This window comes from Phyllobates terribilis, unplaced genomic scaffold, assembly GCF_046119375.1.
Source record: "Phyllobates terribilis strain yellow unplaced genomic scaffold, ASM4611937v1 Scaffold_8__6_contigs__length_399053987, whole genome shotgun sequence".
In the NCBI taxonomy this organism is placed as follows: Eukaryota; Metazoa; Chordata; class Amphibia; order Anura; family Dendrobatidae; genus Phyllobates; species Phyllobates terribilis.
The window spans coordinates 103,038,516-103,110,604 of record NW_027362768.1 but is presented as its reverse complement, the minus strand read 5'-3'; positions in this window follow the sequence as shown (position 1 = coordinate 103,110,604).

The following is a 72,089-nucleotide window of genomic DNA, read 5'->3' as shown; positions in this document are numbered from 1 at the left end:
CCTTCCTTCTCCCTCTTCCAGGCCTGGGCCTCTGTTACTAGGCCCGCCTCCGGAGCAGAGCTCATGCAGAGCCCCTGCTCCCTGTCTCTTCTGCTCAGACTTCTCTGCACTGAACTAAGATGGTGCCCACCTTTTATACTCCCTTCTCAATGCACCCAGGAACTGCTTCCTCCCTGCTCCTGCACTACAGGGTTCCCCTTACTCAGTGTTCCCTCCCCCCACTCCAGCCAGGGACAGGTACTGTCGTGCCCATCTCAGGGGCATATTGGTCGCCCTGCCCCACAGCAATGTGGTGTAATGCATGCAGGTGTCGGGTCCTGATCCACACTCCATCCTTACCTGAGAGTGAGATATCACACCTCTGGGTGAGGTGCAATACCTCTGTAGCAACCGAGCCCTCAGGGTGCTGCAGTTCCATTTATCTTCAGCCTTGGTGACGTATTGCGATACAGGGCCGTGATTTTGGCTATAAAGGGTCCCCTAGACCCCTACCCCAAGTTTTTTAAGAGAATAATATATGGCGTGCCAGGAGACTCTATGGAATGCTTTCTCAGCATCCAACGAGAGTATCTAATTACAAATTTTTAACTGCATCTAGCCCAGGAAATACTTTGTGCCTAGTAGCAGTGTATGCTAGTCAGTGGATTATCCCGGCTGTTAAGCAAGCTACACCACCTGTAGTTTGGACACTTAATTTTTTCAAACTAAATGCTTCGGGACCACGGGATACTCAGTGAAGAGCATCAGGAGGCACCCCAAGGCATAGGGGCTGGGACTGGCGGTAGGATGCCTTGCGGTGGACAGCCGAGCTCGATCCTTATAAAAGCTTTTTAACTGCAGCAGCTTTAGTGGACGCCACTGGAGCTGGAATTACGCGGCTGCTGGCATGAGACTTGCCCTCCAATAGATCCTTGTAAAAGGATTTAAAGTGTATTCATTCAAATTAGAGAGACAATTTAAATTAAAAAGCTTAGAGCTGCCTCCACCACAGGGGGGCTCGCTCGACCCACCAGCGGACAGGCACCGGTATTGGGAGAGGGGGGCTGGCCGTCAGGGTCCACCGCAGCTCTGGCACAAACCCGGAGACACGGAGGTGGCACGGGCAGGAACGGACTGGCCGTGTCGGCTTCTCACTATTTGGATTTTAGAAGGGCATGACATGCCTATATCTGTGTCTCCCCCTCCTTTTACTCCTCCACCTCTTTTCTTTTTGCATGACTATATGTACTTGTCACTTTTCCATGTGTTAGTTATGTCTTCTGAGCAGTTTGTCAGCTTTTGGACACCTTTGAAGGTGTTTTCTATGTGTTTCTATGTGTTTTTGTTTGCCTGCCATTGGTTTTAACAGTGTTCGAAGGTGTTCGACGAACAGTTCGACGAACAGTTCGGCGAACACACGGGTGTTCGACGAACCGAACCGAACTCGAACACTACGGGGGTGGCTCAACACTACTACCGAGGACCAGCTGACGGTACTGGAATGCGGTTACTAAGCAGGAGGTACCTGTGCCAGAAAGCACTACCAAGGACCAGCAGACGTTGGTGCAACTTGGATACCGAGAAGGAGGCACCTAAGCCAAAGGCACTGCCGAGAACCAGCTAACGGTACTGGAACCCGGATGGGTAGCAGAAGGTACAAGAGCAAATGGAACTACCGAGGACGAGCTGACGGTACTGGAACCTGGATGGGTAGCAGAAAGTAAAAGAGCCAATGGAACTACCGAGGACCAGCTGACGGTACTGGAACTCGGTTACTAAGCAGGAGGCACCTGTGCCAGAAAGCACTACCAAGGACCAGCAGACGTTGGTGGAACTTTGATACCAAGAAGGAGGCACCTAAGCCAAAGGCACTGCGGAGAAGCAGCTGATGGTACTGGAGTTCGGATGGGTAGCAGAAGGTACCCATGAAAAAAAGTTGCAAGGCCACGAGCCGGCCGCAGTTACCGAAACCCACAGTCCTACAGGGGGTGCTTGTCCTATTGGCACTGTGGAACCAGCCTTCATTGCCAGATCCCGCAGCCCACATAGGAGTCACCTAAACTGCAGGCACCATAGAGTCAGCTAACCCGACCGCAATACGACAGGACAACGTATTGGAGGCAAAGTGACGTTGACACTACCTGGAAACAGCCGGCGTGCTGGAACCAGGCTGGGCTGGAGGGAGTAAACGTGCCAAAGACACTGCTGGGAAACAGCTGGCGGTGCTGGAACCCAGGGTAAATACTAAAAACAGAGTGGAGCCAGAGGCCTAATTGGAGCAACTTTAAAATCAGTAGTAGACTAGTAGTGTGAATGTGGACAGAGCAGGAGAAATTGCCATACACACAGCAGGGCAACAGCTGACGTTACTGAACCCCAATAACACGGCAGCAAGTGTTGACTGTGCAGACGGCACTTCTGAGCTCCAACTGGCGGTGTTGGAGCTCAGGGATAATACTGAAAACAGAGGAGCCAGAGGTGTAATTGGAGCAACTTTAAAATCTGTAGTAGTGTGAATGTGGACAGAGCAGGAGAAATTGCCGTACACACAGCAGGGGAACAGCTGACGTTACTGAACCCCAATAACACGGCAGCAAGTGTTGACTGTGCAGACGGCACTTCTGAGTAGAGATGAGCGTTGTTCTACTCGAACTGTTCGCCAATCTCAAATTCGAGCTATTTTGGGCGGTGTTCGAGCCGTTCGGCGAACACGAACAATTTGAGAAAAATTTGGCTGTTCGAGGTTATGTTCGATAACTGTTCGTGCACCAAAATCATAACTGGATTTTTTCTCAGTAATGATGAAAATTAATGTTAATACGCAGTTTGAGTGTACAGCGGGGTGGGGGGAGGGGCAGGGGATGGATCTCTGCAGGAACAATGAAGATCTCCATTTTTTTTTCTCTTTCCCGCATTTACAGTGGGGAGGTGCAATCTGTCAGTCTATCAGCAGCGCACACATGGAGCGAAGTGCTTTTTTTCACACAAGCAAGGGCATGTGTCATTGGCAGTGTATGTCACATGTCCTTGCCCTATAAGACCAAGCCATTTTCCCCATCGCCACCATTTTCTCACTGCTGCAGCTGCGTGTTAGACGGCACCGCTGTTGCTGTGTGCGCTATACCTTGTTAATTTCAAGCCAATTTTCGCAAAAATATACAGATAGCTTGGGAGTAGGGAATAGTTGTGATTGCAGTCCTTTTAAGGACTAGGTTACAGCATTTCCTACGACTTTTATCAGGCAGGTCTGTGCTCTTAAATAGATAGGTTGTGGGAGTAAAGACTAATTGTAATTGGAGTCCTTTTCAGGACTAGGTTACATCAGTTCCTATCAGTTTTTGCCAGGCAGGTCTGTGCCAGTGCTGTGCAAGTTTTTTTCACAGCATTTGGCTGAATCTAGCAAAGCTAATCCTTTTTGGCCTATTGCAGAGTGTGTTAGTCAGTGGAGTAGCCTATCTGTGTTGCAAGATATACCACCTGTGTATAGAATACCAATTTTTTTACTGCACCTAGTGAAGTAAAATCTTTTGGGCATAGCATCATTCTATTAGTCCATCTATACTGACCTCCATCAGGTTGCAAACTGAATCTAATTTTTTTCTGCATCTAGCTCTGAAAAAATATTTGGCCTTCTAGCAGTGTGTGGGACTTGTTCTATTAGTCCACCTATACTGACCTCCATCAGGTTGCAAACTGAATATATTTTTTTCTGCATCTACCTCTGAAAAAATATTGGGCTTCTAGTAGTGTGTGGGACTTGTTGTATTAGTCCATCTATACTGACCTCCATCAGGTTGCAAACTGAATATATTTTTTTCTGCATCTACCTCTGAAAAAATATTGGGCTTCTAGCTGTGTGTGGGTCTTGTTCTATTAATCCATCTATACAGACCTCCATCAGGTTGCAAACTGAATATAATTTTTTTCTGCATCTAGCTCTGAAAAAATATTTGGCCTTCTAGTAGTGTGTGGGACTTTCTCTGTTAGTCCATCTATACTGACCTCCATCAGGTTGCAAACTGAATATATTTTTTTCTGCATCTACCTCTGAAAAAATATTGGGCTTCTAGCTGTGTGTGGGTCTTGTTCTATTAATTCATCTATACTGACCTCCATCAGGTTGCAAACTGAATATAATTTTTTTCTGCATCTAGCTCTGAAAAAATATTTGGCCTTCTAGTAGTGTGTCGGACTTTATCTATTAGTCCATCTATACTGACCTCCATCAGGTTGCAAATTAAAAATAATTTTTATCTGCATCTACAGTACCTCTGAAAAAATATTTGGGCTTCTAGCTGTGTGTGGGACTTGTTGTATTAGTCCATCTATACTGACCTCCATCAGGTTGCAAACTGAATATATTTTTTTCTGCATCTACCTCTGAAAAAATATTGGGCTTCTAGCTGTGTGTGGGACTTGTTGTATTAGTCCATCTATACTGACCTCCATCAGGTTGCAAACTGAATATATTTTTTTCTGCATCTACCTCTGAAAAAATATTGGGCTTCTAGCTGTGTGTGGGTCTTGTTCTATTAATCCATCTTTACAGACCTCCATCAGGTTGCAAACTGAATATAATTTTTTTCTGCATCTAGCTCTGAAAAAATATTTGGCCTTCTAGCAGTGTGTGGGACTTGTTCTATTAGTCCACCTATACTGACCTCCATCAGGTTGCAAATTCAAAATAATTTTTTGTATGCATCTAGCTCTGAAAAAATATTTGGCCTTCTAGCAGTATGTGGGACTTTCTCTGTTAGTCCATCTATACTGACCTCCATCAGGTTGCAAACTGAATCTAATTTTTTTCTGCATCTAGCTCTGAAAAAATATTTGGCCTTCTAGCAGTGTGTCGGACTTTCTCTATTAGTCCATCTATACTGACCTCCATCAGGTTGCAAACTGAATATATTTTTTTCTGCATCTACCTCTGAAAAAATATTGGGCTTCTAGCTGTGTGTGGGACTTGTTGTAATAGTCCATCTATACTGACCTCCATCAGGTTGCAAACTGAATATATTTTTTTCTGCATCTACCTCTGAAAAAATATTGGGCTTCTAGCTGTGTGTGGGACTTGTTCTATTAATCCATCTATACAGACCTCCATCAGGTTGCAAACTGAATATATTTTTTTCTGCATCTACCTCTGAAAAAATATTGGGCTTCTAGCTGTGTGTGGGACTTGTTGTATTAGTCCATCTATACTGACCTCCATCAGGTTGCAAATTGAATATAATTTTTTTCTGCATCTAACCCAGCCAATAGTTTTGGCCTAATACCACAGTTTGGCCACTCAGCTCTGCTCGGTTACCATCCATTGTTTTTTTGTGCAAACAACTCCAGAGTTGTGAATTAGTTAACCACCAAAATGAGTGGAAAAAGGCCTGCTGCTGGTGGAAAGGGGAATAGGCGTGTTGGGAAGGGGAAAAAAGGTTGTGTCCGTGGGGTAGGTGTTAAAGCAGCAGTAACATCTGCAGAAGAAAGACCATCTTCCAGCCAAACTAAAATGTCTACTTCTTTTAGCGGACAATGTGATAAGATCCCTTTTTTACGGCCACGCCAATCGCTACAAATTCCAGATGAGGCACAAAAACAGCAGGTGCTTCAACGGATATCAAGTGCTCCTTTAAGTGGGCTCTCCTCCACATCAACTTCAACATCACAAATACTCCAGTCCTCAAAGGTGTCACCCAAATCGCACTTGCTTCCTCACAGCTCCCAAATCTCCAGCTGCCCGTCTGAGTATGAGGTAGAACAGATGGTTGAGTCTGCAGAGCTGTTTACTCATACTATAGCCTGGGAATCAGAGGTCGACTCCAGCGCTTCTGTGAATCCAGACGAGGAAATGATCTGCACTGATGCCCAGAATCTTTATGAGTCGGATCCAGGACCAGACGCAGAAGGTTCTGAACATAATGTAGACCCTCATTCCCAAACTGTAACTCCTGTTGGTGGAGACAATGAGGAAGACGATGATAAGACTCAAATACCTGATTGGAGCGACAACTTTAGTTTTTTGTCAGGGCAGGAACAGGTTGGCTCTGAGGACGACGGGTGTGATAACACACAGGGTGATGATGATGAGGTTGGAGATCCCACTTACTGTCAACCCACAGTCAGCCAAGAGATGAGGTCAGCAGAGGAGGTGGAGGAAGATGCTAGTGACGACGAGGTCAGGTTGCGCCTTCCTGGACAGAGACGTAGTACTGGAAGCACGTCAACAACTGCATCCTCAAACACAACTCTGCCTCTCACCACAAGTCGTGGTGGCTCTTCAGGTCGCATGGGTGCTAAGCCTTGCATAGTCTGGGCATTTTTTCAGATCGATAAAGATGACCCAACTCGTGTTATCTGTAACATTTGTCAGCAAAAGCTAAGTAGAGGCCAAAAAATACATAGTTTGAGTACTTCATGCATGAACCGGCACATGGACATGAAGCATAAGTTGCAGTGGGAAGCTCAGTGTGCTACAATGCGGCCTAGCCGGCCGGGCCAACCACCGTCTGCCATATCTTGTGCATCCGCGGCCTCTTCATCCTCTGTGACTGGGGGGACAGCAGTCACACCTGTTTTGGGGCGTAGACCTGCCACCTCTTTACCCGCAACAGCCAGCGTGATTGGCAGGTCATCATTTTCTTTGGAGGTGGTAACACCAGCTGGTGTTGAGCGCTGTCCGACATCGATAGCACCACCTTTGGATCAAGGCAACCTAACATGTCCGCCTGCATCTTCCTCACAGACCGGCAGTTTGCCGGGGACACCCTTATCAACCCCGTCTAAGCACAATAGCCAGCCCTCGGTCCCTCAGATGTGGACAAGTAAAAGACCATTTCCTCCTAGCCATGAGAAAGCTAAGAGGTTGAATTTCACCATCTGCAAGCTCTTGGCTACAGAAATGCTGCCTTTCCGCCTGGTGGACACAGAGGATTTTCGAGACCTTATGTCCGTCGCAGTGCCCCAGTACCAGATGCCCAGTCGGCACTACTTCTCAAAGAAAGGTGTGCCTGCGCTCCACCAGCATGTCGCACACAACATCACCGCTTCTTTGAGAAACTCTGTGTGTGACAGGGTGCATTTCACCACAGACACTTGGACGAGTAGGCATGGACAGGGGCGTTACATGTCGTTGACTGGGCACTGGGTAACTATGGTGACAGCAGGACAAGGGGCTGCTGTCCAAGTCTTGCCGTCCCCACGAGTTGTGCGTCAATCCTCTTTATGTCAAAGTTCCTCCACTGCTTCTGCCTCCTCAACCTCCTCTCGGTCTTCCACCTGCACCCAAAGCCTGTCTGGTCATGCCACAAGCTTTCTAACTGCGCAGAAGGGATCCTGCACATCTCCTTACTATGCTGGCAGTAGGGCTCAACGTCATCAGGCGGTTTTTACTTTGAAATGTCTGGGAAATGTGAGTCACACAGCTGAGGAGTTGTGGTCAGCTCTGGAGAACCAATTTCATGAATGGCTGTCTCCACTGGACCTGAAACCAGGGAAGGCCGTGTGCGACAATGCTGCAAACCTGGGTGTGGCCCTTCGCCGGGGCAATGTCACACACGTGCCTTGTATGGCTCACGTGTTGAACCTGGTTGTCCAGCAATTTTTAGCCCACTATCCCAGACTAGATGGCCTTCTGCAGAGGGCACGGTCGCTGTGTGCTCACTTCCGCCGTTCGCATCCCACAGCTCAGCGACTTACATCTCTACAGAAGTCGTTGGGCCTGCCACTTCACCGGCTAAAATGCGATGTGCCTACCCGGTGGAATTCAACTCTGCACATGTTGCAGCGACTGTGGCAGCACCGACAAGCCCTGGTGCAATACGTTCTGACGTATAGCCTGGGCCAACGAGATCCAGAGGTGGGGCAAATCACGCTGGAGGAGTGGTCTCAGATCAGGGACCTATGCACCCTTCTGCACAGTTTTGAAATGGCGACGAAGATGTTTAGTGCTGATGATGCCATTATCAGCATGACTATTCCGGTGATTTACATGCTGGAGCACATGTTAAACAGAATTCGGAGTCAGGTGGTGGCACAAGAGGAGGTGGAGGAAGTAGAGGAGGAGGAGTTGTATGCGGAAGGGCTAACATCTGCAAGGTCCAGACGGTCGGCAGCACCAAGGCGGCAGGCATGTGAGGGTGGGGGAGATGGTTTTACCAGGGCGCATGGTAGCAGCCAAACTAGTGAGGAAGGTGCAGGAGCCCAGGAAGAAGTGGAGGACGAACTGATGGAAGACTCATCAGATGAGGGAGACCTTGATCACATTTCTGTTGTGCGAGGTTGGGGGGAGAGGACAGAGGAAGGAAGCATGATTGTTACCTCGCCACCAACACAACAGGGACTTGGTGCTCCTGGATGCGCAACACACATGAGTGCCTTCTTGCTGCACTACCTGCAACATGACCCTCGAATTGTGAGAATTAGAAATAATCCTGACTACTGGGTTGCCACACTGTTAGATCCCCGGTACAAAAGTAAATTTGCCGAAATTATTCCTGCCATAGAAAGGGATGCACGCATGCAGGAGTATCAGCAGAGACTGTTGCAGAATCTTACAAGTGCTTTTCCACAAAACACCAGTGGTGCACGTAGTGAATCTCACAGTTCCAACTTGCCAACCGTGGGACCGTCAAGTGTTCAGCACTCAAACCGTAACAGAACCACAGTATCTGCTGGTAACATCAATTTTGCGGAATCATTTCACCACTTTTTTAGCCCATCCTTTGCAAGGCCACAGGAGACAAGAAGTCTGACACATAGTCAACGCCTAGAGACGATGGTACAGGAGTATCTCCAAGTAAACATTGAAGCCACGACTGTGTCACTGGACCCTTGCTCTTTTTGTGCTTCCAATCTGGATAAATGGCCGGAGCTAGCCACTTACGCCTTGGAGATCTTGTCATGCCCCGCATCCAGCGTTCTGTCTGAACGTGTGTTCAGCGCTGCTGGTGGTGTGCTGATAGATAAGCCCACGCGGCTCTCCACTGATAATGTAGACAGACTCACGTTCATAAAGATGAACAAATCATGGATCCGAAACGACTTTTCTACCCCTGTGTCATCCTGGGGAGAGTAAAAGCTTGATGATTGGTTAAAATCACCCTACCAACCGTTTTAAGCTTTCAAATTACTAATCATGTTTATCTGTATCTTGACTGGAAAATAATTTGGGCCTTGTAGCAGTGTGCAGCACTGATCCTATTAGGCCATCTATAATAAGCTCCACCAGATTTAAAATTAAAAATAATTTTTAGCTGCATCTAGCCCGGAAAATAATTTTGGGGCTCCGAGATGCGCAAGACACATAAGTGCCTTCTTGCTGCACTACCTGCAGCATGACCCTCATATTGTCAGAATTCGAAGTAATCATGACTACTGGGTTGCCACACTCTTAGATCCCCCAAACTTTTCGATCAACCTTTTCATTTTAATAAAGACCAAAAAAATGGTCATTTTTGAAATTATAAGCATTAGCAGGTTGTTAGAAACTGAAATCAAACAGTTTTCAACTCAAAACTTTATTCTAGGTGAAGTTACATTTTCACATAGGACCCCTTGTTCGAAAGGAGCTTCTGAACTCTCTCGTCCATTGAATTTGTCAGGTTTTGGATGGTTTCTGCTTCATTTGTTTTGCATGAGGACAGAATACCCTCCCAGAGCTGTTGCTTAGATGTGAACTGCCTCCCGCCATCATAGACACTCCTTTTAATGATGCTCCAAAGGTTCTGAATGGGGTAGAGGTCAGGGGAGCATGGGGGTCACACCATAAGTTTGTCCCCTTTTATGCCCATATCAGCCAGAGATGCAGATGTTTTATGTGCAGCATGAGATGGTGCATTATCATGCAGAAAAATGATCTTGCTGTGAAATACACGGTTCTTCTTCTTGAACCATGGCAGGAAGTGCTGTTTGAGAAAAGCCACATACATTATGGAGTTCATCTTTAGCGCCTTCAGGGATCCTAAAGGGGCCAACAATCTCTCTCCCCATGATTCCAGCCCAAAACATTACTCCACCTCCTCCTTGTTGGCGCTGTAGCCGTGTTTGTGTGGGGTGTCCATCAACCAGCCATCCTCCACTCCATCCATCTGGACCATCGAGCGCTGCACGGCACTCATCCGTGAACAAAACAGTTTTGAAATCAGTCTTCATGTAATGTTTGGCCCACTGGAGCCGTTTCTGCTTGTGTGAAGTGGATAGAGGAGGTCGACAGGATGGCGTATGCACAGCTGCAAACCTCTGAAGGACCCTGCATCTTGTTGTTCGGGGGACGTTGGAGGCACAAGCAGCTTCAAAAACTTGTCTGCTGCTATGACAAGGCTTTTTTGCCGCTGCTCTTTCAACCTGACGTAATTGCCTGTAGGAAAGAGTCCTCAATTTGCCCTTATCAGCACGCACACGTGTGTACTGTGAATCAGCTACATACTTCTTGATTGCCAAGACACTTCATCCTGATCATCGCACAATGTTGATTGTAGTCATGCCTTGACCTAAACACTCCACAATTTGTTGCTTCTCAGCAGCCGACACATCCTTTTTCTTTCCCATTTTGGCAGAAAATGTAGGCTGCTTAATAATGTGAGAGAGCCTTCTTAAGTAGTCTTGCCTTTCATTGGACACACCTGCCAAACTAATTAGCACAGGTGTCTGCAATTGCTTACAGTGATATAAAGAGCCCTGACACACATCACCATCAATGAGTTTAACTGACAAACAAACAAATTCTTCCCTTATCACTCCTAAACACTTTTTGCATAATAATTTGGAACGCAGTGTACATGTGCTTTTCCACAAAACACCAGTGGTTCACGTAGTGAATCTTACAGTTCTAACTTGCCAACCGTGGTCTGTATGGAATTGTTCAATAAAGGGCCCAAAATTAAGATAACATAGATGGGAGAGGTCTCTATGAATAGGAATTCCTAAGTATTTGATACCCTGTGAGGGCCAGGCAAAGGGAAAGTTGGACTGGATGGAATCCTATATGGATTTGGGGAGGGAGACATCGAGGGCCTCAGACTTCGCTGCATTGATTTTAAAATTTTACCATGTAACAAAGTGATCTATTTCAGCCATAACAGCAGGGATGGATATATGTGATTGAGTGATATATACTAGGACATCATCAGCAAATAGAGAGCACTTGTACTCGGTGCCTCCCACCTCAATCCACCTAATATTGGGGTTATGGCGAATTGATGAGAGCAGGTGCTCCGTCACTAGGATGTATAAGAGAGGGGACAGAGGACATCACTGCCTTGTCCCATTGGTGATTGTGAAAGGTGATGAAAATGTTCTGACGCACCCCCTGGGCCTTGGGACACCCGGAGCCGGACCCTTTTTGGTGGATGCTGGTGGTTGTAGTCTTCGTGGCGGCGACCCGGTTCCGTGGCTCAGGGCGGTCAAACCAGTGGCGGAACTATTTATGTGGTTTTGATGTTTAAATGTCCGACTACGCCACCCGTGGATTGCGGTCAGAGTGAACCGCCGCTGCAGGGCAGACCGCTGAGGCTGGTGTTGTGGGTGCAGCAGAGCGTAGCATAACTCCCCACGGGAGGAGTATAGCCTCAGGGAAGTGTATGCGGAGGATGGGGGTGATGGTGCAGGGCAGCAGCAGTAACGACACAGAGTCAGTGATGCAGTCCAGGGCCTTTACTCACAGTTCTTATTATCCAGACCACGTCTGCAGGTAACGGCTGCCCACGTCGTACTGTGCTCACCAGGTGAGGGGCTCAGACAACTCCCAGATAACTTTGGAGCACTTCACAGGACCCCCTTTGTGTGTCCTTTGTCTGGCCTTTCTTACCAACACTTCTGTCCGGCTGCCTCGGGCCTCCTCTTGGTAAACTTGGCGCCAGTTTCCCTGACCCTATGTGTTGCCTTCCTAGCGGGTGTAGCGAGGGGCTGCGCCATATAAAATGTCAGAGCCTCCGGTTTCTAGCTGAGGGTCGTTTCCTGCCTCCACTAGTTCGGGGACCGGTCTCCCCCTTTGGCCTGACCCCTCCACGCAGGTGGATTCGGGCGTGCGGTGGCGACTCGCCCGTCCGCACCCCTGGGATCCCTTCATTCCTCGTTCCTGGAGCCTTCTCCGCTCCTCTTCCTTCCTTCTCCCTCTTCCAGGCCTGGGCCTCTGTTACTAGGCCCGCCTCCGGAGCAGAGCTCATGCAGAGCCCCTGCTCCCTGCCACTTCTGCTCAGACTTCTCTGCACTGAACTAAGATGGTGCCCACCTTTTATACTCCCTTTTCAATGCACCCAGGAACTGCTTCCTCCCTGCTCCTGCACTACAGGGTTCCCCTTCCTCAGTGTTCCCTCCCCCCACTCCAGCCAGGGACAGGGACTGTCGTGCCCATCTCAGGGGCATATTGGTCGCCCTGCCCCACGGCAATGTGGTGTAATGCATGCAGGTGTCGGGTCCTGATCCACACTCCATCCTTACCTGAGAGTGAGATATCACACCTCTGGGTGAGGTGCAATACGTCTGTAGCAACCGAGCCCTCAGGGTGCTACAGTTCCATTTATCTTCAGCCTAGGTGACGTATTGCGATACAGGGCCGTGATTTTGGCTATAAAAGGGTCCCCTAGACCCCTACCTCAAGCTTTTTAAGAGAATCATATATGGCGTGCCAGGAGACTCTATGGAATGCTTTCTCAGCATCCAACGAGAGTATCTAATTACAAATTTTTAACTGCATCTAGCCCAGGAAATACTTTGTGCCTAGTAGCAGTGTCTGCTAGTCAGCGGATTATCCCGGCTGTTAAGCAAGCTACACCACCTGTAGTTTAGACACTTAATTTTTTCAAAGGAAATGCTTCGGGACCATGGATACTTAGTGAAGAGCATCAGGAGGCACCCCAAGGCATAGGGGCTGGGACTGGCAGTAGGATGCCTTGCGGTGGACAGCCGAGCTCGATCCTTATAAAAGCTTTTTAACTGCAGCAGCTTTAGTGGACGCTACTGGAGCTGGAATTACCGCGGCTGCTGGCATGAGACTTGCCCTCCAATAGATCCTTGTAAATGGATTTAAAGTGTATTCATTCAAATTAGAGAGACAATTTAAATTAAAAATCTTAGAGCTGCCTCCACCACAGGGGGGCTCGCTCGACCCACCAGCGGACAGGCACCAGTATTGGGAGAGGGGGCTGGCCGTCAGGGTTCACCGCGGCTCTGGCACAAACCCGGCGACACGGAGGTGGCACGGGCAGGAGCGGACTGGCCGTGTCGGCTTCTCACTTTTTGGATTTTAGAAGGGCATGACATGCCTATATCTGTGTCTCCCCCTCCTTTTACTCCTCCACCTCTTTTATTTTCGCATGACTATATGTACTTGTCACTTTTCCATGTGTTAGTTATGTCTTCTGAGCAGTTTGTCAGCTTTTGGACACCTTTGAAGGTGTTTTCTATGTGTTTCTATGTGTTTTTGTTTGCCTGCCATTGGTTTTAACGGTGTTCGAAGGTGTTCGACGAACAGTTCGACGAACAGTTCGGCGAACACACGGGTGTTCGACGAACCGAACCGAACTCGAACACTACGGGGGTGGCTCAACACTACTTCTGAGCGCCAACTGGCGGTGTGGAGCTCAGGGATAATACTGAAAACGGAGGAGCCAGATGTGTAATTGGAGCAACTTTAAAATCTGTAGTAGTGTGAATGTGGACAGAGCAGGAGAAATTGCCGTACACACAGCAGGGGATCAGCTGACGTTACTGAACCCCAATAACACTGGAGCAAGCGTTGACTGTGCAGATGGCACTTCTGAGCAGCAACTGGCGGTGTTGGAGCTCAGGGATTACAGTTCAGGTGGTAGAAACATGAACACAACAGGAGACCTGGATACTGTTGCCAATCAATTATTTATTCTGGAAGAGGACTGGCAAATTCATGCGAGATCCAGGCCTTGTTCATTTTCAGAAAAGTAAGCAAGTCAACGTTATCGGAGGATAGGCGCATGCGACGGTCTGTTAGTACACCACCTGCGGCACTAATGACGCGTTCCGATAATACACTAGCAGCAGGGCAAGGCAGCACCTCCTGGCTAAGCTCTGGCCATGTATCCAGCTTAGAGACCCAAAACTTGAAGGGGGAAGAGCCGTCTGGGAGTACACTGAGAGGGCAAGACATGTAGTCTGTCACCATCTGACGGAAACATTGCCTCCTGCTGACTGGAACCGTCTGTGATGGTGTAGACATTTGTGGTGGCGGGGACACAAAACTTTGCCACATTTGGGCCATACTGGTCTTGCCTTGTGCTGAGGCGCTGCTTCTTCTCCCTCTTTGTGCAGAGCTTCCTCCACTGCCTCGACGCACTGAGCTGCTTTGTAAAGCACTAGCAGCACTGCTCTTGGTTGGAATGGAGAACATGATGGAATGCACCAGTGCGTCTTGGTACTCCCGCATTTTACGCTCCCAGTTCAACGGTGTTATGAGGCTTTGTAAGTTGTCCCAGTAGCGAGGATGTAGGAGGGTGGACACCCAATAATCAGCCGTGTTGAGAATGTGGGCGATGCGGCGGTCGTTTCTCAGACACTGCAGCATGAAATCAACCATGTGCTGCAGACTGCCAACTGGCCAAGAAACGCTGTCCCCTGCTTGAGGCGTGATCTCTGCCTGCTCTGCATCACCCCAACCTCGCTCTAGATACTGACTACTAGAGCATTGTGTACCTCCCTCCTCTGGACAGATGTCTTCCTCCTCCATTGACTCCCCCTCATCCTCCTCACAAAGTGTCCCCTGCCTAGGCCTTTGTGAGGAACCACGTTGCGCAGACTGTACAGAAGCAGATGGCATTTGTGACTCCTCATCCTCCACCTCTTCCAAAACTTCCTCCCTTAGTGCTTGCAGTGTTTTTTCAAGCAGGCAGATAAGGGGAATAGTCATGCTGACTAGTGCATGATCTGCACTCGCCATCCGTGTGGAATAATCGAAGGCATGCAAAACGTGGCAAATGTCCTTCATAGAGGCCCACTCAGTGGTGGTGAAGTGTGAACGGCGCGCACTGCGACTTGTTTGTGCCTGCTGCAGCTGGTACTCCATTACTGCTGCCTGCTGCTCATACAACCTCTCCAACATATGTAACGTTGAATTCCACCTGGTGGGTAGGTCACACATGATGCGATGTTCTGGAAGACGTAATCGGCCCTGCAGAGCTGCAATGCGCGATCATGCGTTGCTAGAACGCCGCAAGTGAGAGCACTCTATGCGGACCTTGTGCAGCAGTGCATCAAGATCTGGATAGTCCCTCAAAAAACTCTGCACGACCAAGTTGAGCACATGTGCCAGACATGGGATGTGAGTGAGGTTGCCTAGGCCCAGAGCTGCCACCAGATTTCGGCCATTGTCACACACTACCATGCCTGGCTGGAGATTCGCTGGCACAAACCACACGTCGCTCTGCTGCTTGATGGCAGCACTGAGCTCCTGCACTGTGTGGCTTCGATTCCCCAAAGAAATTAATTTTAATACTTCCTGTTGACGTTTGGCCACGGCTGTGCTCATATCGGTCGTAACAGGTAACCATTCACGGGTCGATGTGGAGGTAGACCGTGACGGTTCCTGCAACGCTGATTCAGAGGAACTGGAGTATGAGGAAGAGTCAATGTCTACAGACTGGATTCCTGCAATCCTTGGAGTTGGCAGAACACGTACAGCGCCACTCTCAAGATCTGTACCTGGCTCCACAACATTTACCCAATGGGCAGTGAGGGAAAGGTATCGTCCCTGTCCATGCTTACTGGTCCACGCATCGGTGGTCAGGTGGACCTTGCTACTGACGGCGTTTTGTAGCGCATGTTTAATTTTTCCCTCCACATGCTGTTGCAGGGCAGGGACGGCTTGCTTGCTGAAATAAAAGCGGCTGGGCACGTTGTATTGTGGGACTGCCAATGCCATAATGCTACAGAAGGTGTCAGTCTCCACCAGCCTGAATGATAGCATTTCAAGGGCCAGTAGTTTTGCAATGCCAACATTCAGAGCCTGTGCTCGGGGGTGGTTTGCCGAGTATGGGCGCCTTTTCTCCCATGCTTGTGCTAACGATGGCTGTAGACTGGCCTGGGATTGTGAGGATGACAGGGAACGTGGTGCTGTGGGTGGAATTACACTGTGTCTCTGTACAACAGTGCCAGAGGTTCTTCCATGGCGATCCTGTGAGGAAGCCGAACCAGCTGTGTGTGAGCTGGAGGAAGAGGCTACAACACGAGCTGAAGAGGTGGTAGGTGGCGCTGTAGGTTGGCCTAGGTCTTCAGTGTGTTTTTGTAACTCCACCACGTGCTTCGTCCACACATGTTTCCACATATTTGTGGTATTGAGGTTGCTGACACTTTTCCCTCTTTTCAACTTCTGATTACACAGCTTGCATTTGACAAAGCAAATGTCATCTGCAACTGTGTCAAAAAAGGACCAGGCACTGCAAGTCTTGGGAGCGCCCGTTGTGATTTTGGAAGAGCCATGCTCCTAATGGGTGCCGAAGTGGAGGCTACAGGCAACCAAGTCTGCCCCCTCCCTCTCCCTCCTTTTTGGGCCGTTTGGGGAATCTCTTCCTCAGAGCTGCTCCCACCACCTTCCTGTCCCTCACGCCATGATGGGTCAAGGACCTCATCATCTACACCACCCTCATCAAACAACAGCTTCTCCTGGGTAGTCTCGACAGCACAGTACGCACCAGAAAGTGGCACCTGAGTCTCATCATCAGATGCGTACTGAGGTGTGCTGCTGACCATAGGCACTGGCCCACCCGACTCTTCAGATTCAGAGAGACAAAACGATTGTGCATCACTGCATACTATCTCTTCTTCAAATTCTCTAATTCTGCTTGGCTGGCCCCCTCTTTCCAAGCCAAGAGATTCAGAGAACAGAAGTAGAGATGGCTCCTGTCCAAGGCTCTCTGACTGCCTGGGCAATTTGGCAGGTGGTGAAGAGACAGATGGGAGCTCTTCAGTGCTCAGGACCTGAGAGGATCTGGAACTAATTGAAGTCGATGCGCTAGCTGACATCCATCCGACAACGGCTTCAATTTGGTCCTCCCGCAGCAACGGCTAGCTCCTACAAAGCTGCGCATAAAGGTCTGTTCCCTGGTAAAACTGGGGGATGCTGAGTCACTGGTGCCCGCAGCAGGCACAGAATCCCCATGTCCTCACCCTGCAGGCACAGAATCCTCACACCCTCTCCCTGCAGAAATTCCACGCCCACGACTACGACCACATGCCTCACTCCCTGCCTTCTTCATCTTGGTAGACTGATAAAGATAGGCAGAAAAATACTAAGGGCTTAGTGTGCTTATTCCTGAACAGCTGCTAACAGGTATAAGAAACACTAATTTTATAAAGTGTGGACTAGACTTTAATATGAGCTAATGTGGCCTACACAACTGAAAGTGGAGTGTTTGGTGAACTTTATTTAGTTTTTTTTTTGTCACAAAAAGACACTGGATGTGCCCAAAGATGTAATACCGATAGTATCACAAACTTTTTGTAGCTATTACAATGCAGGAAGGTAACCTATAATGCAATAGATGAGGCTGCAAAAAATAGGCTAATACTAATCTGGCTGGGGCTGCAGGGCACAATGCTGCAGAAAGGCTCCTCTATCTACTCCTATATAGTGTGTTTGGAACCAATGTATGCTGAATACGGATGGAACCACCACACTAATAGGAGAAATCAGGAAAAATGATCAATTAGCAAAAAAGGACAATGTATGAGGCAGTGACGCACGTTGAGCGCACTACAAACAGACGTTTCTGAAGCACACACTACAGCATGAGCTGCACTCACACACAGAGACCTTGCAGACAGCCGTGAACAGTGCAGATGCGGAGCACTGTGCACTAGCGCTGCAAGACAAAAAAAAATTCTCTATCTACTCCTATATAGTGTGTTTGGAACCAATTTAGCTGAATACGGATGGAACCACCACACTAATAGGAGAAATCAGGAAAAATTATCAATTAGCAAAAAAGGACAATGTATGAGGCAGTGACTTACGCTGAGCGCACTACAACCAGACTTGGCTGAAGCACACACTACAGCGTGAGCTGCACTCACACACAGAGACCTTGCAGACAGCGGTGAACAGCACAGAGAACTGTGCACTAGCGCTGCAAGGCACAGCGATTTATAAAGTAGCTTAGGTAAAGCAGAATAGAGCAAATAGGTAGCTAAAACTGTCCCTCAGAACAACAGCGTCCTATCCCTAACTGAATTCACAGCAGAGTGAGCTCAAAATGGCGGCGGCGGCTTTTATAGTGCATCATGACATCATTTCAGCAGCCAATCACAGCCATGCCATTAGTTAACATGCCTACATGCCTAACAGGATGTGCCCACACTTCTTAGAATCCTCATTGGCTGAATAAAATGAAACTGGCTCATTGCATTATGGGAACTTCCGATTCCGGTATACGATATTCTAAAAGTATCGGAATTAAGTATCGGAATTCCGATGCCGCGAATATCAGCCGATACTCGATATTTCAGTATCGGAATGCTCAACACTAGTCATAAATATACACTGCTCAAAAAAATAAAGGGAACACTCAAATAACACATCCTAGATCTGAATGAATGAAATATTCTCATTGAATACTTTGTTCTGTACAAAGTTGAATGTGCTGATAACAAAATCACACAAAAATCATCAATGGAAATCAAATTTATTAACCAATGGAGGCCTGGATTTGGAGTCACCCCCAAAATTAAAGTGGAAAAACAAACTACAGGCTGATCCAACTTTGATGTAATGTCCTTAAAACAAGTGAAAATGAGGCTCAGTATTGTGTGTGGCCTCCACATGCCAGTATGACCTCCCTACAATGCCTGGGCATGCTCCTGATGAGGTTGCGGATGGTCTCCTGTGGGATCTCCTCCCAGACCTGGACTGAAGCATCCGCCAACTCCTGGACAGTCTGTGGTGCAACGTCACGTTGGTGGATGGAGCGAGACATGATGTCCCAGATGTGTGCAATCGGATTCAGGTCTGGGGAACGGGCGGGCCAGTCCATAGCTTCAATGCCTTCATCTTGCAGGAACTGCTGACACACTCCAGCCACATGAGGTCGGCATTGTCCAGCATTAGGAGGAACCCAGGGCCAACCGCACCAGCATTTGGTCTCACAAGGGGTCTGAGGATTTCATCTCGGTACCTAATGGCAGTCAGGCTACCTCTGGCGAGCACATGGAGGGCTGTGTGACCCTCCAAAGAAATGCCACCCCACACCATTTCTGACCCACTGCCAAACCGGTCATGCTGAAGGATGTTGCAGGCAGCAAATCGCTCTCCACGGCGTCTCCAGACTCTGTCACGTGTGTCACATGTGCTCAGTGTGAACCTGCTTTCATCTGTGAAGACCACAAGGCTCCAGTGGCGACTTTGCCAATCCTGGTGTTCTGTGACAAATGCCATGCGTCCTGCATGGTGTTGGGCTGTGAGCACAACCCCCATCTGTGGACGTCGGGCCCTCATACCACCCTCATGGAGTCGGTTTCTAACTGTTTGTGCAGACACATGCACATTTGTGGCCTGTTGGAGGTCATTTTGCAGGGCTCTGGCAGTGCTCCTCCTGTTCCTCCTTGCACAAAGGCGGAGGTAGCGGTCCTGCTGCTGGGTTGTTTCCCTCCTACGGACCCCCTCCACGTCTCCTGGTGTACTGGCCTGTCTCCTGGTAGCGCCTCCAGCCTCTGCACACTACGCTGACAGACACAGCAAACCTTCTTGCCACAGCTCGCATTGATGTGCCATCCTGGATGAGCTGCACTACCTGAGCAACTTCTGTGGGTTGTAGAATCCGTCTCATGCTACCACGAGTGTGAAAGCACAACCAACATTCAAAAGTGACCAAAACATCAGCCAGAAAGCAGTGGTACTGAGATGTGGTCTGTGGTCCCCACCTGCTGAAACACTCCTTTATTTAGGGTGTCTTGATAACTGCCAATCATTTCCAACTATTGTCTATTCCATTTGCACAACAGCATGTGAAATTGATTGTCAATCAGTGTTACTTCGTAAGTGGACAGTTTGATTTCACAGAAGTTTGATTTATTTGGAGTTATATTCTGTTGTTTAAGTGTTCCTTTTATTTTTTGAGCAGTGTATGTTTGCTGGTATCTCTGCTGATCGCTAGAACAGGGGTCCTTTGCCCCCCGTTTCACAGAAGATTGAATGGAGAGCGTGGGCTCTACTGTTTTATTCAAAGTCTATGAGAGAGAATATGTGATAAATATTTTTCTGTGATAATATCTTTTAACTAGAGATTAGCGGTGTTCGACTAGAACTGTTCGCCAATCTCAAATTCGAGCTGTTTTGGGCGGTGTTCGAGTCGTTCGACGAACGCGAATGATTTGCAAAAAATTCGGCTGTTCGAGGTTATGTTCGATAACTGTTCGTGCACCAAAAGCGTAACTGGATTTTTTCACATCATGCAGGGATTGTCTGCCACTCACTGTAATGTCACAGCCATGGTGGTTGTGGCATTACAGTGGTTGCCCAAATCAAAGGGAACAGTGCTCACAGTGAAACATGAAAAGCCGGCAATTCTGCAGCGGCATACACCGGTACCCGACAATTTAGAACAGAAAGAATAGAGCCTCACACATAGATTAGATAGATAGAAACATTTCAGTCACATATATAACAAGTACAGTGTCAGTGTTGGTTACTGTACTTGTCATTTAGTGTTAAAGGATTTATTTAAAAAAATAATAGTGTGGTCATGCACTGTCTCTTTAAAAAAGCCGGCCGGCAATTCAGCATCGGTACCCGACAATTTACAACAGAAAGGATAGAGCATCACACATAGATTAGAGAGATAGAAACATGTCAATCACATAAATAATAAGTAGAGATGAGCGGTGTTCGACTAGAACTGTTCGCCAATCTCAAATTCGAGCTGTTTTGGGCGGTGTTCGAGTTGTTCGACGAACTTGAACGATTTGCAAAAAATTCGGCTGTTCGAGGTAATGTTCGATAACTGTTCGTGCACCAAAAGCGTGTCCTGCATGTCTGGCGCTATTTAGAGCACCAATCATGCAGGGATTGTCTGCCACTCACTGTAATGCCACAGCCATGGTGGTTGTGGCATTACACTGATTGCCCAAATCGATGGGAACAGTGCTCACAGTGAAACATGAAAAGCCGGCAATTCAGCAGCGGCATACACCGGTACCCGACAATTTAGAACAGAAAGAATAGAGAATCACACATAGATTAGATAGATAGAAACATGTCAGTCACACATATAAGAAGCACAGTGACAGTGTTGCTTACTGTACTTGTCATTTAGTGTAAAGGATTTATCAAAAAAAATAATAGTGTTTTCATGCACCGTCTCTTTAAAAAAGCCGGCCGGCAATTCAGCATCTGTACCCGACAATTTAGAATAGAAGGAATAGAGAATCACACATAGATTAGATAGATAGAAACATGTCAGCCACATATATACGAAGTACAGTGACAGTGTTGCTTACTGTACTTGTCATTTAGTGTAAAGGATTTATTAAAAAATATAATAGTGTTTTCGTGCACCGTCTCTTTAAAAAAGCCGACCGGCAATTCAGCAGCGGTACCCGACAATTTATAACAGACAGAATAGAGCTTCACACATAGATTAGATAGATGGAAACATGTCAGTCACATATATATGAAGTACTGTGACAGTGTTGCTTACTGTACTTGTCATTTACTGCAAAGGATTTATTAAAAAAAATAATAGTGTTTTCATGCACCGTCTCTTTAAAAAAGCCGGCCGGCAATTCAGCATCTGTACCCGACAATTTATAACAGACAGAATAGAGCTTCACACATAGATTAGATAGATAGAAACATGTCAGTCACATATATAATAAGTACAGTGACAGTGTTGGTTACTGTACTTGTCATTTAGTATTAAAATAAAGGATTTATTATTAAAAAAAATTGGCGTGGGGTTCCCCGTAATTTTAGTCTCTAGCGGAGGTTAAGCAGACAGCTGGGGCAGATGTTTGAAGCCTGGGAAGGGGGTAATACCCACGGAGCTTCCCAGACTACTAATATCAGCCCCCAGCTGAATACCTAGCCTTTACTAGCTATTAAAATGGGGGACCCCCCAAAAAAATGACGTGGGGTCCCCCCAAATTTAATAGCTAGCAAAGGCTAGGCAGACAGCTGGGGGCTGATATTAATAGCCCAGGAAGGGAACCATGAATATTGGCCCCCTCCCAGGCTAGAAACACCAGCCGTCAGCCGCCCCAGAAATGGCGCATCCATAGGATGCGCCAATTCTGGCACTTAGCCTCGCTCTTCCACGCTGCCCTGGTGCGGTGGCAGGGGGTAATAGGGTTGGGGTTGATGTCAGCTTATAATGCCAGCTGACATCAAGCCCAGGTTAGTAATGGAGAGGCGTCTATAAGACACCCCCATTACTAACCCCATAGTCAAAGTTAAAAGAAAACACAAACACCCAGAATAAAGTCCTTTAATTGAAATAAAGACACAATTCTTTATTGTTCTAAATTAAACCATACTTACCGTCACGCCCATTCCAGCTGAAGCCAACGATCTCCTGCAATAAAAGAAAAATAATAAAGCAACCTCATCCTTACCTTTCCATGGTTCCCACGACAGCTTCAGCTCTGCTACATCGAGATAACAGGCTGGACCGCAGCAGAACGCTGCCATCCAGCCTGTCATCCCGCAGACACTGAGAAGCGCAGGCATGCTTGCGCTCTGCAGTGTCTGGCTGTGACGGCATAAAGATGAGACGAGTTCATGTCCAATGAACTCGGTGCACCTCATGCACGTCACTGACAGCGTGGGCGAATTCTCCTGCACTCAGCACTTCAGCGTGAGAATTCTCCCACGCTGTCAGTGACGTGCATGAGGTCAGCTGAGTTCATTGGACATGAATGAGCTCACCTCATGCACGTCACTGACAGCGTGGGAAAATTCTCCTGCACTCAGCGCTTCAGAGTGAGAATTTTCCCACGCTGTCAGCGACGTGCATGAGGTGAGCTCATTCATGTCCAATGAACTCAGCTGACCTCATGTACGTCACTGACAGCGTGGGAGAATTTTCACGCTGAAGTGCTGAGTGCAGGAGAATTCTCCCACGCTGTCAGTGACGTGCATGAGGTGCGCCGAGTTCATTGGACATGAGCTTGTCTCATCTTTATGCCGTCACAGCGAGACACTGAGGAGCGCAAGCATGCCTGCGCTTCTGAGTGTCCGCGGGATGACAGGCTGGATGGCAGCGTTCTGCTGCGGTCCAGCCTGTCATCTCGATGTAGCAGAGCTGAAGCTGTCGTGGGAACCATGGAAAGGTAAGGATGAGGTTGCTTTATTATTTTACTTTTATTGCAGAAGACATTGGCTTCAGCCGGAATGGGCGTGACGATAAGTATGGTTTAATTTAGAACAATAAAGAATTGTGTGTTTATTTCAATTAAAGGACTTTATTCTGGGTATTGTGTTTTTTTAAATACTTTACTAGAAATTCATGGTGGTCATGTCTAATATTGGCGTGACCCCATGAATTTCGGGCTTAGGGCCAGCTGATAATGCCAAGCTGGCCTTAACCCCTTTATTATCCAGTGAGCCACCGCACCAGGGCCCTGGATGAGTTGGGTACAGCGCCAGAAGATGGCGCTTCTATGAACGCGCCATTTTCCGGGGCGGCTGCGGACTGCAATATGCAGCGGGTGGGGTCCAGAAAGCTTGGGCCTCCCTGCGCTGCAGATTCCAGCCCCCAGCTGCCTAGTTGTACCTGGCTGGGCACAAAAATAGGGCGAAGCCCCACGCATTTTTTTTTTAAATTATTTCATGAAATTCATGGAATAATTAAGAAAAAAAGGGCTTCCCTATATTGTTGTGTCCAACCAGGTACAAATAGGCAGCTGGTGGTTGGGGGCAGCCCGTCCCTGCCTGCTGTACCTGGCTGGACACAAATATAGTGCGAAGCCCCACGTCAATTTTTTTTTAATTATTTCATGAAATAATTTTTTTAAAAAAGGGCTTCCCTATATTGTTGTGTCTGGCCAGGTACAAATAGGCAGCTGGTGGTTGGGGGCAGCCCGTTCCTGCCTGCTGTACCTGACTGGACACAAATATAGGGCGAAGCCCCACGTCAATTTTTTTAAAATTATTTCAGGAAATTCATGAAATAATGAAAAAAAAATTGATGTGGGGCTTCGCCCTATATTTGTGTCCAGTCAGGTACAGCAGGCAGGAACGGGCTGCTCCCAACCACCAGCTGCCTATTTGTACCTAGCCGGACACAACAATATAGGGAAGCCCTTTTTTTCTTAATTATTCCATGAATTTCATGAATTTAAAAAAAAAATACGTGGAGCTTCGCCCTATTTTTGTGTCCAGCCAGGTACAACTAGGCAGCTGGGGGCTGGAATCTGCAGCGCAGGGAGGCCCAAGCTTTCTGGGCCCCACCCGCTGCAAATTGCAGTCCGCAGCCGCACCGGAAAATGGCGCGTTCATAGAAGCGCCATCTTCTGGCGCTGTACCCAACTCATCCAGGGCCCTGGTGCGGTGGCTCACTGGGTAATAAAGGGGTTAAGGCCAGCTTGGCATTATCAGCTGGCCCTAAGCCCGAAATTCATGGGGTCACGCCAATATTAGACATGACCACCATGAGTTTCTAGTAAAGTATTTAAAAAAAACACAAACACCCAGAAAAAAGTCCTTTAATTGAAATAAACACACAATTCTTTATTGTTCTAAATTAAACCATACTTACCGCCACGCCCATTCCAGCTGAAGCCAATGATCTCCTGCAATAAAAGTAAAATAATAAAGCAACATCATCCTTACCTTTCCATGGCTCCCACGACAGCTTCAGCTCTGCTACATCGAGATGACAGGCTGGACCGCAGCAGAACGCTGCCATCCAGCCTGTCATCCCGCAGACACTGAGAAGCGCAGGCATGCTTGCGCTACTCAGTGTCTGGTTGTGACGGCATCCAGATGAGCCGAGGTCATGTCCAATGAACTCGGCTCACCTCATGCACGTCACTGACAGCGTGGGAAAATTCTCACGCTGAAGCGCTGAGTGCAGGAGAATTTTCCCACGCTGTCAGTGACGTACATGAGGTGAGCCGAGTTCATTGTCGGCTCATCTGGATGCCGTCACAGTCAGACACTGAGGAGCGCAAGCATGCCTGCGCTTCTCAGTGTGTGCGGCATGGCAAGCTGGATGGCAGCGTTCTGCTGCGGTCCAGCCTGTCATCTCGATGTAGCAGCGCTGGAGCTGTCCTGGGAACCATGGAAAGGTAAGGATGAGGTTGCTTTATTATTTTTCTTTTATTGCAGGAGATCGTTGGCTTCAGCTGGAATGGGCGTGATGGTAAGTATGGTTTAATTTAGAACAATAAAGAATTGTGTCTTTATTTCAATTAAAGGACTTTATTCTGGGTGTTTGTGTTTTTTTTTTAACTTTGACTATGGGGTTAGTAATGGGGGTGTCTTATAGACGCCTCTCCATTACTAACCTGGGCTTGATGTCAGCTGGCATTATAAGCTGACATCAACCCCAACCCTATTACCCCCTGCCACCGCACCAGGGCAGCGTGGAAGAGCGAGGCTAAGTGCCAGAATTGGCGCATCCTATGGATGCGCCATTTCTGGGGCGGCTGAGGGCTGGTGTTTCTAGCCTGGGAGGGGGCCAATATTCATGGCTCCCTTCCTGGGCTATTAATATCAGCCCCCAGCTGTCTGCCTACCCTTTGCTAGCTATTAAATTAGGGGGGACCCCACGTCATTTTTTTGGGGGGGTCCTCCATTTTAATAGCTAGTAAAGGCTAGGTATTCAGCTGGGGGCTGATATTAGTAGCCTGGGAAGCTCCGTGGGTATTACCCCCTTCCCAGGCTTCAAACATCTGCCCCAGCTGTCTGCTTAACCTCCGCTAGAGACTAAAATTACAGGGAACCCCACGCCAATTTTTTTTAATAATAAATCCTTTATTTTAATACTAAATGACAAGTACAGTAACCAACACTGACACTGTACTTATTATATATGTGACTGACATGTTTCTATCTATCTAATCTATGTGTGAAGCTCTATTCTGTCTGTTATAAATTGTCGGGTACAGATGCTGAATTGCCGGCCGGCTTTTTTAAAGAGACGGTGCATGAAAACACTATTATTTTTTTTAATAAATCCTTTGCAGTAAATGACAAGTACAGTAATCAACACTGTCACAGTACTTCATCTATATGTGACTGACATATTTCTATCTATCTAATCTATGTGTGAAGCTCTATTCTGTCTGTTATAAATTGTCGGGTACCGCTGCTGAATTGCCGGCCGGCTTTTTTAAAGAGACGGTGCACGAAAACACTATTATATTTTTTAATAAATCCTTTACACTAAATGACAAGTACAGTAAGCAACACTGTCACTGTACTTCGTATATATGTGGCTGACATGTTTCTATCTATCTAATCTATGTGTGATTCTCTATTCCTTCTATTCTAAATTGTCGGGTACAGATGCTGAATTGCCAGCCGGCTTTTTTAAAGAGACGGTGCATGAAAACACTATTATTTTTTTAAATAAATTCTTTGCAGTAAATGACAAGTACAGTAAGCAACACAGTCACAGTACTTCATATATATGTGACTGACATGTTTCTATCTATCTAATCTATGCGTGAAGCTCTATTCTGTCTGTTATAAATTGTCGGGTACCGCTGCTGAATTGCCGGCCGGCTTTTTTAAAGAGACGGTGCACGAAAACACTATTATATTTTTTAATAAATCCTTTACACTAAATGACAAGTACAGTAAGCAACACTGTCACTGTACTTCATATATATGTGACTGACATGTTTCTATCTATCTAATCTATGTGTGATGCTCTATTCCTTCATGTCTAAATTGTCGGGTACCGGTGTATGCCGCTGCTGAATTGCCGGCCGGCTTTTTTAAAGAAAGCGTCTTTTGAGCAGTTTGTCAGCTTTTGGACACCTTTGAAGGTGTTTTCTATGTGTTCCTATGTGTTTTTGTTTGCCTGCCATTGGTTTTAACGGTGTTCGACGGTGTTCTAAGGTGTTCGACGAACAGTTCGACGAACAGTTCCTCGAACATCCCGGTGTTCGACAAACCGAACCGAACCCGAACACTACGGGGGTGGCTCAACACTAATAATAAGTACAGTGATAGTGTTCATTACTGTACTTGTCATTTAGTGTTAAAATAAAGGATTTATTAAAAAAAAAAATTGGCGTGGGGTTCCCCGTAATTTTAGTCTCTAGCGGAGGTTAAGCAGACGGCTGGGGCAGATGTTTGAAACCTGGGAAGGGGGTAATACCCACGGAGCTTCCCAGGCTACTAATATCAGCCCCCAGCTGAATACCTAGCCTTTACTAGCAATTAAAATGGGGGACTCCCAAAAAAAGATGTGAGGTCCCCCCTATTTTAATAGCTAGCAAAGGCTAGGCAGACAGCTGGGGGCTGATATTAATAGCCCAGGAAGGGTGCCATGGATATTGGCCCCCTCCCAGGCTAGAAACACCAGCCGTCAGCCACCCCAGAAATGGCGCATCCATAGGATGTGCCAATTCTGGCACTTAGCCTCGCTCTTCCCATTGCTCTGAAGCAGTGGCAGTGGGGTAATAGGGCTGGGGTTGATGTCAGCTTATAATGCCAGCTGACATCAAGCCCAGGTTAGTAATGGAGAGGCATCTATAAGACACCCCCATTACTAACCCCATAGTCAAAGTTAAAAAAAAACACAAACACCCAGAATAAAGTCCTTTAATTGATATAAACACACAATTCTTTATTGTTCTAAATTAAACCATACTTACCATCATGCCCATTCCAATTGAAGCCAATGATCTCCTGCATTAAAAGTAAAATAATAAACCAACATCATCCTTACCTTTCCATGGTTCCCAGGACGGCTCCAGCTCTGCTACATCGAGATGACAGGCTGGATCGCAGCAGAAAGCTGCCATCCAGCTTGCCATGCCGCAGACACTGAGAAGCGCATGCTTGCGCTCCTCAGTGTCTGGCTGTGACGGCATCCAGATGAGCCGAGTTCATGTCCAATGAACTCAGCTCACCTCACGCACGTCACTGACAGCATGGAAGAATTCTCCTGCGCATGCGGTGAGCGTGAGAGAATTCTCCTGCGCTCACGGCAAGCGCAGGAGAATCTTCCCACGCTGTCAGTGACGTGCATGAGGTGAGCTGAGTTCATTGGACATGAACTCGGCTCATCTGGATGCCGTCACAGCCAGACACTGAGGAGTGCAAGCATGCCTGCGCTTCTCAGTGTCTGCGGCATGGCAAGCTGTATGGCAGCTTTCGGCTGCGATCCAGCCTGTCATGTGAATGTAGCAGAGCTGGAGCCATCCTGGGAACCATGGAAATGTAAAGATGATGTTGGTTTATTATTTTTCTTTTATTGCAGAAGATCGTTGGCTTCAGCTGGAATGGGCGTGATGGTAAGTATGGTTTAATTTAGAACATTAAAAAATTGTGTGTTTATTTCAATTAAAATGAAATTCATGAAATAATTTAAAAAAAATTGACGTGGGGCTTCGCCCTATTTTTGAGTCCAGCCAGGTACAGCAGGCAGGAACAGGCTGCCCTCAACCACCAGCTGACTATTTGTACCTGGCCGGACACAACAATATAGGGAAGCCCTTTTTTTAAAAAATTATTTCTAGTCTTGAGCGAACATGCTCGACACTGCTCGGTACTCGCCCGAGCATCACGCTACTCGGGATGTTCGGCGAGCACCGACCATTTCCGGGTTACTCGCGCGGGAGCTCTGGTCTTCGCCCTGCATGTTTGGCGCTCTTTACAGAGAAAATGAACATGCAGGGATTGCCAGGCAGTCACTGTAATGCCGCAGCCATGTTGGTTGTGGGCATTACATTGATAGGCTGGCCACACAGCATCACCACGAGCATTTAAAACCGGGCCGCCGCCATCTTGGACACAGACGGCTGGGATCAGACAGTGTAGGGACAGCGCTGCTGATTTAGGGAGAGATATATCCTGCAAAATAGTTAGTGTAGGGTCTGTAAAGGCTGCCAGATCAAACAAACAGTCCTTCTGAGGACTAATATCCATCCCAGATATCAGGCAGGCAGGCAGGCTGTATAGGAGACGCAGTGGTTATACCAGCAAATGCTGCATTACAGTCCTGTGTGCTCCTGTTGCTGAAATTGTTGGACTTAGCTCCAGGCCTCGGGGGCCAGGAAAAATCCTTTTTTTTCACCTAAATCCTCTTTTTTTTTCCTCCTTCACACTGTACAAATACCCGTCTTATTAACCTTTTGGTGTCCCCCCCCTCCCCAAAAAAAAAAAAGTGTGTCTGTGACAGTTCAGACACAAATATATCCGTTGAAAATAGTCTGGTGTAGGCCAGAGAAACAGAAGTGTGGTTTTGCAGTTCCACGGTTCAAACCTCTGTATTATCCACTTTTGGGCCAGTTGTATCTAAAAAAAAACTGTTTGAGTGTGTCACTCACTGTTCAGCCGCAAATATATATATTTAAAAAAGTCTGGTATACACCAGTGAATTATAACTGTGGTTTTGCTGTTCCACGGTAAAAAATCTCTATTATCCAGCTTTTGTTATTTTTTCCGTAAAGAAAAACAGTAATAGTTTCTCCCTGATTGTTCAGATTGTTTAAAAGAGTCGGGTGTAGGCCAGAGAAATAGAACTGTGGTTTTCCTCTTCCACGGTTCTAATCTACTTTTTATTACCCTTTTTCCATTGATAGTGCAAGTGTAAGCTATTTTACTTCCTTTACAATGGTCAAGGCGCGTGGCAAGGGACGTGGAACTGAACGCTCTGGTGATGGTGCGTGCAGAGGACGGGGCCGTGGCCAAGGTGAAAAAGTGCCACAACCAACAGCCACATCTTCTCGCTCCCACTTCTTGACCGAATTACTAGGGAAGCACAGAACAACACCAGTATTGAGAACTGATCAGTGTGAACAGGTTATTAATTGGATAGCAGATAATACTTCCAGTTACCTGGGCACCACCACCTCCGGTCTGTCTACCACACGGTCAAATCTTAGTAGCCGTGAGTCTCGACCGCATACTCCTCCTCACCCTGATGCTCCTTCCTTCCACCATTCCGAGTGTCGTCAGACAGCAACTGATCCCACACTTGGACACTCTGAAGAGCTGTTCACTGGTCCATTTCCAGATTTGTGACCCTCGCCTGCTCCACTTGAAGTGGTGGAAGAGGAGATCCCATGTAGCGATGCCCAAATATTTGAACAGCCACGGCCATAGGAAGTCGACGCTGGCAATTTGTCACAAGAGGTGGACGATGGCGAGACACAATTGCCAGGAAGTGAGGAGGAGGATCGTGGTGCGCAAGTGGAAGAGGAGGAGGTGGTGGATGATCTAGTAACTGACCCAACGTGGCAGGAGGACATGCAGAGCGAGGCCAGCAGCACACAGGGTGAGGGAGGCAGAGTACCCCAACAGGCAGGAAGAAGCAGTGTGGTGGCCGCACACAGAAGGCAGGCAACAGTTCCCCGTAACACCAACACGAGGAACGTTGCCAGTACAACCTGTAGGTCTTCCAGAGTCTGGAATTTTTTTAAAGACTCTGCTGATAACCCCAAAAAGGCCATTTGTACCACCTGCCATGCTAGCATCAGCAGGGGTGACAAAACTACCTGCCTGACCACCACCAGCATGTTCAGGCACATGGCAGCAAAGCACCCGACTTTGTGGGGCGAACCCCAGGGTCCACGACCAGTGTCAGCGGGTGTCACCACTGCTTCTTCCGCTGTTGTGCATGCAATAGAACCCCCTGTTGTGTGTGCAAGGCAATCCCTTGTCCATACTGCATGCAAAGATGCCCCCTCCTCTCAGTCTTCACTTGTTATGGCAGTTTCTCAAGAAACAGCATCAACGTCCACGTCCAACCGCAGCGTTCAATTGTCCATATCCCAGACCTTTGAACGAAAACGGAAATTCGCAGCTAACGCCCCACAGGCCACAGTCCTAAATTCGCACATTTCACGACTGATTGCATTGGAAATGCTGCCTTTTAGGCTGGTGGAAACGGAATCCTTCCGCAACCTTATGGCGGTGGCCATCCCTCGGTACTCGGTCCCCAGCCGACACTATTTTGCCCAGTGTGCCATCCCCACACTACACAAGCACGTGTCCCAAAACATCTGCCGTGCCCTCAGCAACGCAGTTACTGGGAGAGTCCACCTGACAACGGACACATGGACAAGTGCTTGTGGCCAGGGACGGTACATCTCCCTGACGGCACACTGGGTAAACATAGTGGAAGCCGGGACCAACTCGGACCTTGGGACGGAACACATCCTCTCCACACCGAGGATTGCGGGCCCTATGTCAGTCAGAGTTGCCCCCACAGTGTACAGCTCCTGCGCATCATCCTCCTCCTCCTCCTCATGTTCAGCCTCCATCTCAGATATCACCACATCAGTTACAAGCTGGAAGCACTGCAGTACTGCCTCCGCCAAGCGGCAACAGGCTGTGCTGAAACTCATAAGCTTAAGTGAGAAACCTCACACTGCTTGTGAGTTGTGGTCAGCTGTGAAAGAGCAGGCAGATCTGTGGCTGAGACCGCTGAACTTACATCCAGGCATGGTCGTGTGTGACAATGGCCGTAACCTGGTGGCAGCTCTGAGGCGAGGCGAGATCACACACGTACCATGCCTGGCTCATGTGCTTAACCTCGTGGTTGAGCGGTTTCTTAAATCGTACCCCGAGTTACCAGATCTCCTCGTCAAAGTACGCCGCCTGTCAGCTCATTTTCCCAAGTCGGCTACAGCTTCCGCCGCCCTTGCTGTGTTGCAGCAGCGTTTGCAGCTTCCGTCACACCGACTGGTGTGTGATGTCCCCACATGATGGAACTCTACCCTCCACATGTTGCAAAGGATTTGTGAGCAGAAGAGAGCAGTTGTGGACTACCAGCTGCAACAAGGCCGTCAATATTCAGGTCAGACTCCACACATAAGACCTCAGGAGTGGACCTGGATGTTTGACATATGTACCATCTTGACAAACTTTGAGGAGTCCATAAAGATGGTGAATGGCGATGACGCCATCATTAGCGTCAGCCTTCCACTTGTCTGTCTTTTGCAACGCTCTCTGCAGAGAATTATAGAGGAGGCATTGGAGCCAGAGTATGATGAGATGGATCAAAAAGCCGTAGCGGTCGATTACACACAGCCCAGCCTCATCTCATCCCAACATGCATTGGGAGACAATGAGGGAGAGGAGGAGGAGGAGGAAGAACAGGAGCTTGTATCATGCGTTGTAGATGGTAGTACCTGTACAACTGTCATACCGCCGGTTCAGCGTGGGTGGCCTGAGGACAGGGGGGAGGAGGAGGAGGAGGAGAGCATGGTCAGTCGTCATCTTGGTGAGGACACAGAAGTCTTGCCCGTTACCAGTCTGGCACGCATGGCTGACTTTATCTTACGCTGCCTTAACCATGACCCTCGCGTTGTCAAAATGTTGGGTGACAGTCATTACTGGTTGGTGACACTTTAAGACCCCCACTACAAGGAGAACTTTCACTCTCTTATTCCTGAGGTGGAGAGGTCTACAAAAATGGGTCAGTACCAGAAGACCCTTGCTGCAGAACTGTTAAAAAAATTCCCATCTGAACATGCTAGCGGCAGAGGTCACAGTTCGTTGCCCAACCAAGGTATACATGTGAGAGAGACGCAACTCCAATCCAGCAGAGGCAGGGGAACACTGTCAATGTTCTGGGACAGTTTTCTCAGACCCTCCTTTCGGACAGACCCTGAGGCTCAGGGTACTCTCACAAGGAGTGGAAAGTTTCAAAAGATGGTGAGGGAGTACCTTGCCGACTGTACCAGCGTCTTCCGTGATTCCTCTGTGCCTTTTAATTAATGGGTATCCAAGCTGGACACTTGGAATGAACTTGCTCTGTACGCCTTGGAGGTCCTGGCCTGCCCTGCCACTAGTGTGTTACCGGAGCGTGTTTTTAGTGCCGCTGGGGGAATTATAACTAATAAGTGCACTCGCCTGTCAACTGACAATGCTGACAAGCTGACCCTTATCAAAATGAACAAGGGCTGGATTGGGCCAGACTTCTCATCACCACCAAATGACAGCAGAGTAACGTAAAGTCAAATCCACTGTGTTATTTCGGGAAGTGTATTCACATGCACCGCTTCACACCCACACATGGGTATATGCTTCCTCATTTCGGCTGTTTCATGTTCTTCTCCTTATCCTCAGCCTCCACCACCACTATACCACCAGGGTGACTGTGGTCCGTGTTGCCATTATTGAAAGTTCCTCCGTCCTTATTTTTGTCAGCTTTTGCTTGGAAGGCTTAAGCAAAGACTGTGGGAGACCCACTCCCCAATAACGGGAATAATATTTTTAAGATGCTGTACTGTATGGCTCTTGTAAGGGGCATAAAAACCATCTTGTTAAGCTACTGCGACCTCTACCACTTTTACAAGGGGCATTAAAATCGTCTTGTTAAGCTACTGGGACCTCCACGTCTCTTCCGTGGGGCATTAAAAGCGTCTTGTTAAACCACTCTGAACTCCACAGCTCTTCCAGGGGGCATTGAAATGTTGTTTTTAATTAACTCTATCCTCCACGACTCGTCGAACGGGCAATGCATTTCCTTCTAATTTTTGGCAGCTTTTGCTTGGAAGGCATAAGCAAAGACTATGGGAGACCCACTCCCCCATAATGGGAATAATGTTTGTAATATGCTGTACTGCATGGCTCTTGTAAGAGGCATTGCAAGTTCCTCCGTCCTAAATTTTGGCAGCTTTTGCTTGGAAGGCATAAGCAAAGACTATGGGAGACCCAATCCCCAATAATGGAAATAATGTATGTAATATGCTGTTCTGCATGGCTCTTGTAAGGGGCATTGCAAGTTCCTCCATCCTAATTTTTGGCAGCTTTTACTTGGAAGGCATAAGCAAAGACTATCGGAGACCCACTCCCCAATGATGGGACTAATATTTGTAATATGCTGTACTGCATGGCTTTTGTAAGGGGCATTGCAAGTTCCTCCGTCCTAATTTTTGGCAGATTTTGCTTTTTTAGGCATAAGCAAAGACTATGGGAGAACTACTCCCCAATAATGGGAATAATGTTTGTAATATGCTTTACTGAATGGCTCTTGTAAGGGGCATTGCAAGTTCCTCCGTCCTAATTTTTGGCAGATTTTGCTTGGAAGGCATAAGCAAAGACTATGGGAGACCCACTCCCCAATAATGGGAATAATATTTTTAAGATGCTGTACTGTATGGCTCTTGTAAGGGGCATTAAAACTGTCTTGTTAAGCTACTGGGACCTCCACGTCTCTTCCAAGGGGCATTCAAACCGTCTTGTTAAGCTACTGGGACCGCCACATCTCTTCCAAGGGGCATTAAAACCGTCTTGTTAAGCTACTGGGACCTCCACGTCTCTTCCGAGGGGCATTAAAACCGTCTTGTTAAGCTACTGTGACCTCCACGTCTCTTTCGAGGGGCATTAAATCCATCTTAAGCTACTGTGACCTCCACCACTTTTCCAAGGGGCATTAAAACCGTCTTCTTAAGCTACTGTGACCTCCACCACTTTTCCAAGGGGCATTAAAACCATCTTGTTAAGCTACTTTGACCTCCACCACTTTTCCAAGGGGCATTAAAACCGTCTTGTTAAGCTACTGGGACCTCCACGTCTCTTCCGAGGGGCATTCAAACCGTCTTGTTAAGCTACTGTAACCTCCACCACTTTTCCAAGGGGCATTAAAACCGTCTTGCTATGCTACTGGGACCTCCACGTCTCTTCTGAGGGGCATTAAAACCGTCTTCTTACCACTCTGAACTCCACAGCTCTTCCAAGGGGTAGTGAAATTTTGTTTTTAATTACCTCTAACCTCCACGACTCTTCCAACAGGCATTGCATTTCCTCCTAATTTTAGTCAGCTTTTGCTTTTCAATGCAAAGACGAAAACTAAGGGAGACCCACTCCCCAATAATGGGTAGAAGGTTTTTAGTACGCTGTAATCCACGTCTGTTTCAAGGGGTATTGCAGTTCCTCATAATTTTTGGAAAGCCTTCCATTCACTGCTTAGGCCAACCGTGTACAGGAGACTCAGTTGCTATAAATGGAAAAAACGGTTTAGTTAAGGCCTCCATGTCATTTCCAAGGGACATTGGAGTGCTCTTAATTTTTGGTAGGCATTGCACTCACTGTATGCCCTATAACTGTGTAGCCGAACCGCTCTTTTTGTTACAGAAACATATCCTGCAAGACATATGTGGTTGACTGGCCTAATATTGATGTGAATGGTCCCTGTTCCTCCTGCTCTTTCTCCTTTGCCACCACCTCATCCATCATTTATCACCTGAAGCTTTGTTTTAATGGGAGTCATAGAACTGGGATAGTAGCAGGAAAACATTCAGCAATCCTCGGAGGAGGTAGGATATGCTCCAAAACGCTGACCAACTCAGGCCTAGCCGCTACTACATACATGCGCTTGCATTCCAAGAAAACAAAGCAGATGCTAACTTCTATCATCATCATCATGCTCCTCACCTTGGCACTCTCAACTCCCCTGATGGAGAAGCCAGGGCCCACCACAGGAGTCTGGTTCTCTGGTGGGCTCGTCCAATGCAGCCCTAAAGCAGGCCAGGCTAAGAAAAGTGTGTGGGAAGGTGACAGGAGAAATAGGGGCGGCTGGGGACCGAGTGTGGACACCTGGCCGCCGGGCGGCTGGGGACTGAGTATAAATACCAGGCAGCCAACGCAGCCATGACGTGGTGGCCAGATTCCGCCTCCACATGCCTAAAATGCCCAATTTAAAGTGCAAGCAAGCAGTATGGTATTGCAGCCTGGGGGTGGGTGGGTGGGTGGGTTGCAGGCTGCATACTTGCGCTTGCATTGCAAGGAATGGGAGAGGTACAACTGAACACTGCCCTGGGACATGGACTTGAACGGGGATAGTTGCAAGTCTGCAACGACAGGTGCAGGGTGGGAGGCATCTTCACATGTACCATGAACAGAGGTTTGGCATGCACACACTACAGCAGAATAGGCTGTCCTTTCCACTAAACGCACTGGGGAGTGCACAGGTAATGTTTTGGTATGCGCGCTTAATCTTAAGTATAAGGCGCACCAGGACAAATAGGGGTGGCTGGGGACCGAGTATGGATATCTCGCTGCCGAAGCAGCCATGAGGTAGTGGCCAGCTTCGGCCTCCTCCAAACTAAAAGGCCCCATTTCAAGTGTAAGCTAGCAGTATAGTATTGCAGCCTGCACTGGTTGGCTGCATATTTGCGCTTGCATTGCAAGGAATGGGGGAGGTACAATTGAACACTGCCCTGGGACAAGGACTTGCACGGGGATAGTTGCAAGTCTGCATCTTCTGATGCGGCAAGGATCAATTCTCACGCTGAAGCGGTGAGTGCAGGAGAATTCTCCCACGCTGTCAGTGACGTGCATAAGGTGAGCTCATGTCCAATGAACTCAGCTCACCTCCTGCACGTCACTGACAGCGTGGGAGAATTCTCCTGCACTCAGCGCTTCAGCGTGAGAATTCTCCCACGCTGAAGCGCTGAGTGCAGGAGAATTTTCCCACGCTGTCAGTGACGTGCATAAGGTGAGCTCATGTCCAATGAACTCAGCTCACCTCCTGCACGTCACTGACAGCGTGGGAGAATTCTCCTGCACTCAGCGCTTCAGTGTGAGAATTCTCCCACGCTGAAGCGCTGAGTGCAGGAGAATTTTCCCACGCTGTCAGTGACGTGCATGAGGTGAGCCGAGTTCATTGGACATTAACTCGGCTCATCTGGATGCCCTCACAGAGAGACACTGTGGAGCGCAAGCAAGCCTGCGCTTCTCAGTGTCTGCGGGATGACAGGCTGGATGGCAGCGTTCTGCTGCGGTCCAGCCTGTCATCTCGATGTAGCAGAGCTGAAGCTGTCATGGGAACCATGGAAAGGTAAGGATGATGTTGCTTTATTATTTTTCTTTTATTTCAGGAGATCGTTGGCTTCAGCTGGAATGGGCGTGATGGTAAGTATGGTTTAATTTAGAACAATAAAGAATTGTGTGTTTATTTCAATTAAAGGACTTTTTTCTGGGTGTTGTGTTTTTTTTAAATACTTTACTAGAAATTCATGGTGGTCATGTCTAATATTGGCGTGACCCCATGAATTTCGGGCTTAGGGCCAGCTGATAATGCCAAGCTGGCCCTAACCCCTTTATTACCCAGTGAGCCACCACATCAGGGCCCTGGAAGAGTTGGGTACAGCGCCAGAAGATGGCGCTTCTATGAACGCGCCATTTTCCGGGGTGGCTGCGGACTGCAATTTGCAGGGGGGTGGCCCAGAAAGCTTGGGCCTCCCTGCGCAGCGGATTCCAGCCCCCAGCTGCCTAGTTGTACCTGGCTGGACACAAAAACAGGGCGAAGCCCCACGTCAATTTTCTTTAAATTATTTCATGAAATAATTAAGAAAAAAAGGGCTTCCCTATATTGTTGTGTCCGGCCAGGTACAAATAGGCAGCTGGTGGTTGGGGGCAGCCCGTTCCTGCCTGCTGTACCTGGCTGGACACAAATATAGTGCGAAGCCCCACGTCAATTTTTTTTTAATTATTTCATGAATTTCCTGAAATAATTTAAAAAAATTGAAGTGGGGCTTCGCACTATATTTGTGTCCAGCCAGGTACAGCAGGCAGGAACGGGCTGCCCCCATCCACCAGCTGCCTATTTGTACCTGGCCGGACACAACAATATAGGGAAGCCCTTTTTTTCTTAATTATTTCATGAAATTCATGAAATAATTAAAAAAAATTGAAGTGGGGCTTCGCACTATATTTGTGTCCAGCCAGGTACAGCAGGCAGGAACGGGCTGCCCCCATCCACCAGCTGCCTATTTGTACCTGGCCGGACACAACAATATAGGGAAGCCCTTTTTTTCTTAATTATTTCATGAAATTCATGAAATAATTAAAAAAAATTGAAGTGGGGCTTCGCACTATATTTGTGTCCAGCCAGGTACAGCAGGCAGGAACGGGCTGCCCCCAACCACCAGCTGCCTATTTGTACCTGGCCGGACACAACAATATAGGGAAGCCCTTTTTTTCTTAATTATTTCATGAATTTCATGAAATAATTAAAAAAAATTGAAGTGGGGCTTCGCACTATATTTGTGTCCAGCCAGGTACAGCAGGCAGGAACGGGCTGCCCCCAACCACCAGCTGCCTATTTGTACCTGGCCGGACACAACAATATAGGGAAGGCCTTTTTTTCTTAATTATTTCATGAATTTCATGAAATAATTAAAAAAAAAGTACATGGGGCTTCGCCCTATTTTTGTGTCCAGCCAGGTACAACTAGGCAGCTGGGGGCTGGAATCTGCAGCGCAGGGAGGCCCAAGCTTTCTGGGCCACCCCCGCTGCAAATTGCAGTCCGCAGCCGCCCCAGAAAATGGCGCGTTCATAGAAGCGCCATCTTCTGGCGCTGTACCCAACTCATCCAGGGCCCTGGTGCGGTGGCTCACTGGGTAATAAAGGGGTTAGGGCCAGCTTGGTATTATCAGCTGGCCCCAAGCCCAAAATTCATGGGGTCACGCCAGTATTAGACATGACCGCCATGAATTTCTAGTAAAGTATTTAAAAAAAACACAACACCCAGAATAAAGTCCTTTAATTTAAATAAAGACACAATTCTTTATTGTTCTAAATTAAACCATACTTACCATCACACCCATTCCAGCTGAAGCCAATGATCTCCTGCAATAAAAGAAAAATAATAAACCAACCTCATCCTTACCTTTCCATGGTTCCCACGACAGCTTCAGCTCTGCTACATCGAGATGACTGGCTGGACCGCAGCAGAACGCTGCCATCCAGTCTGTCATCCCGCAGACACTGAGAAGCGCAGGCATGCTTGCGCTCCTCACTGTCTCGCTGTGACGGCATCCAGATGAGCCGAGGTCATGTCCAATGAACTCGGCTCACCTCATGCACGTCACTGACAGCGTGGGAAAATTCTCACGCTGAAGTGCTGAGTGCAGGAGAATTCTCCCACGCTGTCAGTGATGTGCATGAGGTGAGCTCATGTCCAATGAACTCAGCTCACCTCCTGCACGTCACTGACAGCGTGGGAAAATTCTCCTGCAATCAGCGCTTCAGCGTGAGAATTTTCCCACGCTGTCAGTGACGTGCATGAGGTGAGCCGAGTTCATTGGACATGAACTCGGCTCATCTGGATGTCGTCACAGAGAGACGCTGAGCAGCGCAAGCAAGCCTGCGCTTCTCAGTGTCTGCGGGATGACAGGCTGGATGGCAGCGTTCTGCTGCGGTCCAGCCTGTCATCTCGATGTAGCAGAGCTGAAGCTGTCGTGGGAACCATGGAAAGGTAAGGATGAGGTTGCTTTATTATTTTTCTTTTATTGCAGGAGATCGTTGGCTTCAGCTGGAATGGGCGTGACGGTAAGTATGGTTTAATTTAGAACAATAAAGGATTGTGTCTTTATTTCAATTAAAGGACTTTATTCTGGGTGTTTGTGTTTTTTTAACTTTGACTATGGGGTTAGTAATGGGGGTGTCTTATAGACGCCTCTCCATTACTAACCTGGGCTTGATGTCAGCTGGCATTATAAGCTGACATCAACCCCAACCCTATTACCCCCTGCCACCGCACCAGGGCAGCGTGGAAGAGCGAGGCTAAGTGCCAGAATTGGCGCATCCTATGAATGCGCCATTTCTGGGGCGGCTGACGGCTGGTGTTTCTAGCCTGGGAGGGGGCCAATATTCATGGCTCCCTTCCTGGGCTATTAATATCAGCCCCCAGCTGTCTGCCTAGCCTTTGCTAGCTATTAAATTAGGGGGGACCCCACGTCATTTTTTTGGGGGGGTCCCCCATTTTAATAGCTAGTAAAGGCTATGTATTCAGCTGGGGGCTGATATTAGTAGCCTGGGAAGCTCCGTGGGTATTACCCCCTTCCCAGGCTTCAAATATCTGCCCCAGCCGTCTGCTTAACCTCCGCTAGAGCCTAAAATTAAGGGGAACCCCACGCCAATTTTTTTAATAATAAATCCTTTATTTTAATACTAAATGACAAGTACAGTAACCAACACTATCACTGTACTTCATATATATGTGACTGACATGTTTCTATCTATCTAATCTATGTGTGATGCTCTATCTTTCTGTTCTAAATTGTCGGGTACCGCTGCTGAATTGCTGGCCGGCTTTTTTAAAGAGACAGTGCATGAAAACACTATTATTTTTTTAAATAAATCCTTTACACTAAATGACAAGTATAGTAAGCAACACTATCACTGTACTTCTTATATATGTGACTGACATGTTTCTATCTATCTAATCTATGTGTGAAGCTCTATTCTTTCTGTTCTAAATTGTCGGGTACCGCTGCTGAATTGCCGGCCGGCTTTTTTAAAGAGACGGTGCATGAAAACACTAATATTTTTTTTAATAAATCCTTTACACTAAATGACAAGTGCAGTAACCAACACTGTCACTGTGCTTCTTATATGTGTGACTGACATGTTTCTATCTATCTAATCTATGTGTGATGCTCTATTCCTTCTTGTCTAAATTGTCGGGTACCGGTGTATGCCGCTGCTGAATTTGCCGGCCGGCTTTTTTAAAGAGAGTGTCTTCTGAGCAGTTTGTCAGCTTTTGGACACCTTTGCAGGTGTTTTCTATGTGTTTCTATGTGTTTTTGTTTGCCTGCCATTGGTTTTAACGGTGTTCGACGGAGTTCTAAGGTGTTCGACGAACAGTTCGACGAACAGTTCCTCGAACATCCCGGTGTTCGACGAACCGAACCGAACCCGAACACTACGGGGGTGGCTCAACACTAATTACCCCCTTCCCAGGCTTCAAACATCTGCCCCAGCCATCTGCTTAACCTCCGCTAGAGACTAAAATTACGGGAACCCCACGCCAATTTTTTTTTTAATAAATCCTTTATTTTAACACTACATGACAAGTACAGTAATCAACACTATCACTGTACTTATTATATATGTGACTGACATGTTTCTATCTATCTAATCTATGTGTGATGCTCAATTCTTTCTGCTCTAAATTGTCGGGTACCGATGCTGAATTGCTGGCCGGCTTTTTTAAAGAGACAGTGCATGAAAACACTATTATTTTTTTTAATAAATCCTTTAACACTAAATGACAAGTACAGTAACCAACACTGTCACTGTACTTCTTATATATGTGACTGACATGTTCCTATCTAATCTATGTGTGATGCTCTATTCTTTCTGTTCTAAATTGTCGGGTACCGATGCTGAATTGCCGGCCGGCTTTTTTAAAGAGAGTGTCTTCTGAGCAGTTTGTCAGCTTTTGGACACCTTTGAAGGTGTTTTCTATGTATTTTTATTTGCCTGCCATTGGTTTTAACGGTGTTTGATGGTGTTCGACAGTGTTCTAAGGTGTTCGACGAACAGTTCCACGAACATCCCAGTATTCGACGAACCGAACCGAACCCAAACACTACGGGGGTGGCTCAACACTACTTTTAACACATAAGATTTGGGATTTTTTTCATGAATATGATCTACTATTATGGTGAACAGATGCAATTATTGTCAAGGTGGAGTCCTTATAATATCACTCAAAAGGCAACTACATCAAAGAATAAATATTTACATGGACATAGAAGATTTGTGCCAGTAAAAAGCCTCTGGACTAGTGATGAACGAACACTAAAATGGTTGGGTACTCATTGTTCGAGTCAAGCAAATTGGAATGCTCGAGTGCTCAGTCCGAGTAACGAACCCAATGTAAGTCTATGGAAAACTCAAGCATTTTTCCGGCGACTCCCCCCGGCGGTCTGCAGAGGGCCTAAAAATTGCCCAAATCTATGGGAACAGTGCTCAAATGACATAGGAGCAGCATGGGGAAGACCCCTGGAAGCATTTCTGACTCCCAGGTCACTGCTGTAAACAACGTTGTCAGAGGTATTACGCCACTTTTACGGACTCAGAATAAAACATAGAAGTCAAAACCAAAATGGATTTTCCTGGGAAATATGCTAAGGAACATCCTTTCCAGGATAATAACTTGAATATAAGGCAAAATAAAGAAGCAAAAACAAAAATTCTCCTCCACACCTTGGGCTATGTTCACATGTAGCATTTTTGATGCGCTTTTGCACTTTTGCATTGCTTTCAACCGTGACAAATGTATTCACCAGGAAATATCATTTTAACATTTTACAACCTTATCTGGCCATGTGGTGTGTGAAACATCATCAGACACATCCTGTTTCATTTATGAAGGAGGGATTGTGAAAGTCACAATCACTATTTTTACAGCCTTACTATTCTTAAAGGGCCAGCAGTCGGCCCTCGCTATTGTTAGAGAGCCATCAGCCAGCTATGCTTTGCTGTTCCCATTATTAACGAGTGGGTCTCCTATACTGTTATTGCATATGCAGTGTCTGCAAGGGCTGCCAAAAATTTGGACGCAACCCAATACCCCTTTGAAGAGATATAGAGGAGGGTCTCAGTAAAAAAAATGTTCCCATTATAATGGAGCGGGTCTCCTACAGTGGTAATGCCCATGCTGTGACTGCAAGGGCTGCCAAAATTTGGGAAAAACCCCAGTAATGAGTACAGCACGTTCTCATAAGAAAGGAGAGGGTCCGCTATTCAGTTATAGGGCATGCAGTGAGTCCAATGGCTGCCAAAATTTAGGAAAAACCCTACTAACAATTTAAAGACACATAGAGCTGGGCCACAGTAACGACATGTTCCCATTTGAAAGCAGAGGGTCTGCTATTCAGTTAGAGGGTATGCAGTGAGTCCAACGGCTGCCAAAATTTAGGAAAAACCCCACTAACAATTTAAAGAAACAGAGGTGGGCCTCAGTAACGACATATTCCCATTAGAAAGGAGAGGGTCTCCCATACTGTCTGCCTATGCAGTGACTGCAATGGCTGTCTAAAATTTGGAGGCACTCCAATGCCCCTTGCAAGAGATGTAGAGGTCAGAGGGCCTCCTGAAAACAATGATCCCAATATTAGGAAGTGGGTCTCCCATACTGTTTGCCTATGTAGTGAAGCAACTGCTGCCAAAAATTTGGAGGAACTCCAATGCCCCTTGCAAAAGATGTAGAGGTCGGAGGGCCTCCTGAAAACAATGTTCTCATTATTAGGAAGTGTGTCTCCCATACTGTTTGTCTGTGTAGTGAAGCAACGGCTGCCAAAAATTTAGAGGAACTCCAATGTCCCTTGCAAGAGACATAGATATGTTGATATGGTACATATGGTGGTGGAGGATGAGGATGCGGAGAAAGAGGAGGACAAGAGCAAATAGACAAAATCAGGAAGTGTGTACCCATGTATGGGTGTGATGACAGAGGTGCATGGGAATAGAGTTAGACCTCCCAAAAAAAGACACTATATTTGAGTTTATGTTACCCTGCTGTCATTCGGTGGTGTTGAGAAATCTGGCCCAATCCAGTCTTTGTTCATTTTTATAAGAGTCAGCCTGTCAACCTGTGTCTCTCTTGCCTGTACTCCTTGGTTGTCCAACGAACTGTGACCTCTGCCACCAGCGTTTTCAGATGGGAATTTTTTTAATAATTCCGCAACAAGGGCCTTCTCGTACTGCCCCATTTTATTAGGCCTGTCCTGTGCGGGAATAAGAGACAGAAAGTTCTCCTTGTAGCGTGGGTCTAGAAGTGTTACTAATCAATAATGACTGTCACCCAAAATTTGGACAACGCGAGGGTTACGGGAAAGGCAGCGTAACATAAACTCAGCCATGGGTGCCAGACAGCAAAGAGGCAAGACTTCCGTGTCCTCACCAAGAGGACAACTTACCATGCTCTCCTCCTCATCCTCCTCCTTTTCCTACTCCTCCCTGTCCTCAGGCCATTCACACTGAACAGACAGTATGACAGTTGTGCAGGTAGTACTTTCTATAGTGCAGGAAACTAGCTCCTGTTCTTCCTCCTCCTCTTCCTCATTGTCACCCAATCCACGTTGAGATGAGATGAGGCTGGGCTGTGTGTAATCACCCTGTATGGCTACTTGCTCCATCTCATCGTGTTCCACCTGCAATGCATCCTCTTTTTTTGTGAGCAGAGAGCGTTTCAGAAGACAGAGAAGCGGGATGGTGACACTAATTATGGGGTCATCGCCGTTCACCATCTTGGTGGAGTCCTCAAAGTTTTTGAGGATGGTACATATGTCTGACATCCATGTCCACTCCTGAGGTTTTATGTGTCGAGTCTGACCTGAATACCGACGGCCTTGTTGATGCTGGTACACAACAACTGCCCTCTTCTGCTCACAAATTCTTCCCAACATCTGCAATGTAGAGTTCCAATGCGTGGGGACATTGAAGATCAGTCAGTTAGCTGGAATCTGGAGATGCTGCTGAAGCACGGCAGAGGCAGCAGAAGCTGTAGCTGACTTTCTAAAATCAGCGTGCTTTGACAAGCAGATCTGACAGATCCAGGTAGGTTTTGAGAAACCGCTGAACCACGAGGTTAAGCACATTGGCCAGGCATGGTACGTGTGTGAGCTTGCCTCGCCTCAGAGGTGCCACCAGGATCCGGCCATTTTCACACATGACCATGCCTGGCTGTAGGGTCAGCGGTGTCAGCCACAGATCTGCCTGCTCATTCAGAGCTGTCTACAACTCTTCAGCATTGTGCGGTTTGTCATCTAACCATATTAGCTTCAGCACAACCTGTTGGCGCTTGGCCAAGGCAGTGCTGCAGTACTTTCAGCTTGTGACTGATGTGGTCATTTCGGAGATAGAGGCTGAAGAGGAGGAGAAGGTGCAGGAGCAGTATAACGTGGGGGAAGACCTGATTGATCCAGGGCCCGCAATCCTCGGCGTCAGGAGTACATGTTCCGTTCCAAGGTCTGACTGGGTCCCGGCTTCCACTATATTAACCTAGTGTGCCATCAGTGAGATGTACCATCCCTGCCCACAAGCACTTATCCACGTGTCCGTGGTTAGGTGGACTTTCCCAGTAACTGCATTGTTGAGGGCATGTCTAAGGTTGTGGGACACGTGCTTGTGTAATGCGGGGACGGCACACCGGGAGAAATAGTGGCGGCTGGGACCGAGTACCGAGGGACGGCCGCCGCCATCAGGTTGCGGAAAGTTTCCGTCTCCACGAGCCTAGAAGGCAACATTTCGAGAGCAAGCATTCGCGAAATGTGTGAATTTAGTAGAGTGGCCTGTGGACCTTGGCTGCGTATTTGTGCTTGCGTTCCAAGGACTGGGGTAGGGACCACTGAACGCTGCGCTGGGACAAGGACGTGGACATCCTTGATGATGGTGCTACTTGAGAGTGTTCAATGACAAGTGCAGGGCGGGAGGCATCTTGGCATGTGCCATGGACAGGGGATTGACGTGCACGCACAACAGCGGAACAAGCAGTGTTGTCACCTACAGATACTGTTGCTAGACCCTGGGGTTTGGCCCACTTAGTCGGGTGCTTTGCTGCCATGTGACTGATCATGCTGGTGGTCGTCAGGCTGCTAGTTTTGCTACCGCTGCTGATGCTGGACTTGCAGGTGGTGCAAATGGCCTTTTTGGGGTTATCTGCAGTCTTTAGAAAATAACCAGGCTCGGGAAGACCTAACAGTTGTACTGGCAGCTTCTGTTGTTTTGGCATTGCGAGGAATGCTTTCCTGCCTTGTGTCTGTGGCCACCACACTGCTTCTTCCTGCCTGTTGTGGTGCTACAACTCCCCCTGTGTGCTGCTGTCCTCGCTCTCTATGTACCCCTGCCAGGTTGGGTCAGTTACTATATCATCCACCACCTCGTCTTCCACTTCCGCACCCTTGTCTTCCTCCTGACTTTCTGGCAATTGTGTCTCATCATCATCACCATCCACCTCTTGCGACAGTAATTACACTTTCCCACCATCGCCTTCGTGTGACAGTGGCTGCTCAAATATTTGGGCATCGCTACACGCGTTCTCTTCTTGACTCGCTTGAAGCTGGCCGGGTGAGAGGCCCGAATCTACAAATGGAAAAGTGAACAGCTCTTCTGAGTGTCCAAGTGTGGGATCAGTTGTCTACGGACATTCGGCATGATGCGAGGAAGGAGGATCACAGTGAGCAATATGCATTCCAGACTCACGGCTACTGAGACTTGACCGTGTGGAAGACAGGGTGGTGGTGGCATAGTGACTGGAAGCATTATCTGCTATCAAACCAACAACCTTTTGACACTGCTCTGAGTTCAATAGTGGTGTACTGTGGTCCCCTAGTAATTGGGACAGGAAGGTTGAGCGACAAAATGTGGGTGTTTGTTGTGGCACAATTTCAGCTTGCCCACGGCCACGTCCTCGACCTCGGCCTATGCATGCACCATCACCATCACGTCCACTTCCCCGTCCCTTGCCACGCACCTCGTCCATTTTTAATGGAGGACAAAATTTTCCACGTTCACGAGAAATGGCTGATTTTGGAACGCAGTTATATGTGATACGTCTGACAGAGAACCACAATTTTAAATAGCAGGCCTGTAATTTACCAATATTATTCCACACAGAGACCTAGTGTGAATAGCTTGGCCGACACACTGCAACAGAATGGAAATGGAAGAAATGTCTGATTTTGGAACAGTCTTATAGGTGTTTTGTCTGACAGAGGACCACGGTTTTAAATAGCAGGCCTGTCATTTGCTAATACTATTCTTCACAGACACATAGTGTGAATAGCTTGACTGACACACTGCAATGGAATGAAAATGGAAGAAATGTCTGATTTTGGAACAGTCTTATAGGTGATATGGCTGACAGAGAACCACGGTTTTAAATAGCAGGCTTGTAATTTACTAATACTTTTCTTCACAGAGAGCTAGTGTTAATAGCTTGACCGACACACTGTAACGAAATGAAAATGGAAGAAATGGCTGATTTTGGAACAGTCTTATAGGTGTTATGTCTGACAGAGAACCACGGTTTTAAATAGCAGGCCTGTAATTTACTAATACTATTCTTCACAGACACCTACAGTGAGAACAAGCAAATGGAGCAGAAAATTGTGTACTCTGGATTGCTTTTTAAGCAAATAACCAGGATTAAGATAAAAAAAAATTTGCTTTGGCCCCTCATTTCTCGAGCTATGTCTACAAATATCTGTAATTATTTCAGCAGCAGCAGACAGGACATTCAATGGACCCTTTTGTGCTGTATCATCCACTGCAGTCTGCCACATACACTGACTGCCTGCCTAGCACTGATTATATGCAGCTTGATTAGTCCTCATAAGGACTGTTAGTTCAGATGGATATATATATATATATATATATATGTTGTGGAATACCTATACTAAAAGGACGTTCAATGGACCCTGTTGCACTATATGCACTGTAGTCTGAAACATACACTGCCTGCCTGCCTAACTCCTGCTATCACTACTGAATACATGCAGCTGGATTAGTCCTCAGAAGGACTGTTAGTTCAGATGGATATATACTGTATATATGTTGTGGAATACCTATACTAACTATAAAGAAGCAAATCTCTCCCTGATGCTACAGCACCTCTCCCTACTCTGCCTGTTTCTGGGGTACACTGTGACGAGCATAGCGGCACCAGGTCTTATATAGATCTGATGACGCTGTATAGCCAGCCAATCACTGTAATGCCCACAACCAACATCCCTGCATGTTCATTGCCTCTCTAAAGAGCACCAAACATGCAGGGAGGGGACCCAAGTTCCCGCACGAGCAACCAGGAAATACTCACCGAGCTTGTCAGGCACAGTGATGTTCGGGCGAGTACCGAGCAGTGGCGAGCACATTCGCTCCTCATTACTCTGGACCAAATATGGCTTCCAATAGACAGTTATGCCTTGTCAGAAGTTCATTTGTGGCATCACCGACCTTCAGAAAGTGTTTGTGATCATAAGATGTGTTTGCAGAGGCAGTTTTATTACACAGTTTGATACAGTGATGAGAACTGTAAGAAACCTATTCTAAGCCAGAATATGGCAAGAACCCCTCAACCAAGTAAAGTGAACTGACAGTCCATCATTTCTTTAAAACAATGAAGTTTAGCCAGTCAGGAAAATTAGTAAAACCTTGAAGGTATCCTCAAGTGAATTCATGAACAGTATCAATTGCTATGATTAAACTGGCTCTTTTCAGGACTGCCCCAGGGAAGGAAGACCAAGAATTACCTCTGCTGCAGAGGATAAGTTCATTAGAGTTACCAACCTTAGAAACCACAAATTGACAGGATCTCAGATAACACTTCCCATAAATGATGCAAAGACATCAAGTAGCAGTCACATCCAAACAACAACTGTCCAGAAGAGATTGTGAGAAGCAGGCCTGGTTGAAATTTCTTAAAATAAACCACTATTGAGGACATTATATTGCAACTGCATAAGTAAAGGCAGACTTTAATATAATATACATAACAGTTATCATTTAACTTAATTTATCAAAACAAAAGGAAAGCTTAGAAACTGTTAGAACCCTCCTGTTTGTTTTTTCCATCTTGTGTTTTGCAGTCACATGACTATCTGCCTTTATATTCCAGCTCCGCCTTTTTGGCTGTGCTGGACTTCAGTGTTGTTTGACTGTTTTGCTAGCCAGGTGCTTCTGTGCCTATATCTCTCAGTTCGCTTGGTCCTCTGGGACCTCTAGTACATTTTTGTCAGTTTATCTTTTGTTTTCTGCAACAACTTTCTCTGTTCAGGAGGTGTCCCATTTTTGTTCCAGTCCTTAGTTCTTTTAGGGACCCCTCCCTTTATTCTATAGGTCTTCGTTCAGACTAGCCTAGGACTAAGGCGGGTCTGTTTGCTAGGAACAGGCAGCCTGCTACATCGTAGGGATTCAGCTTAGTCTTACAGTAGGGATAGCTTTCCCCTTCTTTCCTTAGTACTTGTTTGCAGATCATAACAGAAACACTTTCATTGTGTATTAACACATTGTGGTTGAATAAAGGTTTTGACACTATTGTGTATAAAATCTATGCATAAAATGTGATACAACTGCAATATATGAATACACACCAAGAATTTCATTTTGAGTACCTACTGAGTTTTTTTTCATGAGCAACTTATGAGAAAACCAACTGACATAAAAAGAATGCTAAAAAATTATACATTAGGTACAAAATGATAGACTTTAAATCAAGATGTCACTTGAAAAAATGCTATTAACCTGCAGATATGGGGTTAATCTTCAGATTAATAGCATTCTGAACGGTGCCAGCAGTTAAACCCCCGCTGCTGGAAGGAAATTAATTTTATTCCTCCTTTAATTGCGCCCCCTGCAATAACTGACAGCAGCTCAGCATTAGAGCCGGCTGTCAGTCAGTGCCGGAGGCGTGGTTACAGCTGCCACTCTCCAAACAGAGAGCGGTGACTGAACCCGGTGACAGAAACTCAAACGTTACTGAGAGGAATAAAGTTCATTTCCTCCTGGCAGCCGGGGTCAAAGTGCCGGCGCCGGGCAGGTTCAGAAAGTTATTAACCTGTAGATTTACCCCATATCTGCAGGATAATAGAGTTTTTTCATGTGACAGGTTCCCTTTAAATGCTAAAAGAATATTGAAGAAGGAATAATTCTATAGATTATACAGAAATTCTAGAGAACTTGAAGATTATACAGGTGATATGCAGTGACATATCACAGTGACATATCAGAAGATATGTAAATGTAAACTTGCATTTATTATGGAGAATAGTGTCCTGATGGTCTAAAGGGCAATGATGTAAAAACAAGTGACCTGAAGATAATTCTTTTGGCAATTTTTTCTGGCTAAAAAGGTTTTGACCTTATTAGCCTTAAAACAGAATTCCTATCAATGAAATGTTAACCTTTTTCAGCCGTAAAAATTGTCAAAAGGTTTCATTTAAGCCATCATAGTTCAGATCCATCAGCTGAAAGAAATCTCTGGTTAATTTCTGAGAGTACTCTAAAGAGAACAAAGAAAAACTAATTCTGTGTATAGAACCTTTTCTCAAGAGAGACTTAATAGACCAACTAAAAGAAATAATTTATATAGGCTGGACTGAATTTCTGGGATATATCCTTAAAGGGAATGTGTTGTCTGAAAGTAACCTATTGTTTAAATCAGGTTTTTTATGTTAGATGATTTTTTTTAATTATTGCCAATTTTTTTTTTCATATAATGATCATTGTTTATTTAAAAAAAAAAAAATTGTAATCTTGCAATTTTCACACTGGCCAGGGGTAATATTTTCGACTGGCCAGTCCCTATCCTTCGAAGAAACGTTTACAGAAGTTTCCTTATCAGCACAGGGAGAATTACAAATGACAGGAAACACCTCTATACACAGCTGATAACACAGAATCCACCAATCACAATAAGCGATGTCACAACTGACCCTGCTCCTCCTCCCTTCAAAATGACCTTTGCACATGCTCATTAGATGCTTTAATACAAAAGATAAGGTTGGAGTCTATTCATTGCTTCTAATGTACACGTGCTATTTCCTGAAATAACAGGAAGATAGTGTAAAAAATTGTACCAGTGTTCAGTGTAAATTTGCAAACTTTCTATTTCTTATTTTCAATAAAGACAAGGGAACAAAAACAATGTCAAAAACATTTCAAAAAATACATTTAACACAAAAAATCTAAATAAACAATAGGTCATCTTCTGATGACACATTTTCTTTAACCCTTTTACCCCCGATGGCTGTTTGCATGTTAATGAATGCGCCAATTTTTACAATTCTGCCCCATTTCGCTATATGAAGTAACAACTAACTCTGAAAAGCTTCGACGGATCTCACTAATTCTGAGATTGTTTTTTTGTGACATTTTGTACTTCACGATAGAGGTAAAATTTATTTAATTTGACTGCTGTTTATTTGGTAAAAAAGCAAAGATTTGGCAAAAATGTTGAAAATTTAGCAATTTTCAAACTTTGAATTTTCATGCCCTTAAATCAGAGAGATATGTCACACAAAATAGTTAATAACATTTCCCACATGTCTACTTTACATCAGCACAATTACAATTTTGGAACCAAATTTTTTTTTCCTTAGGAAGTTATACGGATTAAAAGTTGACCAGCGATTTCTCATTTTTCCAACACAATTTACAAAACCATATTTTAGGGACCACATCACATTTGAAGTGACTTTGAGGGGCCTTTATGACAGAAAATACCCAAAAGAGACACCATTCTAAAAACTGCAATCCTCAAGGTGCTCAAAAACATACAAGAAGTTTATTAACCCTTCAGGTGCGTCACAGGAATTTTTGGAATATGGAAGAAAACAATAAACATTTAACTTTTTTTCAAAAAAATTTTACTTTAGATCCAAATTTTTTTATTTTCACAAGGGTAACAGGAAAAAATAGAACCCCAAATTTGTTGTGCAATTTCTTCTGATCACGCCGATACCCCAAATGTGGGGTAAATGTTTGGCGCACGGCAGGGTTCGGAAGGAAAGGAGAGTCATTTGACTTTTTGAATGTAAAATTTGCTTGAATAATTAGAGGATGCCATGTTGCGTTTGGGGAGCCTGTGATGTGCCTAAACAGTGTAAAACCCCCACAAGTGACACCATTTTGGAAACTAGACCCCTTAGGGAACTTATATAAATGTGTGGTGAGCACATTGAACCCCCAGGTGTTTCATAGAAGTTTATAACATTGAGCCTTAAAAATAAAATGTTCACATTTTTCCACAAATATGTTTTTAAGCCCCAAATTTAGCATTTTCATAAGGGTACCAGGAGAAATTACACCAAACCATTTGTTGTGCAATTTCTTCCCATATGTGGGGGAAAACCACTGTTTGGGCGCACGGCAGGGCATGGAAGGGAAGGAGCGCCATTTCACTTTTTGAATGTAAAATTTTCTTGAATAATTAGGGACCAGGTATATTAATATTATCACTTGCATTTGGGAAAGTGATTCCCCGCTCAATACCTATGCTATGTTGACCCCTTGTATCCCCTGATGAGTTTTCAAAGGAAACACGTAGGGAGCATTATGGGGCATTGATTTGTAGGTCCCTTGGCTCTCTTTGAGAATATTTGGGGGTATTGTGTGGGTTGTGGACATTGCCTCCCCCCTAATGTCCTTCTCTCTACAATTTGACTACTAAGTGAGCTGAGTTGGCACAAGGGTCCAGGCATGGATCTTACAAAAAAGAACCGCACCTCAAAGTGTTGGTGAGATTGTTCCTTTATTATCTCTATACCCTTTATATGTTTTTATCCTAGATAGATAGGCATAGGTATCATATGAATTTATGTTGTGTGTCTCTTTTTGAGCCTAGCTCTTTTTAATTAATTATATTAAGGATATGTGCACACGATGCAGAAATGAAGCAGAAAAATTCTGCATCATTTCTGCATCTCCCTGGCAGAAAAAACGCATGCAGATTGTGCATGCGTTTTTCCTGCGGAATACATGCGGATTCACATGCGTTTCCACATGCGTTTCTGCATGTGGATTGACAAGCGCTTTCCAGGCGATTTTAGCATCACCTGGAAAGTGCTTGTCAACTAGGTCACACTATATAAATCCATGCAAACAGCATGGATTTATATAGTGTGACCCGAGAGAGTGTATATACTTACATCCGATGGCCCGCGCTGTCCTGCTCAATCCGTTCTCCCTCGCCGGCAACTTTGAATTGAAAGACCTGCCGACGTCAGCGTCACGTGACCCGTCACATGACTCTGACATCAGCGCAGGTCCTTCAACTCACTGCAAGTGCCGGGAACCAAGCAGGAGCGGTGCGCTCGCCGACAGATGGTAAGTATACATATATTTTTTATTTTATTCTTGTTTTACAGCTTTTTTAATGGTACCTGGGTGTGGAGGAGACTCTCCTCTCCTCCACACCCGGGTACCATCCGCACATTAGAACGCGCCAATAGCGCAAGTACAGATGCAGTCTTGCGGAATTGGCATGTTCTAATGCAAGTCAATGGCGGCGAAAACGCCGCGTTTACACAAAATTAATTGACATGCTGCGGATTTTTGAGCGCAGCGTTTACGCTGCGGAAAAATCCGCATCATGGACACAGCACATGCGGATTTCAATTGGGTACCATTGCTGCCCTTCTACCATGTGTTTTTAATGCGTTTCCGCGGCGTTTACGCAACTGCAAAAACGCTGCGGAAACGCATTAAATACGCATCGTGTGAAATCAGCCTAAAGGTTATATTTTAAAATACCCTCTACCCTGCTGTATACATACACAAATGTACAATTTGCTTGAATATTTAGCAGACGCCATGTCGCTTTTGGGGAGCCCCTAATGTGCCTAAACAGTGGAAAACCCCACAAGTGACACGATTTTGGAAACTAGAACTTATCTAGATGTGTGGTGAGCACTTTGAATCCCCAGGTGTTTCACAAAAGTTTATAATGTAGAGCTGTGAAAATAAAAAAATCACTTTTTTCCACAAAAATGTTCTTTCAGCCCCATTTTTTTATTTTCACAAGGGTAAAAGAAGAAATTAGACCCCAAAAGTTGTTGTGCAATTTCTCCTGAGTATGCTGATACCCCATATGTGGGAAAAAACTACTGTTTGGGCACTCGTCAGGTCTCGGAAGGGAAGGAATTACATTTTGGAATGCAGACTTTGATGGAAAGATCTGCGGGCGTCATGTCTCGTTTGCAGAGCCCCTGATATGCCTAAACAGTAGAAATGCCAAACAGGTGCCCCCTTTTTGGAAACTAGACCCCCTAATGAATTTTTCTAGATGTGTGGTGAGCACCTTGAACCCCCAGGTCCTTCACAGAAAATTGTAACGTTGACTTGTGAAAATTAAAAAAATCACCTTTTTTCCACAATAATGTCATTTTAGCAAAAAGAAAATATTTTCACAAGGGTAACAGGAGAAAGTGACCCCAAAATTTGTTGTGCCCATACCCCATATGTGGTTGAAAACTACTTTTGAGGCACAGTGCAAAGCTCAGAAGGGAAGAAGCGCCCTATTGGAGTTCATATTTTGCTGGGCTGGTTTGATGGTGCCCTGTCACATTGGCGGAGCCCCTAAGGTGCCAGAACAGCAGAACCCCCCATGAGAGATTCCATTTTACAAACTACACCTCAATGAATTAATCTAGGGTTGCAGTGAGCATGTTGACACCACATGTGCCTCACAGAATTTTGCACCATTGGGCGGTGAAGAAAGAATAATTACATTTTTACCACCAAAGTTTTGTTTTAGCCCAAGATTTTACATTTTCAAACTGGGAAATGGGTAAAAATGGCACCAAAATCTGTCACATAATTTTTGCTGAATGTAGAAATACCCCATATGTGGCTGTACAGTACTGCTTAGGCACATGGCGAGACTTAGAAGGGACTGAGTGCTATTTGCCTCCTGAAGCGCAGATTTTCCTACAATAGTTTGCAGACTCCATATACAGAGCCCCTAAGTGCTAGAAGAGCAGAATCCCCCCTCAAGTAACCCCATATTGGAAATTACACCACTTTAGGAATTTATCTACAGGTGTAGTGTTGATTTTGACTCCATGGGTGTTTTCCAGAAACAAGCAGCAGTGGATGTTGCTGAGTGACAATTACAAACTGCCGTTGTAGTGCCCAGTACGTTGTAGTGCACAGTACATTATGTCCAGCTCATGCTTCTGGAGACATGCACCCATAAATTAGGCGGGATCTCATTGCTACAGAAATGCCAAACATGTGGACGCTAACTGCGGTTTAGGCTTTACTCCTTGTCTTCCAAGAACTATACATTTTTATTTTTCAATAAAGTTGTATAGTTTCATAGTTTTTAATTGTGAAGATAAAGTCCATCAAGTTCAACCTATAACCTGACATGTTGATCCAGAAGAAGGCAAAAACCCCATGAGGCAGACATTAACATCCTTCCCGACCCCACATACAGCAATCAGACTTGTTCCCTGTATCAATGTCCCATCACAGAATCTATCGCCAATAACCTGTAATATTATATTTATCAAGAAAGGCATCCAGACCCTCCTTGAATTTTAGTAGTGAATTAACCATTTTATTATCATGTGGCAGAGCGTTCCATAGTCTCACTGCTGTTACAGTAAAGAATCAGCGGCTGTCATTATGATTAAACCTTTCCTCTAGACATAGAGGATGCTCCCTTATTCTCGTTGCAGGTCTAGGTGTAAAAAGATTATTAGAAAGATCTCTGTACTGTTCCCTCATGGATTGTTTTTTGCTGTAAGAGTTGTAGTTTTTATCACTAGTATTCTAGGCTCTATATGGCTTTGTGATTTTTTTTTATTCTCTTTTCGGAGAAAAAATGACCATTAAAAAGCCATCCTACCATTTTGATTTTTTGTGTGTGTGCTGGCATTCACTGTATGTGATAAATATTGTGATATTTTATTAGTTAGGAGAGTAACACATGTGGTGATACCCAGTTTGCTTATTTTTTTTTTATCTTTTATTTTATTCACGTTCCGGGAAAAATTAGTGTTATGAACTTTTCAATTTTTTTATTCTTAAAAAAATTACCTTGGAGACTTGAAGGTGTTATTTATTGATCACTTGTATAATACACAGAAATGTATTGAAAATATTATCTATTTCCTTTGAATCACAGCCACAAACCTTAAGTAGACCCCCCATCTGCCATGACGTTGTCATTGGTACTCTGCAATCATGCTGTGTGGGGGTCAGTGGACATCTGAAAGGATGCCTGCTCTCATTGCCAACCTTTTAAAGGAAAGCTCTTACTAGGTTTTTGCTACCCCATCTGAGAACAGCATAATGTAGGGGCAGAGACTCTGATTCCAAGGATGTATCACTTACTGGGCTGCTTGCTATCATTTAAAAAAAATCCCTGTTTTATCTGCTGCAGATCTACTGTAGCATCGGCGTCTCTGCCCCTTGCTAGGCAGAGACGCCGTCCCTCTCACCTCCCTGCTTCTGGCGCGGCGTCCTCCAGCGCTTTTCTCCCCGCTGCTTCCGGCACGCGCTCCTTCCCCGGCAGTGTGCTTAGGGCGCGCTCGCGCGCTCTCCCCCTCTCTTAAAGGGACCGCGCGCACCGTCCTAAGGAGTCCCCGGCCAATTCCCGTTGGACCTCCCATATTTAAGGCACCTCCTCCAAAATGGAGGTGCCCGAGCAATGTTGTTTGCACTGTGTCTCACCTGTGCTTCAGCCCTCAGGTTCCACTGCTAGCCTGACTTCTCGTCCTGCCTGCCAGCCTGTTACTTGCCTTGTCCGCCAGATCGCTCACCTGGGAGCGTCTACTAGTTACCTGCTTGTTACCTGCCTGTCACCTGCCTCGTCTGTCAGACCGCTCACCTGGGAGCGACCACCAGTTATCTGCCTGTTACCTGCCTGTCACCTGCCTCGTCTGTCAGACCGCTCACCTGGGAGCGTCCACCAGTTATCTGCCTGTTACCTGCCTGTCACCTGCCTCGTCTGTCTGACCGCTCACCTGGGAGCGTCCACCAGTTACCCGCCTGTTACCTGCTGTCTCCGTCAGCTCGCTCACCTGGGAGCGCCCACCAGTTACCGGTCAGGTATCCGCCTTGCCTATCTACCCAGAGACTGTCCCCGTCTCTTGCTGTGACCACCTGCCTGTCTACCCAGAGACTGTCCCCGTCACTTGCTGTGACCACCTGCCTGTCTACCCAGAGACTGTCCCCATCGCTTGCTGTGACCACCTGCCTGTTTACCCAGAGACTGTCCCCTTCACTTGCTGTGACCACCTGCCTGTCTACCCAGAGACTGTCCCCGTCACTTGCTGTGACCACCTGCCTGTCTACCCAGAGACTGTCCCCATCACTTGTTGTGGCTGCCTGCTTGCCTTCCCTGGGAGTCACCCGCTTCCTTACAAGGACTTCCCCCTTGTATTGCAGCTCAGATGTTCCACCTCCCGGACCCGTAACATCTACCAATTCTACACAACTGATTGGCAGCTATCTGTGTACACTGTGCGTAGGCAGAAAGCTGCCAATCAGAGATGGTGGCATAGTTATGTAGCGCTCATGAATATGCTTGACTACATGGTAACAGGTTTCCAAGTCCTCTAGTGATAATCTCCTGCTGATAAAACAGTGATTTTATCACTGTTACACTAAGCAGCCCAGTAAGTGACACATCGCTGGAATCACGGTCTCTGCCCCCCTTGGGCTGTCCGGTTCCACTTGGTACTGCCAGCGGCCTTGTATGCAAAGGTATATAAAATATAAAATCCTTCTATAAAATAGAAAGAATATTTTGACACATTTAACAATCCTGTCCAATATTTAGACAGTGCAAAGTTAAATTAGGCAGCCTTAAAATATGGCAAATTTATAACAGTGGCCAATGCTAGATGATAAATGTAGCTAATTTTTATATGCAAATTGCCTCTTCAGAGATGAAGAGGACTTGAACTCTATAGTTCCACCTATTGAAAGCAGTAATCCTACAAGTCACAATCAACCCTTTAAAGAGTCTTGCAATATGCTAATTTTTAGACACAAGAGAACGTAGAACCATGAGTCTTAGCTGATATCATATAAAATTTAAAACATTTATTTAATTCTAATAAAATTGAACATACTTCATAATAGGAGAAAAAGAGGCCAGAAAAATAAAGTACATTACATAACAATAGAAGCAGGAGCCCCACAAAAAGGGTCCGGACATACCAAACACTACATATGTAATAATAATGCTATATGTAATCGTGTATACAGTAAAGGGTATGGTACACCAACCACAACACCCTCCTATTGAGCATAACACTTGAGGTATATATAATTTTAATATACGCCCCCCGAGGAAGCTACTTAAAACGAAACTATGGGGACTGGGTGCCTGGACTGACACTACCACTACAACATGGATATTTATCATTAATATACATCAGTATACCTTACCTTATCCTTGCAGGAGCTGTTGTGATTATAATAGAGTGATACTACATGTATGATTACAATTATATATACCTCTAGTGTTATAATCATTACGAGGGTGTTGTAGTTGGTGTGTGGCACCCCAGGGGTCTGGTTTCCACAGTAACAGCAATGTTATGTCTGAGAGCAGGTGGGAGGTCTCTTGGTCAGGAATCCTATGCATGCCACACCTCCTGCCCAGTCCTGGGAGGGGAAGAACTTCCCCTATATAAACCTAGGGCTGAGGCAGGGTTAGTGAGTAGAGAAGAAGTAGAGACAGAGAAAAGAAGCAAATATAGGAACAGAACATCAGGAGCTCTGTGGGAGCAGTGTTACAAGGAGTCAGGGGCTGGCAGCTGCAGAGCTCGCCCTGACTGAGAAGATTTCTTACCGGACCCGGAGTCCGAGGCTGTGGGGACTAACTCCTACCCAGCAGCAGAATCCGTCAGGCAGGGGATTCCAGGTCCTCTGGCCAATAAACCCGAAGGCACGGTCACACGCATGGGACCAGCACCGCCGTCGTGGAGCGGAAGCTACTAGAAGGCCCCGAGTCACCGGCCATACGGGTGAGCACAACACGGTACACTCAGGGACGTGGGCTACTTATACCCGCCTCTAGCAAGGTAGCCAGAAGAGTACAGTTAGTTTGGGAGGCCTACAACTCCGTCTGGCCAGGGGAGATCCCATCTGCTCAAGGACTGACCAGGCCCCAATCGCTAGCCAGTACTCCGGGAGGGTCTATCTTTGTCACCAGTAAAGACCCTGAACTACACCGTACCGTCTCCGAGTGGTTCCTGCTACCCCCATCATCCACGTCGGCTGCCCTGAGGCCATACCCCTCCCGTTGGGGGTTATACTATCACGCTGCACAATCCTACCACCGGCCTCAGCGGTCTGCCCTGCAGCAGCAGCTCCTTAGCTGTACTCAACGGGTGGCGTAGTCGTCCAACATCTACCGCTGATACATCGCAGCTCAGTTTGACTCCCTGGGCACGGACCGGGTCACCACCACGAGACTACAACCCTCAACAGATCCGGCTCCGGGTAAGCTCCCGCGTGCGCAACGCAGCGCGACACAGGCCCAGGGGCGCGTCAACCTTTGGCGTAGTCGGCAGGATTTCGTGCCCGCAACCACCGGGTACTGCGTGCCTGAAAAAGACTGTTCAAACTTACCTGTGGTGAAGATTCCTGCCATCCGGCGCCATCTTCCGCTTCCTTCCCGCCATCGGTGGAGTTTTCCCGCCATCCGGCGCCATCTTCAGCCTTCTTCCCGCCATACGTGGAGTTTTCCCGCCATTGGACGCCATCATGAGGACGCCGCGCGGGAAGAAGAGGGGCGTGGACTCCGAAAGCGCGCGAGAACTGAAGCCCCGCCTCACGTCCGGACGTTGCGTAAGGTCCTGGAAGGAGCCCAGCAGACGCCGACGTCACAGGAGCGCGACGGAAGGTCCTCAACCCTGACGATCCACTGCGGAGCCGCGGCCTACGGAAGAGGATCATCGCAAGGTAGGCCACGGTCCACTAGGGGGGAGAAGGATGTCTGATACGGAGGAGAGCTTCACCGCTTCAACCCCCGCCAGCGCCACCGCTGTTGCAGTCTTGCCTTTCACCATGCCCTATATCCCGGGGGCAGCCTGGCTACCCCAGTACTCAGGGGAATCGCATACCCTGCATGACTTTAGAGAAAAGCTGGATAGCCTCTTCCAGGTGTACCCCCTTACAGAAGAGCAAAAAGTGAGCATCCTGGTGGCCCAATTAACCGGGGCAGCCCAAAGGGAGGTAAAGTCCTGGCCACCTGGGGGGAGGACTGTCGCAGGGATACTGGCCCGGCTGAGGGACACCTTTGATACCTGCACCTCAGCCGAGATCAAGCTCAGATTCTACGGGTGCAAACAGTGGGCACATGAGAGTATAAGGGACTATGCATTAAACCTACAAGAAGCCCTGAGAGCCATTAAGCAGACCGACCCTGATGGCGTGGGAGACGAGGACAGGCTGTTGACTGAACAATTTATAGAGGGTTTATATTGCAATGCCCACCGAACCCAGTTGCGGGCAATGGCCTTACAGGACCCTCATCAGGGATTTGCACAGTTCAAGGACAGAGCCATCCGGGTGCTCCGAGAACCGGCACCAGGTGGCGTTGTGACCCACAGACGCCCCACTACTACTTACCACCAGGAGGCGGCGCCCTTGTCGGCAGGGCCTGTGGGAGCTGATGCGCAGGCTTTGAGCAATGACCCGGCTCCAGACCTGCACCATCAGGTCCAAGAGCTAGCTAAAAGCGTTGCTGCGCTAACCCGAACTGTGCAGTCTTTACAGGTTTCTACTCCAGGGAAGATCCAGCTGGCATCCGGACCGGAGGACATCCCGTGGCGTCGACCAAGGAGGACCCCACCGGCCAGAGGAAGACCCAGCGACCGATACAACGAGGACGGACGACCCATCTGCCGCCGCTGTAATCAACCCGGACATATGGCAAGGTACTGTCCTTTAAACTGGCACAACCTAGGGTAGAGGGCCAACCCCTAGGAAAAAGATCATCAGGCCCATCGAACTGGCGCGACAAATATGTGGGAGGACGTCCAGTCTTGCCTGTGGTACTGGATGGCATTCCTATGAGTGCCCTACTGGACACCGGGTCACAGGTCACCACCATCCCGTACGTGCTCTTCAAGCAGTACTGGAATGACTCGGATATTACCCGCTACCCTGACGACGACTTGAGTATCATCGCCAGCAATGGTCAGCCCGTGCCACAGATCGGATTTAAAGAGGTGACCATTAAAATTGGTAGAGTTGAACTGGCAGCACAGGGACTGATCATTGTAGACATTGACAAACACGAGAGTCACCCAAAGATAACTCTAGGAACTAATGTAATTGAAAATTGTCTTGCAGAGGTGATTTTCCTTTTACAGCAGGTTGCCAAGAACGCCAGCTCCGGCGAGCAGCGAGTGCTCCAAAAAGAGATCCGGGCACTGATGCGACGGCAACAGGTGGAACTCTCCGGCGGTGAGATTGGTAGCGTGAGAATAGGTGACCCTTTCCCTATTGCCATGCCCCCAAAAAGTGAAATGATGATTTGGTGCCAGGCAGCTATTGGTCTGAGAGGTAGAGATTACCAGGCAATGGTAGAACCAGTTTACTCAGACAGTAGGCCCACCATCTTGACAGCACGGGGGGTGGTTAATGTACGCCATGGGAGGGTGCCCGTTCGCATAATCAATATCGGGAAGAGGGAAGTGTACCTGCCCCGGTATGCCACGCTAGCCAAATTATATACCATTAACCAAAATGCTATACAATCTGTGGAACCCTTGCCTCCATCTCACCCGGAGGAAGGTAACGGCTCTAAGAAAACAATGGAGGACTGGTGTCAGCAACTACATTTGGGTACTGACTCCACTCCCTCACACCAGAAACAGGGAGTCTATCGGGTGGTTCAAGAGTACGAGAGAGTGTTTAGTAAACACCCGTTAGACTTCGGGCGAGTCAAGGGGGTAGAACACCACATCCCCACGGGAGACCATCCTCCCATAAAAGAGAGGTATCGACCCGTACCCCCTGCACACTACCAACACGCCAAGGGGATGCTTAGAGACATGAAGGAGGCTGGGGTGATCAGGGATAGCTGTAGCCCCTGGGCAGCTCCACTAGTCTTAGTCAAAAAGAAAGACAACACCATGAGGATGTGTGTAGATTACCGGAAAATCAACCGTATCACACACAAGGATGCGTACCCCTTACCAAGGATAGAGGAGTCTTTGGCTGCTTTAAGATCTGCTAACTTCTTCTCTACCTTGGATCTCACTAGTGGGTACTGGCAGGTTCCTGTAGCAGAGGCGGACCGGGAGAAGACCGCATTCACCACCCCGATGGGACTTAGCGAGTTTACCTGTATGCCGTTCGGACTCTGCAACGCACCAGGAACCTTCCAACGATTAATGGAGTGCTGTCTGGGCCACAGAAACTTCGAGACGGTCCTGTTGTACCTGGACGATGTCATCGTATATTCTAAGACTTATGAGGACCACCTGAAACACCTGGCGGAAGTGTTCGAAGCTCTGGCAAGCTACGGCCTAAAGGTGAAACCCTCCAAGTGTCACCTCCTGAAACCAAAGGTGCAGTACCTGGGACACGTGGTGAGCGCTGACGGAGTGGCTCCCGACCCTGATAAGATCACCGCAATTAAGGAATGGCCAAGTCCCTCCAGTGTAAAGGAAGTGCGGCAGTTCCTCGGGTTGGTAGGCTACTACCGCAGGTTCATCCCCGGTTTCACCAAAAAGGCAGCTCCTATGCAGGACCTCCTGATAGGCGAGTCCCGGAAGGCCAAGAACCAGAAGCCGCCCTTCAGATGGGAGAAGTTGGAAGAAGAGTCCTTCTGCCAGCTGAAGATGGCCCTCACGGGGGATGAAATCCTGGCGTACCCGGATTACAGCCAGCCCTTTATCCTCTACACCGACGCTAGTAACATCGGGCTAGGAGCCGTGCTGTCCCAGATCCAGCAGGGGAAAGAGCGAGTAATCGCTTACGCCAGCCGAAAACTGCGACCCACCGAAAGAAACCCTGAGAATTACAGCTCATTTAAGCTAGAGTTCCTGGCAGTGGTGTGGGCAGTCACTGAACGCTTTAAGCACTACCTCGCTTCTTCCCGGTTCGTCGTGTACACGGATAACAACCCGTTGACACACCTGGACACGGCAAGACTCGGTGCCCTAGAGCAGAGATGGATGGCCCGCCTGTCCAACTACGAGTTCACCATCAAATACCGGGCAGGACGCTCCAATACCAACGCGGACGCCCTGTCCAGGATGCCAAACCTACCGGACGTAGGAGAAGATCCAGAGGGACTGGAAGAAGTCGAACTCCCCGCGTTTCACCGTCATGGGACTATCCAGTATTCCCATCGGGTAAGGAGTAAGCAAGGCGCTACGCTTAACCCCTTACCTCACTACAACTGGGCGGAAACGCAAGACAGTGACCCTGCCGTCCGGCTGGTGAAGGAGATGCTGACTCGGCCAGAGGCTCGCCTTGACCCAGACGCTCCGGAGGAAGCCAAGCAACTGTGGGCAGAAAAGAGTAGACTGTCCCTTTACAAGGGGAAGTTGTGCCGCAGGATGGTTAACTCCCGGACGCATGAACTAATCTGGCAAGTAGTGGTGCCACGACGAGACGCAGCCATGGTGATGGAGGCATACCACGATGGAGCTGGGCATTTCGGATGGAAGAAGCTGGAGTTCCTGCTGCGCGGGCGGTTCCATTGGGTAGGCATGAGGGGAACCATCGAGAGGTGGTGCAGAGACTGTGGCCCGTGCAACCTGAGGAGGAAGGACCGTGTCAGCCAGAAGACTCCCCTGCAGTCCATCATCACCCGGCAGCCGTTGGAACTGGTAGCCTTGGATCATGTAAAACTGACCCCAAGCAGAAGTGGCTACGTCTACGCGTTAACCATCGTGGATCATTACTCCCGGTTCTTGGTTGTCGTCCCCGTCAAGGACTTAACGGCTCAAACAGCAGCTAGAGCCTTCCAGCAGCACTTCTGCCGTCCACACGGGTACCCGGACCAAGTGCTGACGGACCAGGGACCTGCCTTTGAAGCGGAGGTCTTCCAGGAATTCTGCAATCTGTATGGCTGCCGGAAGATAAGGACGACACCCTATCATCCGCAAACTAATGGACTTTGTGAGAAAATGAACCAGGTGGTAATGGATCTTCTGAAAACGTTGCCCCTGGAAGAACGCAGTCTGTGGCCTGAGAAGCTGCCCGATCTGGTGGACCTATACAACCACATCCCGGTAGGTTCCACCAACTGTACCCCGGCTTACCTAATGAGGGCGAGACCTGGTAAGTTACCTGTTGACCTGGAAATGGGAGTCCTGACACCCGAGGACACTTCACCAGAAGCAGACTGGGACACAGAGAGGCAGCAGCAGTACCGGAAAGTACAGGAGAGCGTGGAGCGAAGTCTCTGTCAGGCTAGGGAGAGACAAGAGAAAACTTACAACCAGTATGCTCCCGCTGTTCCCCTGGTGCCCGGAGAGCAGGTCTTGAAGAGAAAAAGACGGCTCCACAAGTTGGACGACCAGTGGGAGAAGGACCCGTACACCGTACTGCCCTCAAGCCACGAGAACCCGAAGGTCTGTACCATCAGTAAAGACGGAGGGGAGACCACAGCCATTGTATCCCGGGATCACCTGAAGAAGTGTCCTGAACAGCTACGGAACCCTGAAGAGGAACAAGAAGACCATCGACCCGTAGAGGAAAGGGAAGATATGGTTAGTACTGTGCTCGGAGACTTCCCTCGGTCTTGGACTCAAGTCAATGGTGCAGTTGTGGTACCCGTACTCACCTTCCTCCAACCAGCATCCCAAGCACCTACGGAGCAACAGGTAGAGCTGGAAGAACAGCCGGTCCAGGAGGCAGAAGACCCCACACCAGCAGATCAGGAGGATCAACCCTCTGCTTGCAGTGAGCCTGCCATATCCCTAGTGAGCCAAAGGGCCCGTAGACAGCTGCCCAATTTACCCTTGACAGCTCCTACACCCTGTAGTTCAGGGCCAGACAGTCAGCTCCGTAGGTCCACTAGGGCCACTAGAGGCCAGTTACCCGCACGTTGGAGGATTTGAAGTGTATAAATTGTTTTATTTGTGGTTACCTGTTTTTCTTGTTGCTTGTGTATAATTATGTGTTTCTAGTTGTTTATAGGAGTCTTTGGTGGATTTACCGGGAATCCTGTGTACATAGTTGCAGCGTAACCCAGGACGGACTAAAGACTGTTAAGGACTCGGGGCAGGACAGACCCCTACCTGGTTACGTCTCCCTGTTTTGGTGAAATGGACACCTTGCTTTCTTCAAAGACTGCACCCGGTTACGGACATGCCGTGACCACCTTTATGTGTTTCTTTATTGTATTGTTATTGTTATATCTTGTTATGTTTTTCTAAAATATGTTTAGTCCCGGAGTACTAAATTTCACTAGGGGGGAATTTGGCACCCCAGGGGTCTGGTTTCCACAGTAACAGCAATGTTATGTCTGAGAGCAGGTGGGAGGTCTCTTGGTCAGGAATCCTATGCATGCCACACCTCCTGCCCAGTCCTGGGAGGGGAAGAACTTCCCCTATATAAACCTAGGGCTGAGGCAGGGTTAGTGAGTAGAGAAGAAGTAGAGACAGAGAAAAGAAGCAAATATAGGAACAGAACATCAGGAGCTCTGTGGGAGCAGTGTTACAAGGAGTCAGGGGCTGGCAGCTGCAGAGCTCGCCCTGACTGAGAAGATTTCTTACCGGACCCGGAGTCCGAGGCTGTGGGGACTAACTCCTACCCAGCAGCAGAATCCGTCAGGCAGGGGATTCCAGATCCTCTGGCCAAGAAACCCGAAGGCACGGTCACACGCATGGGACCAGCACCGCCGTCGTGGAGCGGAAGCTACTAGAAGGCCCCGAGTCACCGGCCATACGGGTGAGCACCACACGGTACACTCAGGGACGTGGGCTACTTATACCCGCCTCTAGCAAGGTAGCCAGAAGAATACAGTTAGTTTGGGAGGCCTACAACTCCGCCTGGCCAGGGGAGATCCCATCTGCTCAAGGACTGACCAGGCCCCAATCGCTAGCCAGTACTCCGGGAGGGTCTATCTTTGTCACCAGTAAAGACCCTGAACTACACCGTACCGTCTCCGAGTGGTTCCTGCTACCCCCATCATCCACGTCGGCTGCCCTGAGGCCATACCCCTCCCGTTGGGGGTTATACTATCACGCTGCACAATCCTACCACCGGCCTCAGCGGTCTGCCCTGAAGCAGCAGCTCCTTAGCTGTACTCAACGGGTGGCGTAGTCGTCCAACATCTACCGCTGATACATCGCCGCTCAGTTTGACTCCCTGGGCACGGACTGGGTCACCGCCACGAGACTACAACCCTCAACAGATCCGGCTCCGGGTAAGCTCCCGCGTGCGCAATGCAGCGCGACACAGGCCCAGGGGCGCGTCAGGTGTACCATACCATTTACTGTATACACGATTACATATAGCATTATTATTACATATGTGGTGTTTGGTATGTCCAGACCCTTTTTCTGGGGCTCTTGCTTTTATTGTTATGTAATGTACCGTATTTTTCGGACCATAAGACGCACTTTTTTTCATATTTGGGAGGAAAATTGGGGTTGCGTCTTATGGTCCGAACATTACCTGCGGTGGTGGTGAAGTGGGATCGCAGGGCCATCCAGGAACATGGTGGTGGTAGCGGCGGCGTCAGCGGCAGCAGAGGTGAGGCAGAGCGGCTGGGGCCGGGACCGGGACCTGTGCCTGGCCAGTACTGGGGCTGGGGCCGATGTCGGGCTGTGAGCAGCATCGGGCGGCGAGCCCCAGCCAGAGGCCTCAGCCCCAGCCAAAGGCCCCAGCACAGGAACCGGCCAGGCTAAGGGCCTAAGCCAGGCACAGGTCCCGGCCCGGCACAGGCTCCACAGCATCTGACCACTTCTGCTCCAGACGCCAACTTCCTGAGGGACCCTGCCTCCTGTGACCCTTGCTCCACTGCCCCCCAGGTAAGATACCATACCTATTCAGACTATAAGATGGACCCCCATCTTATAAAAAATATTTTTTCTATTTTCCACCCCAAAATATGGGGTGCGTCTTATGGTCCGGTGCGTCTTATAGTCCGAAAAATATGGTACTTTATTTTTCTGGCCCCTTTTTCTCCTATTATGAAGTCTGTTCGATTTTATTATAATTAAATAAATTTTGTAAATTTTATATGATATCAGGTAACACTCAGGGTTCTCCTTTCTGTTATGTATACTTAGAGTCGCTATAAGCATATGGACCTACTAATATATATGGGACAAAATGTCATTTTGGATCTTATTTAAGATATTTGTGATTTTTAGACACTTTGTCTTACTTTACAGGACAGCACGACATTGCACTTTAAGCCACTTACATTTCCTCTAATCCATATCCATCTCACTGAAAGGGCCAGAAGATGTGATCATTAGATAAATGTTGGCCATGTGAGCAAATCATTTAATAAAATATTGGCATTCAATTTGTAAAGTTTGCCATGAAATTTAGAGCCTATACACTGAGAACAGAACTTTGGTAGTAAAAGTAGTTTAAAAAAATATAGAGAGAAAAGGAGAAAGAAGAAGAAATTGGCCATCCAGCTTCGGGCCAAAGTACCATATTCTTTTTTAAATGGGTTGTCTAGTTTGTTTAGTTTTTTTTCAAAATTGGCTTGTGTGGAAAGCGAAACTCTTTACAATTACTCTTGTATCATAATCTTTTTAACCTTGGCCTTCAAATGATTAAAATCAAATTTGATTGTCCATCTCATGGCTTTCACATGTGCAGCCAGGAAAATGATGGGGACCAGCTGCATGGGGCGTTCAGGATCATTCTTAAAAGACTTGCTATCCAAATTTTTAACACACATCAATCAAAGTTTGGCACATCCACAATAGCAGATGTATCCAGCTGATAAATAAGCAGAGGAAATTGTATACAAAGAAAATATAGAATCATGCGCCCTATAATCTACCTGTAGATTTTCTATCCATCTCCAGTGTTGTCCTGTGGATTGCATCCTCCATTATATATCCTTCATAATATTCCATCATATATCCTTCATAATATACACACTGGAGCTTTGGGAGTATGAGGCTGAAAATGTTTTATTAATGATTATACTGTGAGCTAATTTAAATGGCCGCTGTCATTTCAATACACTTATGTCAATCAGATTGATGATACAATGACTAACAAAAATGCACAGTACTTTACTTATCAAAAATGAGGTTTCAGTCCCCAAAAAACTACTCAAAAGTGTATACCACTAGGTGTCTCCCTTCCGTTTAACTTGCTATGTACTGCCTTTGTTTTACATTTCTAGTAGCAGAGATGAATAACAGAAAGTGGGCAGGTCTTTGTCTACTTGCTCCTCCTCTCCTGTCTGTTATACAATAAGAAGGCATGACAGCGAGGCAGGCTTAAAATTAGAAAAGGCAAGCCATTCGACAGAAGTAAGTGCACTGTATGCTGGGAAATAAGAATATGATAGATACAGAACCTATAGTGATGGCAGAATGTCAAATAGTAGGAACTACCCACTGAAAAAGAGTGTAGGGCAAGTCACTGAGTATAAAAAAAATCAAACATTTTCAGAACATAAACATCGGAGTAAAATGTCCATAAAAAAAAATCACAAAATTTTATTAAATCCAAAACATAAATACATAGGCAATTTCTACACATGCAATATAGTAATACATGATTAGCAGTTTAGAGCAGGTGTTACAAAGTATGGCGCCCACAATTAATATTAAACTGAACTGGGCAGAATACCTGTGATAAATATATCCTATTTAAAGTGCTAGTGCTCGTATAAACATAAAGACTGCTATGTCAGTATTTAGTATACCACATTAATCGTACATCACATAGATCACAGCAGTCTTAGATCAGGTTCTTACCAGCTGCAGTGGTGTCCCACACTGGTTGACTATGGGTAAAACCTGTCCTAAGACTGCTGTGATCTAAGTGATGTAGGATTAATGTGGTATACTAAATACTGACACACTTAAAAAAAAAAAAAAAGATTAGAGAGGCCTGTAATTGACATCATAGGTAGACCTCAACTATGAGAGATAAAATGAGGAAACTAATCCTGAAAATCACATTGTCTGATTTAGAAAGATTTTTTTTTCAAATTTTGATGGAAAAAAAGAATTTGGTCACCTACAAAAGTTCATCTCAATACTTTGTTATATATCCTTTGTTGGCAATGACAGAGGTCAAAAGTTTTCTGTGAGTCTTCACAAGGTTGGCACACATCGTTGCTGGTATGTTGGCCCATTCCTCCATGCAGATTTCCTCTAGAGCAATGATGTTTTGGGGCTGTCGCTGGGCAACACGGACTTTCAACTCCCTCCAAGGGTTTTCTATAGGGTTTAGATCTGGAGACTGGCTAGGCAACTCCAGGACCTTGAAATGCTTCTTACGAAGCCACTCCTTCTTTGCCCTGGTAGTGTGCTTGGGATCATTGTCATGCTGAAAGACCCAGCCACGTTTCATCTTCAATGCCCTTGCTGATGGAAGGAGGTTTGCACTTAAAATCTCACGATACATGGCCCCATTCGTTCTTTCATGTACACGGATCAGTCGTCCTGGTACCTTGGCAGAGAAACAGCCCCAAAGCATGATGTTGCCACCCCCATGCTTCAAAGTAGGTTTGGTGTTCATTGGATGCAACTCAGCATTCTTTCTCCTCCAAATACGACGAGTTGTGTTTCTACCAAACAGTTCTACTTTGGTTTCATCTGACCATATGACATTCTCCCAATACTCTTCTGGATCATCCAATTGCTCTCTAGCAAACTTCAGACGGGCCCAGACATGTAATGGCTTAAGCAGGGGGACACGTCTGGCACTGCAGGATCTGAGTCACTGGCAGCATAGTGTGTTACTGATGATAGCCTGTGTAACATTGGTCCCAGCTCTCTGCAGGTCATTCACTAGGTTCCCCCGTGTGGTTCTGGGATTTTTGCTCACCGTTCTTGAGATAATTTTGACCCCACGGGGTGAGATCTTGTGCGGAGCCCCAGTTCGAGGGAGATTATCAGTGGTCTTGCATATCTTCCATTTTCTAATTATTGCTCCCACAGTTGATTTCTTCACACCAAGCTGCTTGCCTATTGCAGATTCAGTCTTCCCAGTGTGGTGCAGGGTTACAATTTTGTTTCTGTTATCCTTCGACAGCTCTTTGGTGTTCACCATAGTGGAGTTTGGAGTGTGACTGTTTGAGGTTGCGGACAGGTGTCTTTTATACTGATAACAAGTTCAAACAGGTGTCAATACTACAGGTAATAAGTGGAGGACAGAGGAGCCTCTTAAAGAAGAAGTTACAGGTCTGTCAAAGCCAGAAATCTTGCTTGTTTGTAATTGACCAAATACTTATTTTCCACCAAAATTTGAAAAAAATTTCTTTCCAAATCAGACAATGTGATTTTCAAGATTTGTTTTCTTATTTTGTATCTCATAGTTGAGGTCTACCTATGATGTCAATTACAGGCCTCTCTCATCTTTTTAAGTGGGAGAACTTGCACAATTGGTAGCTGACTAAATACTTTTTTCCCCACTGTACTCGTATATTTTGAGCACTAGCACTTTAAATTGGATATATTTATCACAGATAGTGTTGAGCGATACCTTCCGATATCAGGAAATATCGTATCGGATTGGATCGGGCCGATACCCAAAAAGTATCGGATATCGCCGATTCCGATACCGGAAACCAATGCAAGTCAATGGGACACAAATATCGGAATGAAAATAAACCCTTTCTTTCCTTGTAGGTTAATTCTACATGAAGTAAAACAACTAAGAATAATGTAGAATGACATGAAAAGCCGGCAATTCAGCAGCGGCATTCACCGGTACCCGACAATTTACAACAGAAAGAATAGAGCATCACACATAGATTAGATAGATAGAAACATGTCAGTCACATATATATGAAGTACAGTGACAGTGTTGCTTACTGTACTTGTCATTTAGTGTAAAGGATTTATTAAAAAAAATATTAGTGTTTTCGTGCACCGTCTCTTTAAAAAAGCCTGCCGGCAATTCAGCAGCGGTACCCGACAATTTATAACAGACAGAATAGAGCTTCACACATAGATTAGATAGATAGAAACATGTCAGCCACATATATAAGAAGTACAGTGACAGTGTTGCTTACTGTATTTGTCATTTAGTGTAAAGGATTTATTTAAAAAAATAATAGTGTTTTCATGCACCGTCTCTTTAAGAAAGCCGGCCGGCAATTCAGCATCTGTACCCGACAATTTAGAATAGAAAGAATAGAGAATCACACATAGATTAGATAGATAGAAACATGTCAGTCACACATATAAGAAGTACAGCGATAGTGTTGATTACTGTACTTGTCATTTAGTGTTAAAATAAAGGATTTATTTAAAAAAAAATTGGCGTGGGGTTCCCCTTAATTTTAGGCTCTAGCGGAGGTTAAGCAGACAGCTGGGGCAAATGTTTGAAGCCTGGGAAGGGGGTAATACCCACGGAGCTTCCCAGGCTACTAATATCAGCCCCCAGCTGAATACCTAGCCTTTACTAGCTATTAAAATGGGGGAACCCCCCAAAAAAAATAACGTGGGGTCCCCCCTAATTTAATAGCTAGCACAGGCTAGGCAGACAGCTGGGGGCTGATATTAATAGCCCAGGAAGGGTGCCATGAATATTGGCCCCCTCCCAGGCTAGAAACACCAGCCGTCAGCCGCCCCAGAAATGGCGCATCCATAGGATGCGCCAATTCTGGCACTTAGCCTCGCTCTTCCACGCTGCCCTGGTGCGGTGGCAGGGGGTAATAGGGTTGGGGTTGATGTCAGCTTATAATGCCAGCTGACATCAAGCCCAGGTTAGTAATGGAGAGGCGTCTATAAGACACCCCCATTACTAACCCCATAGTCAAAGTTAAAGAAAAACACAAAAACCCAGAATAAAGTCCTTTAATTGAAATAAAGACACAATCCTTTATTGTTCTAAATTAAACCATACTTACCATCACGCCCATTCCAGCTGAAGCCAACGATCTCCTGCAATAAAAGTAAAATAATAAAGCAACCTCATCCTTACCTTTCCATGGTTCCCACGACAGCTTCAGCTCTGCTACATCGAGATGACAGTCTGGACCGCAGCAGAACGCTGCCATCCAGCCTGTCATCCCGCAGACACTGAGAAGCGCAGGCATGCTTGCGCTCCTCAGCGTCTCTCTGTGACGTCATCCATGTCCAATGAACTCAGCTCACCTCATGCACGTCACTGACAGCGTGGGAAAATTCTCACGCTGAAGTGCTGAGTGCAGGAGAATTTTCCCACGCTGTCAGTGACGTACATGAGGTGAGCTGAGTTCATTGGACATGACCTCGGCTCATCTGGATGCCGTCACAGCCAGACACTGAGGAGTGGAAGTATGCCTGCGCTTCTCAGTGTCTGCGGGATGACAGGATGGATGGCAGCGTTCTGCTGCGGTCCAGCCTGTCATCTCGATGTAGCAGAGCTGAAGCTGTCCTGGGAACCATGGAAAGGTAAGGATGAGGTTGCTTTATTATTTTACTTTTATTGCAGGAGATCGTTGGCTTCAGCTGGAATGGGCGTGATGGTAAGTATGGTTTAATTTAGAACAATAAAGAATTGTGTGTTTATTTCAATTAAAGGACTTTTTTCTGGGTGTTGTGTTTTTTTAAATACTTTACTAGAAATTCATGGTGGTCATGTCTAATATTGGCATGACCCCATGAAT